Raw genomic sequence first — 70,122 nt, forward strand, 5'->3', positions numbered from 1 at the left:
ATGATCAGGAGTTCAAGGCCAGCCTTGGCTGAACTACAAGGTTAAACATAGCCTGAGAATGTGTGAGAACCTATTAATAAAAAAGAACTTGAGGGCTGGGGAGATGGCTTGGCAGTTAAAGGCACTTGCTACTTAAGCTGGACATTGTGGGTTCGATTCCCCAGTGCCCACATAAAGTCAGAGGTACAAAATGGTTTGCAGTGGAAAGAGGCCCTGGTGAACCCATGTTCTCTCTCTGCTTGCAAATAAATAAATAATAAAAAAAAAACCTTAAAAAAAAAAAGAACTTGAGTTGCAGCAATAATACCAATGTTTTAAAAGACAGAAAGACACTCTCCCATTTAGGGCATCTTTTAATGTCACAGCTTATGTAACCATGGTAAAATTGTTCACAGGTAAACCACTGGTATAATACTAAACTCTGATCTTCATTTTGCCCCAGTTTTACATCTTTTCCTACTTCATGACAGTCTTTCACAGGCCCTCCCATCTTTTCTTGTCTTTTGTGATCTTGTCATTGGTCAAGAATGTGGGCTAGCTTAAATTTTTTTTAATTTTTTGTTTGTTCATTTTTATTTATTTGAGAGCAACAGAGAGGAGGGAGGGAGAGAGAGAGAGAAAGAGACAGAGAGAATGGGCGCACCAGCCACTGCAAACGAACTCCAGACGCGTGTGCCCCCTTGTGCATCTGGCTAACGTGGGACCTGGGGAATGGAGCCTCGAACCAGGGTCCTTAGGCTTCACAGGCAAGCGATTAACCGCTAAGCCATTTTTCCAGCTCCCCATCTCATTGTTAAACATACAGTCATGCTGCGCTTTCCTGTGGTATGACATTAGTACTTTTGGGCTCTTTGAATCATGGACTCCTCTGTGCATCCTTCCTTAGACACAAGCTATGAAATTGACGAAAGGCTGCTGGCCTCCCCTATCGATATCGAATTTGTTGTGGATCCTAAGTTCCTGCTGGAGGATAGCGGAACTGAGGACAACAGTGATCAATCTGTTGCTGGTGATGAGGTCCAAGAGGATCTCGAGAATGTTGAGCCGGTTGATGTCAAATGCCACATAACAATAAAGACTGAGAAGGAGGATGACTTCGTGGACCCGGAGGACAAGGGGGATCCAAAGCACCAGAAGGAGCCAGTGTGTGAGAAGTATGTAAGCCAGCCTGACCAAGACACCGCCTTGGCGCCCATTGTCCACATCGTGAGACAGGTACCTTTCCACGGAGCCCTCACTGCCCAACGCACTTACCGCACCTCAGTGCTCAGCTTATGTTGCAGAAAGCCTGACTGTCATTTTTAAAACCACGTTGCTATTAATGGCTTATCACATCCAGCAGAAAACAGACCAAACCTCTGCAAGCAGGAAGGGCGGAGGTTCCCTAAGGCCACATTCTTGATGCCCTCTTCCAATTAACTGCACGAGGATGCTCTATACCTCAGAGAATAAGCTCAATAGGAAGTTTAACTGCTATGAAAAGGCAAGAGTTTTTAAGAAAATGTTTTTGTTTATTTTTATTTATTTATTTGAGAGCGACAGAGAGAGAGAGAGAGAGAATGGGTGCACCAGGGCCTCCAGCCACTGCAAACGAACTCCAGACGCATGCGCCCCCTTGTGCATCTGGCTAACGTGGGTCCTGGGGAATCGAGCCTTGAACCGGGGTCCTTAGGCTTCACAGGCAAGCGCTTAACTGCTAAACCATCTCCCTAGCCCCGCAAGATTTTTTTCAGGGCCCTTTTCCTCACCATCTGTGAGGAAAGGGAAGGCAAGGTTTCTGAGCATTCATACCAACCATGTCTCCAGCAAAGACAACCATGTGTTTTCCTAGTGGAATTTGCACTAGTTCAGAACATGCTTGTCAGATTATTAGACATCTCCAGACAATGTGTGGTCCAAAGCCTGGTCAAAATGCCTCAACGACAGAGTGGGGGAGATTCATTTTCTACTGTAGACAACACGGTGGCCCTTAGGAAGCGTAACCGAGGGATGAGTTGGGGTCCTTTCCATGGCATCATTTGTTACAATCAGGAAGGGTAACAAAGGAAATGGGCTGCGGTTGGCTTCATGGGATCCATTCCTGATCTGAAGATTAATTACTCCATCCTAATGACAAAGCATCCTCCTGTAAGGAAGAAGTGGGGGACATTTGTTTCAGTTTCGTACTACAAGAATGACCTTGGGAAGTTCCCTAGCCTCAGTTTCTCCAGTTTCAAAAGATATTTGTGCTGTGGCAGAAATTTCTGGAGAGCTATTGGAAAGGAACTTGCTGTGAAAATCCATTTTGCCCTTTTTTCCTGTATTTATGCTAAAATGTGGTTTCTCTTTTACCATTCATATGTCTGTCTATATGTCTTTCTTTCTTTTTCTTTTTCTTTTTGGATTGATTTATAATTAAGCCTTGGGCCCATCTTCTGAACTGCTTTCAGAGGGATGCTCTGCCAAAGATACCCAAATAGGCCAATTCTTCAATCAGTTCTGTGTTTAGAATGTTCCTCTGACAGCGGTGCCAGAGGCCAGTGGACACAATTCAAGCCCCTGAAAAACAAGCTATGGAATTTGCTCCACAGAGTGTGAGGTCGGCTCTCCGAAGTCTGCAGGAGAGTCAAAGGGCAGCCTGGGTCAGGGCAAAAGTGAGGCCTGGAACTAATGTAGCGACAAACTTGGAAACAGCAGTTGGAGTATATTCCCAGAAATGGTATGGCCAGAGTATATGGAGATCTAGTTTTCTCTCGCAGTTTCCACAAAAGCTGTAGCCATTGTCCTTGCCTTGTAGGAAAGCATAGGACATCTAGAACTCTAGAAGGATATGAGGTTGTTCTTTTGCTCCTAAATTCAGGAGCTGAAGTGAGGCCAGCCAGGAAGGGTGAGGGCGGCATCTATGTAACTGACGTCTTCTGTAGCTTCTGCGTTAATCCCAGAGTGTCTTGAGCCCTAAGAAAATGTATGGATCATTAAGAATACCTCTGTGATTTTTGTCTTTCTGTTCTTACCAATGCAGCCGCTTATACTGAACTATATAAGTTCTGAACGCCCAAAGCTGGGACAAAGACTTACTCGGTCTTGCAGTAATCTATTGAAGACGCATGTCTTTGGTTTGGGCGTAACCAGCGATTATGATACACCACCGCGGCTTAAGGTTAAAAAGGAGGTATGGAGAGTGTTTTCATTGTATAATTAATGGAAAAGAGACTTTATTTGCATGAACATTTTCATTGGCCTGGTTTACCTGAGATGGCAGTCCCTATGCAGTAGGCTGCCACTCATTTTCCCCAGGTAATACAAATTCCCTCTGTTCCTTATACCTGAACAGAAGTCTGTCAGCCAGGGGCATTCTGGGGGGCTGGGAGGCACGCCCACAGTCCAGCATGCACGAAGAAGCAGAACTCACATAGGCTAGAATGGAGGGGGAGTCTTCAGCGCATGTCTCAGGGGCCTTTCATGTCTTCTCTTTGGATGCACCTGTACCTACAGAAAAAAGAGAAGCGTGCACAGACTCCACCTCAGCAGACTGAGATGCCTCAGGGCTCAGAAAAGCCGCAACTCATGACACCAGAAGAAATAAAGCAGGAGGAGGACCCGCAGCTGCAGGTATGGGAAGGAGCAGTTGTGATCGCTGGGAGCCGGGCTGCCCAGCCGCATGCTCCAGAGCCAACCTGGCGTGTCTGGGTTTATCCTGTTGTTTTTCTGCAGAGCCCGCCACTAGCTGCTGCCGAAGACTCTGGTTTCTCCCAAAGTGATGCCAATAGGTAAGAAGTGGGCATAACTGGGAGGTCACTGCTTTTCCTCCATGGGGCACCAGCATTTCTTTCCTATAAACCAACCTGCTTTCAACTCATCTTCCTCTGTATCCCTTAGCAACCCTGCTTTCGCATCTACCTAAAATTCTCTTGCTAAGATGGATTAGGTAAGCCCACTACAAAGCTAGGGAATTCATACCCACCAAACTTGGAAATCACTTGATAGCATGGCCCCAGCCCAGACTGTTGGCAACAGGGAGGCTTTAGGGAAATTGTTAGAGGCTGGTCACAGCTGAGTAACTCCTGAGTTTGCAAGTTCATCCTCCAACTTCTGTAGAAGCGTGAAAATTGACCATGCAGTACAAAGACAGAAACACAGTCTGTCCTAATAAAGCTTTTGGCTTTTAAATGCCAGAAAGAGAAGGTTCTACTTTGCATGTAGTTGAGACCCAGTCAGTGCCATCTCTCGAATCATGGATTCCCTCCTGGGTCTCCCCTTAGAGTTGATGAGCCTGTCCCATGGCCGTTCCTCCTAGATCTGTGGCACGAGACCAACATCCTTCTCTTCCAGTTTGCAGGAAAACGTTATGGATTTGTCCCCTCCACATTCAGAACCAAGATCATTATTTGGTTCTCCTCAACTATCAGAAGATCCTGTATTAGACTTTCCTGCTCTTGAGATCCAAGACAATTGCATGCAATTTTGGGAGAATGGTATTTCACTAATTGAGGCACAACAGGTGATTAAAACAGACACCTGGCTTTGCAGCAGCGAGAGAGATTCTTCAGAGGATGAACCATTTGGGGATGAGGTATACTACAGCCTTATTGTTTTCCCCTAAAACGCAGGTCTGAAGGGACACAGGCCTCTTCCACATAAGACACATAAGCCAGGAATCTTGTGTGTGGTGTGGAATGTAGGACTGCAAAGCTCAATCAATTTGTAGGCAGTTGCACATAGCACAGAGGTCCTTGGACAACTGAGCTGTTCTGAGGCATCTGAAATTCAATCTGACTTTCCCCCTTTCCTCAAGCACATGATTCCCTGGCCGTAGCGGGTCCTGCCATATTTTTAATGCTGACTTCATGATGGAGCCTAGACCGCATTCTGCGCTTAACAGCTCTTTAGTCCTGCTCCGCAACTGAGCGCCTAACTCGGGTGTGCTTCCTTACCCTGAAATGAAGTTCCGAATGTCCTTCTGAGTATCTTTGTTGTCTACCTACGAAGTGCCCCTTATCTAGGTGAGGCAGATACACCAGAGGAACCATCTGCAGTGGCTACATGTCTGGGCCCATGAACACAATCTGAGAGATTTGCAACACCTAGAAGAGATACTTTCGTTCTGGCTCAAAAAATATTTCATGTTGTCTAAACTTTTTTTTTTTATATATTCTTCATGCAACAACAAAAATAAAATACAATAATCAAAGCCAGAAAGAATCATTTTAAGCAGCTAAACATGTGAAATTTTCACATACTTGTCCTGACCAGCTAGGCCATCTATGGCTACAGAAAGTGAGTCTCTGCAGGAGACTGCTCACACACAGAGAATGGACGAATGGCCTCATGGGACCATTGACAAGGCTGACTCTTTTTTTTTTTTGCCAGTACCATACTGTTTTTATTACTGTGGCTTTGTAGTATAGCTTTAGACCAGGTATTATGGTGCCTCCAGAGGTATTTCTTTTGCTGTGTATATGTTTGGATATGAGAGGCCTTATGCCTTTCCATATGAAATTTGAGATCAATTTTTCTATCTCTGTAAAGAACACTATTGGGATTTTAACTGGAATGGCATTAATCTGAATATTGCCTTTGGTAGAATTGCCATCTTCCCAATGTTAATTCTGCCTATCCAGGAGCATGGGAGGTCTTTCCATTTTATCAAGTCCTCCTCAAATTCTTTTTTTTTTCCTTTTCTTTTCACAATTTTTATTAACATTTTCCATGATTATAAAAAATATCCCATGGTAATACCCTCCCTTCCCCCCAAGGCTGACTCTTAACAGCACCTTTCTTCCTGCCCATGTGTAAGACATGACCCTCCTGAGAGGGGCCCCGAGGGGCAGAGCAGGTGCAAAGCTGAGTCCATAGCATAAAGCAGGATTTCAGAAAGGCATTCCACTGGGAGAGGTACAACACAAGGCGGAGCACTGGGGACGTCACCCTTCTCAGCCAGTTTTAGTCTGCAGCTGTCTGCCTAACCCCAAGCTTAATTTTCTCCCCAGCTGTCTCCTATCCGCCGCCCAGAAGCAACATCGCATTTCATGACTCTTTTCCCATCTGACTTGGAAGAATTTGAGGAGTATGCGCATGTACTTCTTCAACCATAAGAAATCTGAGAAGAAAGACAGACCGCCATGGTCTGTGTAGCCAAGGGACGTACAAAGTGGGCAGAGTCCCTCGACAGGGGTGGGGGTGAGGCGCTTTCTCTTCTTTGTAGTTAATCTTCTGATGGCAAGATTTTCCTGTTTCATGCTTGCCCTTTTTAGCTCCACATAGATATTTGGCTCTGCCATGAGCAGATTGGTGTCTATGGGCAGAATTTCACCTGATATTTTTGGTGAAAAAACCCATAGCGGTAAGAAATCCAGACATATTAGCCAATAACTGTGAGGTCTGGAACTCAACCTGCCATCTCAGCTATTATGTAGCCCTATTCTAAAGGGTAACACAAGAAATCAAGAAATGGAATTTGGTCTGTGAGAGCTAAAATTTACTCGGATATTTTATTACTTAATAAAGGCTGTTTGCTAACTGTTGTGTCTATGAGGTTGGCTTTGAGCTCCTTGGAATACTGTTTCAGTGGGCTCCGGCCAAGGTTGTGATGAGCTCCTGTTCTAGAATGGAGCAAGGTGGCGGGATCAGGGAGGGCTTGGGGTGTCCTACCAGGGTCATTACGGGCCTCTTGTCTTATAATGAACGATGACTGAAAGAAGGCAGAGAAAACCTCCAGGAGTAGCCTGACATGACTCAGGCCATTTGTTCTCTACCAGCATGTTCTAAACTGTGTGCTCCCAGAGTGAAGGCTTCAGAGATGGGGGATGACTTGGATTAGATGATATCTTGGGGGAGGGCCCCTCAAGATGGGATTAGACCCTTGTAAGAAAAGATCAGGGAGCTTGCTACTGATCCCAGCCCCCTTACATGCATGGGTGCATGGATATGCTCACACAGAAGTCCTGTGAGCACAGGGAAACTATTCACTGGCATGCATTGAGGCTCAGACTCAGGACTCAAGTGTCCCCCGACTTCTGGCGTGTAGGAGGACAGTAGCGATGCGTGAGCTTGTGCCCATTACTTAGCCCTCATGATGCTCGTCTGAGCCAGAGTTTGATCAGGGCCTTGCTTGACAGCCTGAGCTCCTGCAGGGGAAGGTGAGGCTCTGCCTTCAGGCTTTAGTTACATCGGCTGGAAAAAGAACACTGCAGCGCACAAGGCCTTCCCTCCCATCTCGTAGAACTCATGATGATGTATGAGAAGCCAACGACACTCGGGGCGTTTGGGAAGGATCATTGGTGGAAGTCATCGGTTGTGTCTAGGCCAGGACTCACCCAGTTCACAGAGGGTCAAGTACTCCACTGGAATCCTGGACTGCAGAAGCCTGTGGTCGATGTCAGCCCCCAGAGTCAGATGGCCAGAGGGTGATAGGGACAGGCTGTCACGGGATCCCAGAAGACTATCTCTTAAGGGTGACTCATCTTAGGATGGGAGAAAACCAAAATCCCAGAGTCAGGGCTCCTGTGCAAGGCTATCCAGCTTGTGCTGGATTCTCTGTGGTTTTGTACACAGCTCCAGGAGCCAGTTTTTTATTTTAATTTTTTTGTTTATTTTTATTTATTTATTTGAGAGCAACAGAGAGAGAGAGAGAGAGAGAGAGAGAGAGAGAGAGAGAGAGAGAGAGAATGGGCGTGCCAGGGCCTCCAGCCACTACAAACGAACTCCAGACGCGTGCGCCCCCTTGTGCATCTGGCTAACGTGGGTCCTGGGGAACCGAGCCTCGAACCGGGGTCCTTAGGCTTCACAGGTAAGCGCTTAACCGCTAAGCCATCTCTCCAGGCCGACAGTTTCTTTTGTGAGGCTCCCTTGAGTTTGTTGTTGCCCTGGGTCTTAGCAGCTGCCCAGATAAGTACAAAGGTGCTTATCTTAGTGGGCATTGCTCAGTGTGGCAAAAGCTAATCCTCCTAGAACCAGAGTGCCAGGGAGAAAGCTACTTGGGAGGGCCTGACAGGAAAGAGGATGGCAAGGTCAGGATCAAACCAGCATGGCAGTGCCTAGGTGAGCCCTGCTCAGGGCATGAGCGAAGTCTGGGAGCGGCTTAAGTCAGGAAGACACATCACAGGACAAGCTTCCCAGGGCCAGGGCTTATGCTTAGAAGGAGGCGAGAGTGTCCTCATTACCGGAAGATCTGTGGGATGCCAAGGGACCCATCATGGTTTCACCAAGGGCACCGTCGAGTGGAAACAGGTTGACAGACTATGCCAGGACAGACGCTTTGGGTCCCTCACGCTCCCTGCTGGCCTCCCGTGCTGCATGCACACTGCACCAAAGCTCACCCAGTTTCTCTATCTTCACCCTTGGGTTTTTCTTGGCCATGAGTGAGAGACCAGAAGGACATGAGTTGGACCTTTGGAACTAGCTAGGCAGTTCCAAGAAGGGTGGCAGGGAGTATTCACGAGCGGGGCCAGACTGGCTCCCAAGACTCAAACCCACAGCATGCTCAACCTTCGTTTCCTGGCTCTGCCTTGGTGACAACCCCTTTTCTGGGTAGCCGCGGAGTGTCGGCAACATTCTGCTGCATAGCCTGAGCGCGGTAGATGTAGAGGCGCAGAGGGCCCAGAGCCCCCATTGAGAGCTTGTCTGCCCCTCACAGTATGCCATGAGACTTGGGGTGCTGCTATTTCAGTTTGGATTTGTCTGTCCTTTTAGCATGAAGCCAAATTCAATCCACCAGTCTGTATCGCCACGTGGCCCAGGGATGTGGGCCTGGAAGCCACGACAAAGATGCGCTGGCTGCCAGGCCCGTCAGAGCTTCCAGGGGGCCAGTGTGGTCCCCATCCCAGTTCATTCCCAGGTGGAGAGCATGAGGCTCAGCCTTACACAACAAAACATTCTTATGCACAGGTTTAGAGTTGAATATTCATGAGTTTTCGATGGCATCAAAAATTTATAAATGTTTCAATTCCCCCATGCATTGTATAATAAAGAAGGAAGAATGTTATTAAAACTACCAGCTGCAATCCACATCCTTCCCCAACTCTTCACACCACATAGCTCAGCACCAGCTAATGCCCACGGCTGTATCTTGAACAACGAGAGGGAAAGTAGTCTTGAAATGTTCTGTCTGAGTATTGTACATCTCTGCCAAAGTTAGTTTTTAAACTTTATTTATTTGAGGAAGAGAGAGAGAGAACGGGAACACCAGGGCCTTTAGCCACTGCAAACGGTATCCAGATGCATGCGCCTTGTGCATCTGGCTTATGTGGATCCTGGAGAATCAAACCTGGGTTTTCTGGCTTTGAAGGCAAATGCTTTGACCACTAAACCATCTTTCCAGCCCTGCCAAAATTATTGAGAAAGAAAGGTTAAGGCCAGGAAAGGATGCCAAGTGGGCCAACTGCTCCCAAGGGTGACCACAGCAAACTCCATCTCCATCTTTCAAAAATGGCTGTCACCCATAATGACAGAGATAAGGCTGGGAGTTAGGGTCCAATGAAATATGCCATCGACAGTGGCCTTGGGACAACTCAGAAGGTATCATGTTACTGAAAAGAAGTGACTAGAGTACTGAGTAATATCTCGATCACACCTTCCAAGGCTCAGGGTCTAATGTGGAAGAGGTGGTGGAAAGAATATAAGAGCCAAAGGAAGGGTAGGATTCCTTATGATGTGCTCACTCCAGACACAAAATTGCCTGAATATCCATGACCTCACAGTGCCTGACACTACCTACACAAGACCATCATAAGAGGAGGAAAAAGATCATGACATCAAAATAAAAGAGAGACTGATTGAGATGGGGAGGGGATATGATGGAGAATGGAGTTTCAAAGGGGAAAAGGGGGGGAGGGAGGGGATTACCATGGGATATTTTTTATAATCATGGAAGATGTTAATAAAAATTGAGAAAAATATAAATAAATAAATAAATAAGTAAAAAACAAAAAAAGGAAAATAGATAATAAAATATTTTTAATGTAAGAAGTAAAGAAACATGCCAATGAGGATATTAAATGATTAGGCTTTTCAGCACTCTGCCTCGGCTCCAACCCATTGAGATTGATGCAAGTTCAGAGCCTTTGTCCCTCATGGATTGTTACTATTTCAAATACCAGTGCCCTCCATGCCCCCAGCCCCACGCTGCATTCCCAAGCCTTGACCATGATGCTAAGCCCGGAAAGGACGAGCCCCCTGCCCCTCAGAACATTCTGGATGCTGCTCAGCACTTGCTGTATGGGCATTACTCCTTTTCTACACAGACCCACGCTGGGAAGAGATTGGGGAGAATGTTGGATGTGGCCCCAAACCCCACAACCTTGGGTCTTACAAAAATATTCCAACAAGCATGCTTGTGACCTAGGCTCTTCGCTGCTCACCAGGAAAATGTTTCACAGAGGAAGCCAGACACTTGAGGCAGGAGTAAGTGTGAAATCCAGTTTGACTTGGACAACTGCCCAGAAGGACAAAAAGTTCCCAGGGCTTCCATTTGGCTCAGGTATACATTCTTCCCAAGCACCTGCCGGTAACCGGCCAGAGGAGCCACGGTCCTCTGGGACTTAGGGCAATGATGGAAAGTGGCGAAGCTCAAGGCACCACCACACACTGGCAAGTGTCCCCGGTGATGGCCCTGGGCAGCCTCCGGCAATCCCTTTGTGTGGCACTGTGGAGAGACGGGGGTGGAGGAAAGGACTGGGGATTGACAGTGACAATTAAATGGCAAGACGCCTGAAGCCTATGGAGCCGTGGATGTTTCCTGCCCAGATGGAGGCCCTGACCCCAAAAGTCAAAGGGTAATTAAGCACATGGTAACCCTGTTGATGAAACAAAACCCACAACCCTGCGGAATCAAAACATGTCAAATGTCGACAGGCAAAGGTCAGCAGGCAGGACAGACAAATTGCTGTATTTAGAATAGCGAACGCGAGTGTTTGTGTAATCTAAGCTGCAGCCTGTGGGGCAGGTAAGTCGGAGAGGGGCTGGAAGCGCAGTTGACTTCAGCAAGCAAAGCGGCTTGGGACTCTGGATAAGAGCCAGGCTCGAGGAGCGGGATTTGCACCCTGAGCCTCAGGCCACGTGGTCTTCTTGGAAAGTAGTAGACAAGGGCGGGGGGGGGGGGCGCTTGGCTTAGTGATGGTCTTTCATTGTTTTCTTCACCTGACATTGGGCACTGCCCACCGGTACCCAGCTGGGATGTGGTGCCACAAGAGGCAAGACTAAATTTTAGCTTTCCTGTGACGGTTCATGAATCCCTCCACACCTCCATGTCCCTGCTGATGCACGGATAAACCGAAGTGAGGCTAAGACATTTGACAACAAGGGTTCCATATGCTCTTAGAAGCCCTCCTTCCCTCTCCCTGGAGGTACAGCGTGGGTGTTCGAGCACGCAAAGATAAGCATGCTACGTAAGGTACCAATCCCACATAATTTTCACCTGTCCTCTCTTCTCTGAGTCTTCTCGCCTATTCCCTCCCCCCGCCCCAGAGCCCCATTGCCAGTGTGCTTTCTTCTTTCTGGCCTGTCACTCACCAAACTACGACTCAGCCACGTGCCTGCCTCTCCCCCACCTCCGTCACCCTAGACAACACTGTCTATCTCCTGTCTTAATACACAGGAGGAGACAGACTCTACGCTGCGTACTGTTCCAAGGCCCAGCACAGGCCAGGATTATCAGAGACATCAGGAAATACGTGCTAACCGACGGCCCCCCTCCTTGGCAAGAACACACTCTGGTAGGTTCTGGACACTTAGCTCCAGGAGCCCTGTCATACATACCACGGCGCCAGTCTAGTGGCAAGAGGCTTTTCAAGGCTAGTAGGTTGATTGGAGTTCTTGGCATCAGCCTCCCATAGTCTAGGGCACTCAACAACACTCAGAACTGGAATTTGTTCAAAGCCCAGGCATGGACCAGAAACCCAGGATGGATATACAGGGAGGTTCCGTGATCTATGCATTGAGGCCCCTCGTTTCTTTTGCCCCCCCCCCCACACCACACCATTAGCCATTGCGTAGAACCTACAAGGGAGCCGGCTTAGGAGGCAGCGGGACGCACCCTGAAAGGTCAGGGATGCTTGGAGCAGACAGGAGGGCCAAGGCTACTTGGGATATAAAGCCCCCAAGCCCTTGGGGGTGTGGCCAGACTCATTTCTTGTCGTCTTTTGCCCCCCCGTGCACACTTGCGGTATTGCAGCTGTCCAGGGGCCTCCCTCGTGACCAATCAAGTTAACATTTCCCAAGTGCCCACTGTGGGTCAGACCTCATGGCAGACAGAATTCTCTTGTCAGCCCTTGGTCAACTCCCCAGTGAATGGTAGATTTTCCTCCTGGGCTTTCCTTAGTTGCCCTGGGACACATGATTCACCACTCCTTTCCCTCCCCACAATGTTACAGTGGATTGGCAAAGTGCCCCACATTGGATGAGTCCAGCTGCCTGCCCTCGGCGTCTGCTTTGAAACGTCTCCAGCCTCACGTAGGCGCTCATCTCTGCTCACGATGGCTGTTGCAGGCAGGTCCCCATTGCTGGCAGAAATCAACTGACCAACAGCAGCTTGTGGGGAAAAGGTTTATTTTGGCTTACAGGCTCTAGAGGAAGCTCCACGATGGCAGGGAAAATGAAAATGACGACATGAGCAGAGGGTGGACATCACCCCCTGGCCAACGTCAGGTGGACAATAGCAACAGGAGAGTGTGCCCAACACTGGCAAGGGGACACAGGCTATAACACCCATAAGCCCGCCCCCAACAAGACACTGCCTCCAGGAGGCGTTGATTCTCAATTGCCATCAGCTGGGGAGACTAGCATTGAGAACACCTGAGTTTATGGGGGACACCTGAATCAAGCCACCACAGGGGCCATGCTTCGTGTCATTCCAGTCCTGGTCTCAGACTGCCAGCTGGCTTTCTCCTCAAGCTCCTGGTGTCTTCCCTCTGCTTAGAAATCACAACGTATGGAGCAGAAGGTGTCTCAGCAGCTCATCATCAGGACTTCCTCTACCTTCTTCTGCGCTCAATCTTTCTCCCTCTTCCTCTCTTCCGAGGCTGATGTCGTCATCTGTCTTCCAGACCCCATTTTGCCTGCTCGGCCTGCGCTTTAGGATCACCAATTTCCCTTTTCCACTTGACTGGTCCTATCAGAATGCAAACATGGTGTTGACATCTCCCACTTTCAAAAGTCGTCCCTTGGAGCAGAAAGAATGTCTGGGCCAGAGGATGGAAGGCTGTCGTCTGGACATGACATGGTCATTGCATTCACCATCGGGCCCATTGGCAGTTAATGGGTGGTGGGTGAGTGGGACGCATTTTCCTCAGTGCTGTGGTCACTAACGAGTTGCCCATGATCTGGGAAATAATTCTCTGCCCACGTGCATGGAGATAACCGTAATTACACTCAGCGGGTCATACGCACACACAAAACGTGAGACTCTCTGAGAAGAAAAAGAAGTTCAGCTAAAGGGGCATGGAAGAGAAGCCAATGGGATGGGATTATGACCAAAGTACATTATGTACATAGATCAAAATTGTCAAGAGAAAAAATCCATTGCATACATTTATAAAAAATGCCAAGAGAAAAAAATAATGACAAAAGAAACCAAAAACCATTTCTTGACTCCCTTGTGCCCCTTGAGTGCCACATTTCTCTGCACCATTTCCAAGTATGTCCACTTCTCTCTGTCCCAAGGACTTCCTCCACTTGCAGCCGCAGTGGCTACCACTCCACAGAAGCAGCTCTTACCAAGGTGGGCGATGATCCGGAGGTTGCAAAATTTCCCATTCATTTCTTCACGTTACTCTGGCCCTCTGCAGTGCGCATTGACTCCATAACCTTCCCTTCTGTTAGCACTCCCTTCTCGAGGAGTCGTGACTCTCAGCTCCTGTTTCCCCTGTTTCTTGACTCACTAGCTTCTCCCTTCCTTCTTTCTTGCCTTTTCTTTCTTTTCTTTTTTTTCTTTCCTTTCTTTTCTTCTTTCTTTCCTTCCTTCCTTTCCTTTTCTTTCTTTCCTTCCTTTCCTTTCCTTTTCTTTCCTTTCTTTTCTTTGTTCTTTCCTTCCTTCCTGCCTGCCTCCCTCTCCTTTCTCTTTTCTTTCTTTCTTTCCTTTCCTTTTCTTTTCTATTATTTCTTTCCTTCTTTTCTTTTCTTTTCTTTTCTTTTCTTTTCTTTTCTTTTCTTTTCTTTTCTTTCTCTCCCCCCTTCCTTCCTTCCTTCCTTCCTTCCTTCCTTCCTTCCTTCCTTCCTTCCTTCCTTCCTTCCTTCTTCCCTCTCCTTTCTCTTTTCTTTCTTTTGTCATTCAAGTCCAGGCTGAACTGGAACTCCTCTGTCACCCAGGCTGGCTTCAAAGTCACAGGGATCCTCTTACCTCAACTAACTGCTCCTTCTTACTATTCCTTGCTTGCTTCCTTCCTTTCACCATTGAAGGGTGCACTTGGATTTTACATTGTGTCTACATCTTTCACACCCTGCCCTAGGTGATCTCACACAGTCCTATACCTTAAATCCCACACAATTTCAGAACTAACAGGCATGGAAGAAAATGGTATCTGCCACAATCCTACTTCCTTTGTAATCTTTTCTCTTTCAGTACATAGAGTTGCTATGCTTCCAGCAACCTTAGTAAGAAACATGGCATTTTGAGTTGAATAGTGTCTTCACAATACTTCTGTACAGAATTACTGTGTCTTAGTACCCCAGAATGCGACAAGTTTTTTGAAAGTAGGGGTGTTGCATAGGAGTAATCCTTCATCCACAGGGGAATGTCTCAGAGTCCCAGCAGATGCCTAAAGCCAGCTATGGTATTGATAGGGTTTGACTATCCCCAAACCATCCTCTGTTGCAATTTTTCCCCATTGTGCATATTAGGAGGATGGAAACTTAGTTTGAGAAGGGTGTTTAGCTGTGGGGACTTTGGCATGAGGTTAGAGTTAGATAAGGTCATTAAGGGCCAGCTCATGATTAGGTTTTAGGCTGGCGGGATGGCTTAGTGGTTAAGGCATTTGCCTGTGAAGCCTAAGGAGCCATGTTTGATTCCCTAGTACCCACGTAAGCCAGATGCACAAAGTGGCTCCTATTTCTGGAGTTTGTTTGCAGTGGCTAGAGGCCCTGGCCCATCCATTCTCTTTGTCTGTCGCTCTTGTCTCTATCCCTCTGTATGCAACTAAATAAAAAATATAAAACGTTGTTTAGAATTACAGCTTTAGAAGAGGAAGAGGAAACCAGATATGCACATGGCCCAGTGTGAGTTCTCCCTGCCTTCTGCCAAGTGATAACCCTTCACTGTCTTGGTACTCTGCCAGCAAGGTCAGGATTCAGCTCCTCACTTTTGAATCAGAACTGTGAGTCTGAATAGAACTCTTTTCTTTGCAACTTACATAGTCTGGTGTCATATTAAGAGTAGAAGATGGAATAACACAGTACCAAACCTTCTCTATGCTCCTTACCCTAGCACCTCTTTGGGGGCACTCATCTTGTTGCTTTGGTAGACAGTTTAGACTGTGGAGATGCCAGGCAAAGGGATCATCATTCCCACCCAGGGCAGGAAGGCAGGAGATTTCATCACACTCTTCAGAACAGTGTACAGATTAAAACGTAGGAACTGGGCTGGAGAGATGCTTAGCAGTTAAGCGCTTGCCTGTGAAGCCTAAGGACCCCGGTTCGAGGCTCGATTCCCCAGGACCCACGTTAGCCAGACACACAAGGGGGCGCACGCTTCTGGAGTTCGTTTGCAGTGGCTGGAAGCCCTGGAGCGCCCACACTCTCTCTCTCTCCCTCTTTCTCTGTCTGTCACTCTCAAATAAATAAATAATAAACAAAAAATTTAAAAACACATAGCAACTATGTAGAGAAGCAGGAAAGGTCTTATACCCTTCAGAAGGAGTCAGTGTTGTGGACACCTTGATCTCAGACTAGTCAGAACTTCAAGACATTCCTCCCGCATAAGCCAATGCCATGGACTAAATCAGGTCCCTCTCTCCCCATTTAATAGGTCAAACCCTAACTTCAAGGAGAGAAAGAGTCCAAGCAACTTCCTCACAATGCATGCATGGAAGAAAGCTACCCAAACACAAAGATGCTGTGTGACTGCACGCCAGGAAAGTCCTCACCAGAAACGGTATTGAACATACTTTAACTGTAGGCTTTGTGGTGGTTCAGGTGTTTCCCAAAGATTCATGTGTTTTGAATACTTGGCCCTTATTGAGTAGCAATTTAGGAGGTGGACCCCCCTTTTTTTTTGTTTTCAAGGGAGGGTTTCATTCTAGTCCAGACTGACCTGGAATTCACTATGTAGTCTCAGGGTGGCCTCGAACTCACGGTGATCCTCCTACCTCTGCCTCCTGAGTGCTGGGATTAAAGGCGTGCGCCACCACGCCCGGCAGGAAGTGGACCCTTGCTGGAGTAGGCGCGTCGCTGGCTTAGGAGTGTATAGTCCCATCTCCTCTTGTCAGAGCTCAGCTCACTCTTTCTGCTTTTTGCCAGCCGTTGTGGCAAGATGTGATGTTCAGCCTCTGCTCTACGATTCTTTCCCTGCCATCATGAAGCTTGCCTATGAAACTGTAAGAGAAACAATAAATCTCTTTCCTCCTATCAGCTGCTCTTGGTTGGGTGTTTTATCCCAGCAATGTGAAGGTAACTAAAATGGGCTTCTAGTCACCAACAGTGTGAGAAAACAGATTTTGCAACTATTTTTATTTTTTTTTATTTTTATTTTTTTATTATTTTATTTTAACAATTATTTGAGGCGAGAAAGAGAGAAAGAGGGAGAGAGAGAGAGAATAGGCATAGCCACTGCAAAGGAACTCCAGATGTATGTGCCACCTTGCGCATCTGGCTTATGTGGGTACTTGGGAATTAAACCTGGGTCCTTTGGCTTTGCAGGTGAGCACCTTAACTGCTAAGCCATCTCTCCAGCCTGAGAAGACAGATTTCTGTTTTTTTTTTTTTTTTAAATTATTTATTTATTTATTTGAGAGCAACAGACACAGAGAGAAAGACAGATAGAGGGAGAGAGAGAGAGAGAATGGGCGCGCCAGGGCTTCCAGCCTCTGCAAACGAACTCCAGATGCGTGCGCCCCCTTGTGCATCTGGCTAACGTGGGACCTGGGGAACCGAGCCTCGAACCGGGGTTCTTAGGCTTCACAGGCAAGCGCTTAACCGCTAAGCCATCTCTCCAGCCCAGATTTCTGTTTTTCAGGTCACCCAATCTACAGTATTTTGTTACAACAGTCCAAACTAACAATTGAGAGATCCAGTTTGTGGCAGGCACTTTCTTCGGGGGCCCTAGGAGAGGCATATACTTAGGGCCATCCCTCGTTGTTGCCCTTCCTCGCCTCCAAAGAGCCAACTAATGCCCAAGCCTTGTTAGCTTTGCCTCCAAGATTCATCTAGAACCCCAGAACCCCGTCATCATCTCTATGTGTGGTCTTGCTATATCCGTTACCCTTTAACCTGCTGTCTGAATTTCACTTAGTGTTCCTCACATTCCAGTACCTCAACTGCACTCAAAGTGATCCCTAAAAAATTGGCCATGGCACTGCCTTGCCTAATGCATCATTCATGACTTACTATAAACGTGTCTTAATTATCCTTATCTCTCTGTGTTTGCAATCATACAAGTTTCTAATGACATATGATAGACTATTCACTCTCTGCTCATAAACTATCCTAACAACACAACACATCTCAATTTGTACATATATATGTATAAATTTAAATAGTTTGATTGTTAATATTTTATTTTTGTTTATTTATTTATGCGAGAGAAAAACACAGGGAGAGAGAGAGAGAGAAAGAGAGGGAGAGAGAGGGAGAGAAGGGCCTGAAAGCACTGCAAACAAACTCCAGACACATACGCCACCTTATTCATCTGGCTTATGAGGGTCCTGGGGAATCAAACTGAGGTCCTTTGGCTTTGCAGGCAAGTACCTTAACCACTAAGCCATGTCTCCAGCCCTGCTTTTTTTTTTTTTTTTTGAGATAGGGTTTCACTCTAGCGTAGGCTCACCTGGAATTCACTCTGTAGTTTCAGGGTGATCTCAAACTCACAGTGATCCTCCTACCTCTGCCTCACAAGTACTGGGATTAAAGGCATGTGCCACTTTACCAGGCTACATTTAAATATTTTATTTAGTTGCAAACACACACACACACAGAGAGAGAGAGAGAGAGAGAGAGAGAGAGAGCGAGAGAGAGAGAGAGGGTACACCACCAGCCACTGCAAATGAGCTGTATGTATCTGGCTTTCATGAGTACTGGGGAATTGAAACTAGGGCCTAAGGCTTTGCAGGCAAACACCTTAAACTGCTGAGCCTTCTCTCCACCCTGTAGTTATATTTTGTTTTCTGAACTAAATACGTGAATGAGCGCGCTTAAACATATTGAATATATCACTATTTGGTTTCTGTCCACACTTCTAAAGTATAAGTGTCACAAAGTGAAGAGAGATATTGGTCCCCACTCTCTCAAGTCCAGACAACAAGCATAATAATCATTAGATATTTTTTTTTAATGAAGACATAAGCAGGGTTGTGGCACACTTGGGAGGCTGAGGTAGGGGGATTGCTGTCAGTCGGGGCTACAGATTAGGTGTCAGGTCAGCCTGGCCTAGAGTGAGACCCTGCCTCAAAAAAAATAAAGTACAAATGACAAAGAAGACTGCTCTAATAGAGCTCTAATGGAAGAATATGGGAGATTTCTGGGGGAAGGCAGACCCAGTGGAAGAGCCACTTTTAGCTACGTCAGGCTTCCATATCTCTAACTCCACATCATATCACTAGGGAAGGATATAAGGTGGGCAGTACGTGGGCATGCAGCAGTTTCAGGTAAGGCCCAAGGGCTACAAAACCACTGTGAAGCCCTCATAATTCTGGGGCTGGGGTGCCTCTCAGGCCTCTCGATTTTCTGCTTTCTCTAACTATAAAGGCACAAAATAACACGCAGTGGCTGTGAAGCATCTTTCTGATCCTTAGATGAGAAGACAGGCAAAGACCTATGTTTAAAACAAGTGTAAAGACTCACCAGGGAAAAATAACTAGCAGAGGTGTGCCAGAAAGCTAAGCAACAATAAAAGGCGAGCAGGTGTGTCAAAAAGTGCTATATCATGTGTGAAAAATATATGAAAATCAATGAGAAAAACACCAGGACTGCAGCAGAAAAATGAGCCCATTCGCAGGCAAGAACAGGAAAGTGACAGACATGTGAAAATACAACGATGATTAAAACCAGGAACTGAAACAAAATGTTTGAATCAATTTTTCAAAAACAAGCGAGTCTGGTTGTAAAGCTCAGTGGGAGAGTGCCTATCTAACCTGCCCGGGCCTTGAGTTCTGTCCCCAGCACTGAAAAGCAAGACAGGACAAAACAAAATCTCACACCGGCATGGTGGTGTCCTCCTGAAATCCTAGCAATCCCGAGGAGGAAACCAATGATTACATCCCTATGTGTCCTCCGGGCATGAATGAAGTGAAACGGACACTTTCACGCTCTAGGATCTGGAATAACCCTGGCTTAGGGTGGTTCAGGTCCGTGGAGTAAGACCTGGCACAGACTCATGCTCTTTAGCTTAGAAAGTTTCACACACGGGATCCACACTCCTGTTTTAAGAGATGAATGCCTATTTTTAAACAATACATTTACGTTAACCAGTAGTGTACACAGCAATAAAAAATAGAAATACCGATTGCCCGGAAAATTGTTAGGTGAAGTGTGAACTCTCCATACAATAGAATAGTTTGTGCTAGCTTAAAGAATCCTTCAAATGAGGGCCAGGTATGTTCAAAGTACATTATGTAGGTGCATTAAAATGTTCTTATGGGGGCTGGAGAGAAGCTTTATCCGTTAAGGCGCTTGCCAGCGAAGCCTAAGGACCCGGGTTCAATTCTCCAGATCCCACATAAGCCAGATATCCAAGGTGGTACATGTGTCTAGAGTTCATTTACAGAGGCTGGAGGCCCTGGCGCACTAATTCTCTCTCTTTCTCTCAATCTCTATTGCTCCCTCTCTCACATACAAATACAAAAAAAGTCCTTATGCAACCCAATATAGTGTTCAATGAATATATACTGATGAAATGATATGTGTGTGTTTGTGTGTGTGTGTGTATCAAAAAACTTGGGCTGGACAGATGGCTTAGCAGCTAAGGGACTTGCCTGTAGGACCCAGGTTCAATTCCCCAAGACCAACATAAGCCAGATGCACAAGGTAGTGCACATGTCTGGAGTTTGTTTGTAGAGGCTAGAAGCCCTGGTATACCTCTGTCTCTCTCATAAATAAATAAAACTAAACTTAAAAAAAAAACACCTTTACTTCTTACAGAAAGGAGACAACAAACTCTCAGGCTCTAGCAGTTAATCCCTTGTAAGGTAAGTCTGAAGTCCTGGAGAAAGAAAATGTTGGGGGGGGGGCACCTGTAATCCCCACGTCGTGCTTTTTAGGATGTAGAGACAGAAGATCCTAGGGCAAGGTGGTTAACTAGAATAGCCAAACTGGTGAGCTCTAGGTTCAATTGAGAGACTCTCCTTCCTCGAATTAAGGTGGAGAGTGATCAAGGAAGTCAACTAACATCAACCTCCAGTCTCCACATGCACATATACATGTGCACACACCCACGTGCATACAAATGCACTTATACATATGTGTGGGCATGCGCGCACACACACAAGAATAATGTCCTTTAAATAAATAAAAATCACTTAATACAATTTAACTTATAGTCCTGAGTAAAGTAAAAACAATAATGAAGCGGCAATAAAAGGATCGTTCCACGGTGTGATAATAATCAAAACAGCAGCATGAATATGTAAACAGGCGTTGTCACTAGAGTCAGGGACATGTAGCAGCAGTAGGCCAAGAAAACGCAAGGCACACTGATCATAATTTGCAAATTCTACAATTATGTCTCTAATAACCAAATATGAAAGTCTGTTTTTTAAAATTTTTTTGTTTTATTTTATTTGAGAATGACAGAAAGAGAGAGAATGGGCGCGCCAGGGCCTCCAGCCTCTGCAAACGAACTCCAGACGCGTGCGCCCCCTTGTGCATCTGGCTAACGTGGGTCCTGGGGAATAGATCCTCGAACCAGGGTCCTCAGGCTTCACAGGCAAGCGCTTAACCGCTAAGCCATCTCTCCAGCCCTGAAAGTCTATTTTAAACGTATCGGTTTTCCAAAAAATCAATTTATTTTTTTTATTTTTAAATTTTTATTAACATTTTCCATGGTTATAAAAAAATATCCTATGGTAATTCCCTCCCTCCCCCCTGACACTTTCCCCTTTAAAAATTCAATTTATAAATTGAATACGATTTCAACCAAGACAGCAGTGGTACATTTTTTATTTTGTAGCTTTATGAAGGAGGTTTGAGAGAAGATGAAATAAAGCAAAGAGACTCTTGTGGGCAAGCAGCAGTGCAGGCATCAATCAAGGTTGAGAGGGGACGGCGCAGGTCTAGAAAAGCAGAGGCAGGTTCACCAGGCTGCCACCAGCACATGCAGAGGCCAGCAGATGCCTCCATCCCAGATTTTGAAATCCAGGAAGATCAAAGGTCTAGAAAGTTCCTCCATTCTAATGTTCTCTAAAGATAAAAGTCCCAATCCTGGAAGATTAAAACCCTGGAAGTTGTGGTCCCCACAGGTTTATTTAAAAAAAATAACAAAACTGTACCTCTAAGGTGTTGAAAACTGAATTCCAGGGTTCTCAGAGGGGCTCACTGTGTTTTCGTTTGTACACAGACTAGCTGTATTATTCGATCAGAGACTACCTCTCCCCTTCCCTGCCTAGCAACATACTCGCCTTCCAAATATAACTCTCTTCTAGAAAAAGCAAATCTGACCACTCCAGTGACCTTGTGAACCGAAAGACGCTGATCGGGGCCCTCCAGAGTTACAAAGTCCACTGGAGGGCAAATGGTTCTTGGTGTTAGGAATTTGCCAGTTGAAGAAGGAAGTATTATGTTCACCACTAAATCTGGCAGAATAGCTCATGTTTCACTTTGGTCAGTGGATGGTACTTTCTTTTTTGTTTTTTCAAGGTAGGGCCTCACCCTGGCCCAGGCTGACCTGGAATTCACTCTGTAGTTTTAGGGTGGCCTCAATCTCACCATGATCCTCCTACCTCTGCCTCTCAAGTGCTGGGATTAAAGGTGTGCGCCACCACGCCCAGCTTTAGTGGATGGTACTTTCAGAACTGTCCCCACTTGTTTGTTTTGGTGTGTTGAGGAGGGGAAGACCAAATAGAGCGTTTTATACATGCTAAGCAAATGTTGTATTCTGTAGCTAAGGGCCCCAGTCTTTGTTTCTGCTGTTTGATGCCCCTGTTGGATCCAAAATTTCTAGAATGTTGTCTCCAGCTATGGAGAAATCTGGACACAAAGTGATGTCAGCTCCGGTCACAATGAGCTCCTGGTGGAACCAGGATCAATCGATCAAATGATGGGCAGCCCACAGCAGGGTCCTCAGGCAAAGAGGCGGTGGTTGTCACAAAGCGCCTGAGGCTGGTTCGTTGTGCACATAAATGCATTGCTCGAGTTCCAAGTGTCTGCAGATTCAGCATCTGCTGAGAACCAGGTCCTCAGACATGGCATCTTCTCAAAGTGTCCTTGTTCAAAGGACAAACAAGCTGCTTCATGGCCCATTGACAGGGGCATTTATGCCATTCATGAAGGCTACAACCTCATGACACAGTCATTGCCTTAAGGCCCCAACTCCAATGCTACCATGTTGGGGAGTAGAATCCCACATGTGAACTGGGGGGGGGGGTCACACATTCAGACCAAGGCATGAAGTCAAGGTGGAAAGTAGCATCCCTCACTAGAGCGAAGCATTTGTGTGAGAAATTGTCTCATGGTAGCCTTGCAAAGATAAAGAAGGAAAGGGCTGGAGAGATGGCTTAATGGTTAAGGCACTTGACTGCAAAGCCTAAGGACCCAGGTTCAATTCCCCAGTACTCACATAAGCCAGATGCACAAGGTGGCACATGTGTCTGGAGTTCATTTGCACTGACTAGAGGCTCTGGTGTGCCCATTCCCTCCCTGCCTCTCTCCCCCACCCCACCCCCACACACACATGTGCTCTCTCTTGCTTTTAAATAAACAAAAAATATTTTAAAATATAGGATAGGAGGAGAGTCTTGTGACAATTTCTCAAAAAAAAAAAAATCCCATCTTCTGGACCGTGAGACATTCGGCCCACATGTGAGTCAGACTGTGGTTCAGCCTTGGGTTCGCGGCCAGTGTCATGGGAGAGCCCTTGTGCTTTTGTATCTCTGGCATGCCACCCACACTATCTCAGAGCCTTTGCATTTATGGTTCCTTTTTCTAGAATATTCTTCATTCACCCCCTTATCTCCTTTAAATTCTGCTCAAATGTTCTTTCTCAGTGAGTCCTCAGAGCAGTGATCTTACAGCTGAGATCTCTACCCTCTCCCTCCTCTTTTCTGCTTGGCTTTTCTCCACGGGCCCCATCACTACCACACGTATTATCCCAGGGCAGTGAGCCTAAGAAACATACGTATGTTCCATACTGACTTCAGTTTCCCATCACCTATTATTTTTAATATTTTGTTTTTATTTATTTGGGAGAGAAAAAGGGGGAGAGAGGGAGGGAGGGGGAGGGAGGGAGAGAGAGAGAGAGAGAGAGAGAGAGAGAGAGAGAGAGAGAGAGAGAGAGAGAGAGAGAGAGAGAATGGGCACACCAGGGCCTCCAGCTGCTGCAAGCAAACTCCAGATGCATGTGCCACCTTATGCATCTGGCTAACGTGGGTCCTGGGGAATTGAACCTGGGTTCTTTGGCTTTGCAGGCAGTGCCTTAAACGCTAAGCCATCTCTTCAGACCTTTTAAAAAATATTCTATTTTATTTTTGAGAGAGAAAGAGGGGTGGGGGGAGAAACAGAGAGTAGAGTGAGTGGAGAATGGGTCCCATTATCTATTGATGTGATGTGCCTGGCTCGGAAGTATGAGTTTCATGGAGGATATCAAGGATGGATGGGGTAGTTACAGGGTCCCCAGTAACTAGGAGGTGGTAAGAAGGAAAATGCAATGCATGAGGGGCAGGGCTAGGCAGCATAGGTTGGAATGGAGGGACAGTGCAGGTGGTGAGACTGCCCAGGACTCACAGATGCTCCCAGACCTTGAGATGCTCTTGGTAGCTCCTATGTCTTTGGCCCCTGCTTGTTCACTAGACCCCCTCATTGTGAAACCTATCTGCTTCCTCTGATAGCCTGTCACTTCTGGAAAGTGTGTGCGCATGTGTACATGCGTGAGAGAGCGGGAGAGAGAGAGAACGAAAAAGAGACATGCTTCTTAGGTAAAAACTCTGAGCTAAAGGAAGGTTTCTGAGTTTATATAGAGAAGCTCAGAGCTTGATGAAGGTGTCCTAAAACAAGGGATTGGTGAAGATAGAAATCCCTTCACAACTTCATGAAAGCAGAGCTGACCCTGGCTCCTCACCGTGTCTCTAACATCGGGCACCCAGTGGGTGCTCAATTTAAGCCTCGGGAGCTTCCAGTGCTTGCCTATTGTGAACAGTGCTATAGTGACCATGGAAGGGTAGATGTCTCTCGGTGTGCTGGCTTGTGTTCCTTTGGGCACATATCCACTATCGTAAGATGTGAATGATATGAATAGTCTATGTTGTGGGTTTTTTCTTCATTTTTAAGAACTTATATTCTCATTCCCTAATGGCTGTACTGATTTGCCTTCCCGTCCATAAACATACACAATGGTTCTTTTCTCTACATGCTTACCACGTCGGTATCCGAAGCGGTGTGTATATACGGAACGAATTACCAGTGTGCCATTAAAAAACAAACAAACAAACAAGGAAGAGCTGCACTTGGAAAGCTGAGGTAGGAGGAAGGAGTTCAAGGCCAGTTGAGCTATAGACTGAGTTCCCGGGCAATATGGGCTAGAGTGAGACCGTGCCCTGAAAAACAAAACATAAAAATAAGGAAGTCCTGTCATTTAAAACAACAGGGGGTTGGAGGCTGGAGAGATGGCTTAGCGGTTAAGTAATTGCCTGTGAAGCCTAAGGACCCTGGTTCGAGGCTCAATTCCCCAGGACCCATGTAAGCCAGATGCACAAGGGGGCGCACGCATCTGGAGTTCATTTGCAGTGGCTGGAGGCCCTGGCTTGCCCATTCTCTCTCTCTTTCTCTCTCTCTCTTTTTCATTCTCTCTGCCTCTTTCTCTGTCACTTTCAAATAAATAAATAAACATTAAAAAAAAAACAGGGGGTTGGAGAGATGGCTTAGCGGTTAAGTGCTTGCCTGTGACGCCTAAGGACCCCGGTTCGAGGCTCAGTTCCCCAGGATCCACGTTAGCCAGATGCAAAAGGGGTGCATGCATCTGGAGTTTGTTTGCAGTGGCTGGAGGCAACTGGCACATCCATTCTCTCTCTCTGCCTCTTTCTCTCTCTGTCACTCTCAAATAAATAAATAAAATTAAAAATTACAAAAAAAACCAAAAACCAGGGAGCCGGGCGTGGTGGCGCATACCTTTAATCCCAGCACTTGGGAGGCAGAAGTAGGAGGATCACTGTGAGTTCAAGGCCACCCTCAGACTACATAGTGAATTCCAGGTTAACCTGGGCTAGAGTGAGACCCTACCTCGAAAAACCAAAATAAAATAAAATAAAATAAAATAAAATAAAATAAAATAAAATAAAATAAAATAAAATAAAAAAACAGTGATGAACCTTTATTAAGTTATGTTGTTAAAGAAGCAGAGCATAGAAAGAAACATAGCATACAGACTCATTAGTGTGTGGGATCTAAACAAGCCAAACTCACAGCAACCAGTAGAATGGTGACTACCAGGGGTGAGGGTGGCCAGGGTGAGGGGAACAGGGAGATATCGGACAAAAGACACAGGTCATAGGGTGGAGAGGAGGAATTGTTTTGGAGATCTTCGGTACATAACAGGAACTACAGGCTCTGACATTGTGTACTCACTATAGCGTTGAAAATTACTGAGTGGATTTTAAGTGTTCTCCGCACAAAGAGACAATAAATATGTTAAGTAGATTGATGTAGCCCTCCTCTAATGTACACATGTTTCAGAACATCAGCAGTGTCCACAATACTATGTTTTTCTTTTTTATTTATTTATTTATTTATTTATTTTTTGAGGTGGGATCTTCCTCTAGCCCAGGCTGACCAGGAATTGACTATGTAGTCTCTGGGTGGCCTCGAACTCACAGAGATCCACCTACCTCTGCCTCCAGAGTGCTGGGATTAAAGGCGTGTGAGCCCACGCCTGGCCCTTACACTATGCTATTCTTAGTTGAAAAACTAAAAGTTAAGGCTCAGGAGCAATGCTAACAGAATGCTGAGGGCCTAGAGGCCAGGGAGTGGGTCTTGCTGGGATGTAGACTCAGATGGGGTAGCCTCCAGGACAAGTGATCTTGAGGGAGGAGTAACTCCCTGGGAAAAGGGGAAGTTTAGGGCTGACGCACCCTCTGGTTCACGATGAACCCCAAGAGCAGAGGCTTTGTTGGGTCTGGTCTCAGACCTGGGTCGATGTGTGCTGTCTTGGTGATTGCAGCCTTGACAGAGGTGCTTCTCCTCCTTCACCCCTTTCTCGCCATTGCTCCATCCCCCTCCCCACTGCTCTAGAGTCCCCCCTTCATCCCCCCAGCTCCGTAACGACTGATTCATCCCTTCTGTGCTGAAGCAAAGTGTGACCCCATGGAACCCAGGATCTTACGTCGTTCCTCACTCCTCTTCCCCAGACTCTGGCTCTGCCCTTGCCTCCCATCTTATACCTCCAAGGTCAGGCGTGGGAATTGTCCCCTGCATCCACACGCCACTCTAGCAGACCTCTGTCCTTGTCCTCATCTGGCTCCAGGCCATCCCTTAAGTCTGCACCCACATGATTAAGCATGGCCGGGGAAAACAGCACAGACACTGAATAATTTCACTTTAAAGCAAGGGCCATTAATCCTCAAGTGGGCCCTTGATGCAGTCCGACAATCAAGCCATAGTTCTCGAGAATGTGCACCCTCCCATCTCCTGGGAGACTATCTGAAGCCTTACCCCCCCCCACCCCAAATCTCCAACAGGCATTCTTCGTGCTGAATAGTGACCCAGGATGGCACTCACTATGAAGCCCAGGCTGGTCTTAAACGCCTCCTGAGGGCTGCTATTACAGGTGCAGACGACTCATGTCATGATGACTTGGTCGGTTGCCTCTGCGCTCTGCAGGCTGCCTCCCCTCTTCCTATACCCATCACTCCTTCTGTCATCACCTGCTGGCTCCTCCTGTCTCCTGCCTCGGAATGCAGGATCGCTCGGGGCTTGCTTGGGAAGGTGCTCATCTTTCTCCACATTCGCCATCTGGCTGAGAGCCAGTCTCATGACAAAAGCAGCTAAATGCTGCTCTGCAAGCCTCTCTTCAGCTATGACGCCACCTGAGAGCTACAGACCCCTCTTTGCTTTCTGCATCTTAGTTAAAGAACCTACATCCTTCCCGTTCCTCTAAAATTCGGAGAGCTCACCGTGGCTCCTGGTTGTCATCCAACACCCCATCCAAAACCTACTTCCTTCTCAGCCCCTGGTACAAGCCGCCACCATCCTTTGCCTGAATGATTTCAAGCACCCCCCTCAATAGTCTTAGCTTCCTAAATAGGGCACTGATCACAGCTTCAAGAAACCACTGCACCTCAGTGTAGCTTAGTGAACCAGTGAGTTTATTGGGGTTCCATCAAGAGTATGGAAGCCACCCAGATAGCTGCATCACAATTGTGATTGTTATAAAACTCTTAAACAAATAAGCAACTCTTTTTTTCTTTCTTTCTTTCCTTTCCTTTCCTTTCCTTTCCTTTCCTTTCCTTTCCTTTCCTTTCCTTTCCTTTCCTTTCCTTTCCTTTCCTTTCCTTTCCTTTCCTTTCCCTTCCCTTCCCTTCCCTTCCCTTCCCTTCCCTTCCCTTCCCTTCCCTTCCCTTCCCTTCCCTTCCCTTCCCTTCCCTTCCCTTCCCTTCCCTTCCCTTCCCTTCCCTTCCCTTCCCTTCCCTTCCCTTTCTTTCTTTCTTTCTTTCTTTCTTTCTTTCTTTCTTTCTTTCTTTTTGTTTCATGAGTTAGGGTCTTACTCTAGTTTAGGATTACCTGGAGTTCACTATATAGTCTCAGGGTGGCCTCGAACTGATGGAGATCCTCCTACCTCTGTCTCCTGAGTGCTGGGATCAAAGGCGTGCGCCACCACGCCTGGCTCAAATAGGTAATTCTTATTCTTGTGAATTTTAGGAATTTCCTGAGGCTTCAGTAGCCTAGGAACATCCTGACCCTTAGTGAACATATATTTCAATGTTGAACTTTCTTAGGAGCCTTCTTCCAGGATGGAAAGTTTCGGTTTGGTGGAAACTGCTGCATAACTAGGCTGATGATTTATGTGAAAATGAAAAGAAAAACTGCTGACTCGGAACCTTCAGCGTCTCCCCATGTCCTTTCAGTTGAAGTCCTCACCTTGGCCATCCCCACCCCTCACTCGTCCTCAGCACAGCAGCCTCCTGGCTGACTGTCGATCAAGCTAGATGTGCCTCTGTTCCTGATCTTTCCACCTGGAACAAGATGCCCTCTTCGTCTTTCTAGGTCTCAGCACAAAGGACATGTTCTCGGTAGAGCTCCCTTAGCCCCTTGCTTAAAACTTGCTGCTTCATTTTTCTGCACAGTGAGTCACCACCCACCATCCTGTACCTTTGACTGGGATGTTTTGTCTCATGTCAGCCAGGTAGGAGTTTGCGTTTGGCTCATTGCCTCAGTAATCCTGAGTCCTCGAATAGTGCCTGGAACATCAAGGCACTGAATAATGCTGGCTTGTGTGACTGCTCTTAGAGACAGAAACGCACTCTCACCATTTTGGAGGATTGATGTCTACATTCAAGGTGTTGGTGGGATTGGTTCTTTCCTGGGGCTTCTCTTCTTGGCTTGTAGAAAGCTTTCCTCTTTCTGTGACCTCACATGGGTAACCCTCTGTGTATGCACGTATCCTAATCTTCTTATCTTATGCGGACCCCAGTCACATAACTTAAAGAGCTCATTTTACCTTAGTTCCTTCTCTGAAGACCTGGTTTCTAAATGCAGTCACGGTCTGAGGTACCGGTGTGAGGGATTCCAAACAGAACTGGTGACTCAGCGGGCAGAGATGGAGGGAGTCTCTTTCAAGATAAGGATCCATGTTTTAGCTGAAGGACCAGATGTAAGGCTCAGAGACAGCTTCAATCCTCATGGGTGGGTGTCACGAAACAGGGTTCATCTCAGCCAAAGCAATAGGTGTAGGGAGGGGCTAAGGGAGAGGAAAGGTGACAGAATTGTTGCAGGCAAGAGATGCAGAAAGGACAGGCTAGCCAAGGATTGCCCAGCGAGGAAGCAAGGGGCAGGGCTGCTCTTGGTGTGGTGGTCTGATGGCTGACCTTGACTCAAGCTCAACGCTTCAGCCATTCCCTCTCAGCTCTGCAAGGATCCGTGAGTAGCTAATGTAAAGGTGGCTCTGTGCCAGGTGCCACAGCTCTAGGAAGACAGCAGGTCCCTAGGCAGCCAGAGCTGCTCCTGAGTTCACTCGTAAGCCCCAGGCACACCCTCTGAGTGATCGTGTGGCTGAGCCTCAGCAATCTTTTGAGGCAGGCATTGTTAGCTTCATTCCCATTTGGCAGATAAACAAACTGAGGCTCGGAGATGATATCACATTTGCTGGCCGCCCACCCCTGAGGTGCCTCTCTTCTTCCTTCTTCGCCCTTGCCAGACAGGAAGCCCCCCCCATGTTTCTACTCCATGCAGAAAAGGTTTGGGGGTGGAGGGTCTTGGGAGGCTTCATAGTACAGATGTCATGAGCACTGTGTGGGAAGAATGAATGCGAGTCCCCTGGCAGACTGTGGGAGGAAAGCCATTCAAGCAGAGAGTGAACTAGAAGAAGGCTGGCATGGCTGGAGCCAGACGTTCCAGGGCAGGTGCTGGGAGGAGCGCAAATGCCATATGCCCTCATGTGCACATGGGTACATCCTGGCTGGTCCCCTCTCTAGAGTTGTGTGCCCATGATTAAGATGGGAATGGGGGCATGCGATGGCCTATGAGTCTCAGGTTAGTTCTGGAAAGCCCCCTTAGGTTTTCCCCACCTATCGTGACTCCACCAGAGTTTCTGGACACAGCTACGTGCACCAAGAGAGGCCATTCTCCTCCCCAAGCCCTCCTGCTTCTCCTTTGAGGAACCTGTCCGACGGGCTCTGTAGTGAAAGCCACCAAGTGCCTTTCCGCGCAAGGAAGACACCTGCAGCTTGGAGAGAGGAGGCAAAGAGGGGGAGGACTCGGCGAGGGGGGGGACGACAGAAGTGCAGGGGAGAGGGGAGGGGAGGCCAGAGGCAACAGGAACAGCCCTGGGAGCTGGAGACGAGCAGGCCCAGGGTGGTGGAGGCCTGTCCCCCATCCCTCTCCTGCAGCCTGGGACTCCGTCAGGTTCACTGTCCTTAGCCACGGGGCATGGGACCAGGCGGCAACCCCTGCATGCGGCAGAGGAGCAGGAAACAAAAACCCAGCGAACCCAGCAGGAAGCACCAGGCCCTGCCTAAAGGTTTTCTGCTACCTAGACGCCCAGCAACTTCGGTCCCATCTTGCCTCTCTCTGTACCATGCATCCTCGTCCAGTCGTTTTTGCTTAACTCCCGCCACCTCTCTGCGCCCTATCCTGCCAGGCGGAACCGCGCGCCCCCGAGACTGAGGTGGGGTCCCCACACCCAGCTCTCCTCGCAGGCCCACGAGATTGCTTCCTCTCTCCTTTCTGCACCCATTTCCTCCTTCGTGTCACCGCAGTCCCGCGAGGAAAGCAGGATTCTCCCATTTCTCAGATTTTCTAGGACAAGGAGGGGGCGGGAAGTGAGGTAGCCAAGGTCACTCAGTCATTGGCAGAACGCGGCCTCGACTCCGCGCGCCTTTCGCCCGACCCGCCGAGCGGAGCCTGGGCAGAGAGACCTTGGCCTACTGGCACCCGCCCCTCTCTTCCCTGCGGGGCCCCCCCAGTCCGGTCCAGTCTAGGGCGGTTTAGGATGGCAGGTGAGCCTCGGTGGGGGACAGGAGGAGGTGGGCTGCGTCGCTCGAGATCACCTGGCGCGCGGGCCTGGGGCGCTGCAGCCCGAGCCGGCGGCGGCGGCGGCCGGGTCATCGCAGGGCTCGCGCCCGGGGTCACGACCCGGCCGGGAAGGTGGCTCGGGGTCCTCGGGGAGCCCGAGCCCCGCCGGCCAGGCCCCGCCCCCCGGCGGCACGGGCGCAGGCAGGGGCGGCGCTGGCGGAGTGGGGCGCGGGCGCGCGGTGCTGGTGCGCGCCGCCGCCCCTCCGGCCCAGCTGGCCGGCCTTCCCTACCTAACCCCTCGGCCCGCTCCGCCCGCCCCACCCGGGCCTCCTGGGCCGGCCCGGCGGCCTGGTGCGCGGTGCCGCGCGACCATCGAGGCCTGGCGATCGGGGCACGGCGGTCGTGGCGCTCGAGGGTGGCGCGCGAGGCGCGGGGCGCGAGGCCAGCGCTGGCCCGGCGGGGTGTGGGGGGCGGGCCGGCCGAGCCCCCAGAGGAGAGCAGGGGCAGGCAGGGGGCGCCGAGGTAATGGGCAGGGCCCCGCGAGCCTGACTGCGAGGGGCGGGGGCTCCGGGCGCTCTTTGGCCCTGTCCTGGCGGGCGATCGGGCGCCAGGGGCGGCGGGAGGGAAGTGGGGTGGGGAGGGACCGAGGGAGGAGATGGCGGGGCTGGGCCGGGCTGGGCCAGGGGCCTTGGCCGACCGGGAGCAGGTGGGCGGGGACAGGGGCCCTGCTGGAAGAGGCGCAGCGGCGAGGTGGCGGGCTGCGTGCGCAAACAGGGCGGCCGCCTCTTGGGCCCGGAGAACGGTGAGGCCATTTGGTTGGGTCCCCAACCCCCGAGGGCATGGTTAGGTGACCAGGGTCACGGAGCTGGGCGTGGGGGCACCGTTGGGGAGGTGTAGTTGGGGCCTGGCCAATCAAGGCTTTTGGGGGTCTTGAGCAGACCAGGGCCAGAAGCAGGAGTTCGTGACCAGGGCGCTGGTGTCCAGCGAAGGTGGGTGAGGCCAGGCCCTTTCGGGGCTGGCATGAGTGGAAGGGGCCAAGGGACCCCAGAGTTGGAATTGGAGCAGAATTTGGGAGTTGCCTTGTCACTGGGTGGGTTGATGAATCATGGGATTTGGAGATGGGAAGAACCTTTTCCTGGCGATCAGTTTGGAGTGATGGAAACCCAAGGGGCTAAGATTTGGAGAAGTGATTTGAAGGCGAGGTTTCAGGACACCAGGTGCTCTGGCGGCCGCCCGTGAGGGACTCTGGGAAGCTGTTATCCAGAGCCTTCAGCCTGGGGTGGGGTTAAGGAAGGTCTTTGTGGTGGCCAGCTCCCTGCCTTCCTTCCTTTCCAGGCTGTTGGGATTCAGCTGTGTTCCTGTGGGGAGTGGGTTAAAAATTCCTTCAGCCTACAGTCAGCTGTACAGTAGCCACCAGGGGCAGGAGGGACATATACATGCGTGACTGCAGCAGCATTTTCTGTCGTGGAGCCCTCATGCTTCCTCACTGTTGCCATAGTAACTGCCTATTGATGGTGTATTTATAGGGGAAGAAGCAGGCGCTAAATTTTAGGGCGGGAGGGGGAGGAGGCCTCGTGGCAGGCGGTAGCAGCAGTGCTGGTGGCAACAGAATTGCTGATGGAGTGGGCGATGCCATGTGAACGGTCTCGGGAGAGCCTGGCTTCTTTGAAGCTCAAAACGGAACTGATGACTTTTTAAAAAATCTAATTTCTCCGTGTAAAACATTATTTGGAAAACACTGCAGTTCGCTTCAGTAAGCAACGCAACCTCTTTTCCTTTCTTTCCTCTTCGTAGACGCTTCACTCATTCTTTGCAAACTCTGATAGGGCAGCTTCATTTTTCTTGGAGCAGCAACCCTTGCTCTAGGCAGACTTCCTTCTCACACTCGCCCCGTGGACCTCAGACGTCCACCATGAAGCGGGAGTTTGCGAGGCTGCCATCTTTGCCACTATAGACGTTCAGGGCCAGCTCTCTCTCGTCGGTGGCCAGGTAGTTCAGCGGATTAGCATTCATCTGTTGTCCATTTTCTATGGGAGCTTCGCTGGTTTCTAAAGGAGAAAGTCCCTTGGTAAGATGATGATGCCACGGATGGGTGTTAGACTGACTGGTTTGCGCATCATTTGAAACATGTTGATGAGTTGCATCTTCCTTGTTGGCCAAAAGGATTACAAACTGTGTCATAAATGCACAGTAAGAGGGAAACATAAGTAGAAAATTGTACCAGGTCGTAAGAGAGAAGCATATGTGCTTACCGGCTGGGCTTCCGGGGCACTTAGATTTGACTGTCAGTGTTAACATTGAATTTCCTGGCAGCCTAGGCAAAAAGGGTAGCATCATAGGTTACAAAGCTCACGTGTCTTGTATCCCATTAGTCATAAAACACGAGTTTCTGTTCGGGGAGGGAAATCGAGGGGTGATTACTCCCAGATGTGGATGGCTTAGCCGGTGTTCCAGAAGATGTGTATGAGTAAGGAGTGTGTTGTTAGCAGGAGAAAGGCTGTGTGGCAGTAGCTCACATTAGAGGCCTCTCTCCTGAGTTAGCATCTCAGATTGATTGATTGATGGATTGTAGTCCTGAAGATCTGATCTAGGGCCTTGCATATGGTAGGCACATGCTCTACCCCTGACCTACGTCTCCATTTTGATCTCTATCTTGGTGCACTGATGAGTGGTCTTTAATACAAAGAGAAGAAAAAAGCATGCTTCCAAAAGAATCCAGGTGTCTTGTCTTTCTTTCTGGAGATGAGGAGCCCAGGAGGTTGTCTGAGTTTGGGCCTGATGCATTGGGCCAGGGGTTGTAAGAATCTGGCCATGTTATGCACTCAGGTGTCCACCAGAGGTGACCATAGGCCACCCTCAGCAGAGCTGGGCCATTTGAGATGGCTGATGTTGCAGTTTGGTGTTCAAGGAGCAGTCTTGTCATTAGAGGTGTCTGGGACTTGCCATTCCCATCCATGCCATCTTCAGTTCATGCCTCTGTTTAACATCATCCAATGCCCAACTTACCCTCTGGGCTTCATCTTCTCTGCTATCTCTGTGGTGGGCTCTTTCCAATTTGAGGGCAGAGATTCATAGAGGGCAATGAGGAATGCTGCTCACAGGAGTTTTGCTTTTTAAAGAAGATGGCTTAGGTCTTTGAGACCCACACAGAAGATATTCTTGGGGGTCATAGTGGAAATGTTTGCCTTGGGCTCCTACTGGGCATGGGGGAGCTCTGGAGAAGTGCTTTGGGAGAGAAACAAAAGTAGAAACTAGGAGTGGCTGTGATTTTAGGGGTGCTGCTTTGGCCCTTTACCAGGTCTGTGGGGGCCTACAGGGTGTCCTATGGGTTTCTGGGTGTGGTTTCATTACAACTTTCTTTCCTTTCTTGTCAGGCAAGTGATACTGGAGCTGAGGAAGCATCATGGCTGGTGAGTTTCATCTTTCCAGTCCTTTGTAGCTTTTCTCTCCCCTGGGGTCAGGAGTATAGACCGCTGGCAAGACCTCCAGCCTGGGCACTGAGAGGTCTTACTTGCTCTGAGAACTAGGAAGTGCCACCTATGAGCAGGAGTAGACATCACCACTGCTTTCATCCTCCAGACCCTGAATTCATTAGTATGCAGCTAATGTCACGCCAGCCAGACAGCGGTAGCTGGGTTTGTCCCTTTGGAATAAATCAATATGGCTACCCTCCAGTGGCAGCTTTACAGAAAGAGTCTACGGCAAACCTACACATGCTTTCATTCTCCATATGAATCCAATCAGCTCCATTCCAAGAGACACTCTCTGGTTCATGAATGCCTAGTCCCCTGAACCACTTCAGTCTGGCATTAGACCGGACTTCCTCCAATAAGACTACTGCTGTTCCATAAGCTGGTGGCACACATAGCCTGTGCAGGTGGAGAGATGGCACTGTGCTGGAGTCTGTAACAGGACTACCTGATAATAGTCCTACCTGTGTCGGTCTTGAAAAGGAATCAGTTCTCACAGCAAGGGGGAATGCAGAAGGTCCTGGGTATTTGTTCCCTGAAGGCCACAATACTGAAAGCTGTTATTCTTGTTCCTGTGCCACATGAAATTCTCTCTCTGTTGAGTCTTATTTTCCTCTTTATAACCAGGAACCTAGGCCCTGCTAGACACTGGTAATCCTAGGTGGGAGAGCATGCCATCATGGAACACCAGCACTTCCATCCCTTTTGCAAAAGGCCAGCCTTTACTTTTGGCTAGAAGTCTGGCTTCATGCTTACTTGATTTGCATTGTTTCTCATCATAATTGGGCCACACTGGTGTGTAGAGACTTCCTTGCCTGCCTAATGGTGGTTTTCTCCACCTCACTGTGGTTCTCTCTGTCTCATGGTGGTTCTCTCTGTCTCATGATGGTTCTCTCTGTCTCATGATGGTTCTCTCCACTTCACGGTGGTTCTCCCCACCTCAGTGTGGTTTTCTCTGTCTCATGGTGGTTCTCCCCACCTCACTGTGGTTCTCTCTGTCTCACAGTGGTCTTCTCTGTCTCATGGTGGTCCTCTCTGTCTCACGGTGGTCCTCTCCATCTCATTGTGGTTCTCTCTGTCTTACGGTGGTCCCTCACCATCTCACGGTGGTCTTCTCTGTCTCATGGTGATCCTCTCTGTCTCATGGTGGTCCTCTCCATCTCACAGTGGTTCTCTCCATCTCACGGTGGTCCTCTCCATCTCACGGTGGTCCTCTCTGTCTCATGATGGTCCTCTCCATCTCACAGTGGTCCTCTCTGTCTCACGGTGGTTCTCTCCATCTCATGGTGGTTCTCTCTGACTCACAGTAGTTCTCTGTCTCACGGTGGTTCTCTGCCTCACGGTGGTTCTCCATCTCACGGTGGTTCTCTCCATCTCATGGTGGTTCTCTCTGACTCACGGTGGTTCTCTGTCTCACGGTGGTTTTCTGTCTCACGGTGGTTCTCTCTGTCTCACGGTGGTTCTCTGCCTCACGGTGGTTCTCCATCTCACGGTGGTTCTCTCCATCTCATGGTGGTTCTCTCTGACTCACGGTGGTTCTCTGTCTCATGGTGGTTCTCCATCTCATGGTGGTTCTCTCTGTCTCACGGTGGTTCTCTGTCTCATGGTGGTTCTCTGTCTCACGGTGGTTCTCTCTGACTCACGGTGGTTCTCTGTCTCATGGTGGTTCTCCATCTCATGGTGGTTCTCTCTGACTCACGGTGGTTCTCTGTCTCATGGTGGTTCTCCCTCTCACGGTGGTTCTCTCCATCTCATGGTGGTCCTCTCCATCTCATGGTGGTTCTCTCTGTGTCACGGTGGTTCTCTGTCTCACGGTGGTTCTGTCCATCTCACGGTGGTTCTCCGTCTCATGGTGGTCCTCTCCATCTCACAGTGGTTCTGTCTGTCTCATGGTGGTCCTCTCCGTCTCACAGTGGTCCTCTCCGTCTCATGGTGGTTCTCTCCATCTCGCAGTGGTTCTGTCTGTGTCATGGTGGTTCTCTCTGTCTCATGGTGGTCCTCTCCGTCTCACAGTGGTCCTCTCCATCTCACGGTGGTCCTATCCATCTCATGGTGGTCCTCTCCATCTCACAGTGGTTCTCTCTGTCTCACAGTGGTTCTCTCTGCCTCACTGTTAATCTTCCTGTCTCACTGTTAATCTCTCTGTCTCACAGTGGTTTTCTCCACCTCACTGTAGTTCTCTCCTCCTCACGGTGGTTCTCTCCTCAGTATTTCTGGAAGCCAAGAATGCTCATGCAGTCCTGAAACGATTCCCTCGTGCCAATGAGTTCCTGGAGGAGCTACGTCAAGGCACCATTGAACGAGAGTGCATGGAAGAGATCTGCAGCTACGAGGAGGTTAAGGAGGTGTTTGAGAACAAAGAGAAAACGGCATGTATCACCCTGGGGCTGGATTCCAGGGGTAGGGGAAGCCTCAGAAATTCTAATAGGCCTGATGCTCTAAGTCAACTCAGCCTACAGCATCCCTGCTGGGACCAAATGGCACAGATGAAGTGTACCTCCAAGCATACTGCCTCATTTGGGAGCCTTGCCCTTTGGCTTTAGTACATTCCCTGGCATCTCGGAGGGCTCTCTCAGGCTGCTGAGCTGGGGCAGTGGAGGAAGGATGTTAGGTGAGCATCATCTCGTGCCTGCTCCCCTGGGAATGAGTAGTCTTTCCTTCTTATTTTGCAGATGGAGTTCTGGAAGGGGTACCCAAATGCAGTCTACTCAGTCCGAGACCCCTCGCAGAGTTCTGATGCCATGTATGTGGTGGTGCCTCTTCTGGGGGTGGTCTTGCTGATTGTCATCGCCTTGTTCATCATCTGGAGGTGCCAACTGCAGAAAGCAACTCGCCACCACCCCTCCTATGCTCAAAACCGGTACCTAGCCAGTCGCGCCGGGCATAGCCTCCCCCGAGTCATGGTGTACCGGGGCACTGTGCATAGCCAGGGAGAGTCCTCTGGGCATCGTGAGGCAGCGAGCACCCCACAGGTAGTGCTGGGGCCCAGCCGGGGGGGCAGGACCACGGTCCGGCTGGAGAGCACCGTCTACTTCCCTGAGCTCTCTCTCTCCAGATTGTCCAGTGCCACCCCTCCTCCCTCCTATGAGGAGGTGACTGCACCCCAAGAGGGAAGCAGTGAGGAAGCCAGTGTCTCTTACAATGACCCACCCCCCAAGTATGAAGAGATAGTGGCCGCCAGCCCAGGTGCAGACAAGTAGCGGGGGCCAAGCCCTGCCTGTATGAAAGTCTCTTCCCGGGGCAGCCTGCTCCCTTTTGGACTTTTGAAAGACTGTGCCACCACAAAACAGCCTTAGTCTCCTTGTTGCCAAATAATTCCCTAACCGTGGATTTACAGGAAGTCAGTCATCGGCAGGGACAGTTGGGGGTGGGGGTAGGGAACAAGCATGAGTCAAAGCCCTCTGGGAAGCTCTTTCAGACCCCACCCCCACCCCAATATCTTGCCCTCCCATCTGGGACTGGCTCCTATTATGCCAAAGGAACCACCCTGTGGTGTTGATTGTGGCCAGAATGTCTGCAGGCTTGGCCTCTGGGGCTTTAGAGCTGGCTGGAGACCTCTGTGCGTCTGAAGTCCTAGGCCACAGAGGTAGGGGGATAAGCCAGCCCTGAACTCCCCTTTCCTCAACTGCTCCATGCTTTCTGTCCTTGCCTACATTATGAGGACAGGGCCAAGGACTGATCAAAGAATGAAACCTATAAAGTAGTAACAAATAATGAACACCATTAAGAAAACAATAGCGCCTGGTCCTTGCATAGCAGGCCAAGGGAATTCAATTACATAGACCTGCCTTCTCAATACCCAAATGCTTGGAGCAGCCTGCAGGAAAATAGGATGCGGGAAGGACACAGATGGACAGTGGCTGGGTGGCAGAGCTCCTTCCTTCATATTAATCAAGGGGCCCATTGGAACTCTGCCACCATCCGTTGGAGAAACTGATGCCCCTTCCCCCCTGCCCACAGAGCCCAGAGTCTCTCGCTGGTTGGGCAGGCTGGCCCAGAGAGCTCACATTTTCTTCTTGTGTAGTTGATCAGTCCATAAGGCCATCAAAATCATGAGCTTTGTCTCCTTGGCATTGAGCTCTATGGCTTTGAAGTTTTAGGATATTTCCCTTTATGTAAATAGGTGCATTGAACTTGAATTCAGATTGTGACTTCTCTTAATGATGGTGCCCACATGGGGAGAAGATCCTGAAGTGTTTCTTCTAAAAAATAATTGTCTTAGTGGGGGAGCCCATGACCTGGGGTCACAGGCCCATCCGGGGTTTGTTCTGCCATGGCCAGGTGCTGATCTGTTTCAGTGAGGCTTTGGAAGGAAGTGGGCAGAGGTGACCTGCCCTTTAACTGTCAGTGACCACACAAAAGACACTGTTGATGCCATCTCTCTCTCCCTGCCCAAGCTCCATTCTTCTGGCCTCTGTGCCAAATCATTTTTCCTCTGTGGTGCTTTAAAAAATGTAGCACATTTTTGTGGGGCCCAGAAGAGTGCACAGCGTGGGTCTGTTGGCAACCACAGTGGTTTTAAACCCACGGAGTTGACAAGCTTCCTCTGTCTAAACAGCTCTCCAAAGCAGACCTTGGAGCTCACTCACTCCCTGAACGCAGCCCTGCCTTGAGGCCCCAGATGACTTCTGGAGGCGGCTCTAGTGCTGGGGACTTTCCCCAGGGTCGTGTTTGCAGTCAAGCCTGTGCTCTTACCAGGGAGGCTGCCAGCCTGGAGACTCAACCCTGTGGCTAGCGTTGTCCGTCATTCCCCTACCTCACAGGCCCATTGAAGGCTGATGGAGCTGATGCTTGGAAAGTGCTTGAAGCGCCATGGAACCAGAGGTTTGCCCTTAGGAAGATTCTTCTAGAAATGTATAGGCTGTCAGGAACCAGTTTTAGCTGAGGACCTCAAATGCCTCTGATATTGAGTGTCAAGCCAAGGAGTTAATCTCTTGCAAGTTGAGCCTTTGTGGACCTTTCCCTGCTCCCCAGTGTGCCGACCAGGTGGCATTCGGCATTCCACTTGCTTTTCTTCCCTCCCTCCTTTCCTTTCCTTCCTTCCTTCCTGCCTTTCTTCTTTCCCTCCCTCCCCGCTGTCTTTCCTCCCCCCTCCTCTATGTTCCCTGCATTGGTCCTCCAGCCATTCCTCCTGAAGGGACGCGGGGCCCAGCAGGCCCTTGCCTTTCCCATGATGGAGATTAGGACTCATCTCATCCAGTCATATTGAAGAACCTGGGGAAGCTAGACTCTCTGAGGCCAGCCCAGCGTATCCCAGCATTTTGTCAAGCTGGTGCCTGAATGTGGCCCGGGGGCCACCTGCAAAGAAACTTTCCCCAGGTAGTAGAGAGTCAAGCATGGGCTCCACTGACCAAGGAATGCTCACTGCCTTTGACATCGGCCTGGCAGTTCAAGGCTAGGAAGGCATGGGTGAGAGAGGAGGCTGATGTCTGGAGCCTGGCCTGTGTAGGGTGGCCGTAGGTGAGTTAGAAGTAGCTAATTAGGTGTTGCCTGTGGGCTCCAGGTTGGGTGCTTCACAGAGCTTTTCCAGGTGACCTGTGCCAAGTCCTCTGCGATTGTGTTTGCAGCATCTTGTACAGTATACACAATGGGCATAACTCCTCACGGTGCACACTTGGCTTTTACGAATGCCCTGTACATATCTTTTCCAACTCGTCTTTGTATGGGCGTGGATTTGATAAAATGCTAACACTTCAGTAGCCACATCTTTGTTGTTTTGGGACTGTGTGTGTGTGTGTGTGTGTGTGTGTACATGTGGGCATGTTGTCTTTGCTCATTGCTTTTCTGAGATGATAGCCAGTGTGTGGCTCTATTTGTCCCAGAAGGGATCTGCTCTGAAGGCACGACTATCTCCTGAGGTTGGGCAGCCTCATGATGGGGCCCTGAAGACGGGAAGCCCCCCCAAAGTCTCTGCCTTCTGTACCCCCACAAAAGGCTTTGGAGTAAAGATGGAGGAGCTCGATCCTGTGGGATGTACCCCCTGTGAGATGCCCCCATTCAAACGCCCTCCCTCAGCTCCTGTTCTGTAGTTGAAGGAAATCTGAGCACTCCAGAGCATGTGTGTGGGCGTGAGTGTGTGTGTGTGTGTGTGTGTGTGTGTGTGTGTGTAAAGATATGACTATTGACTTGGGGATTGGTGGGGCTAGTTACTTAGGTATTTTTTCATTAAAAAAGAAAAGGCTTTAAAAATTCCTAAAAATATGACTGTCACTTGTTTTTCAACCAAAAACTTTTTAAGACTTTTTCAAGCAAGCAACAAGAATCACACTCTGTCCCTCCCCTCCTGCCCATCACCTCGGGTTTTCAACTTGAAAGCACAAGAGAAAGCGTGAGGCACACGGGTGCCTGGCATGTGCACACTCCTGCCAGCTGTGTTGTTGTGCCCTGACGGCGGGAGGCGTGCTCCTGAGCAGTGGGACCCCGGACGCTGCTGAGGCCTCCGCCCCCACTTGCCAATCCCACTGCCACTAGTGTGAATTCCTTAGGGTGCTCCAACAAACAGGCATCTGCCCGATTATTTGGACAATGTCTTCATGGTAGCCCACACATGAGGGATTCGGGATAGGAAAGGGTTTTCTGTTAAGTAGTCGGAGCCAGATGTTTCCCGTCTCCCTGTGGACTTGAGACTCCCAAATCCCAGCCAAAGTCGATCCATCTTTGGACAACCAAATGACAGACAAGGATACTGATAATCTAACACTGTCTTTAGATTGGTCTTTTGTCCAACTGAGAGCAAGATGGCAGCGAGAGGCTCTGAGACGCCCAGGTTGTGTCTTTCTAGGACCAGGTATGTGCTGACTCACAGTCAAGGCCCAGCTGCAACGCTGGGTCAAGGGATGAAGCTTCATTCTCAGACCTCACAGATCCAGAAACAATCGCCTCTGCCCCACTGAAGTCCGCTGATGCTAATCAGTATCATCAGCTAATTCTAGACTACTGTAAGCAGATTGCTTCCAACTACAGTAGAAGCCCATTAATTTGAAGCCCCTATTCAGAACGTAGAGGAAATCCTAATTTGTAAGGCTTCATGGTAGCTGCGATTCTCGCTACGTGCACACGCGTGAGTCTGCCTTTCAGCCAGCCTTCGGGGTCTTCGGTAGGAGGAAGCCGGTGGGAAGTGAGGAGCGATCCCTTCTCCGTGCCTTCAGCTGGAGGCTCAGCCGTGCTCGTGTGTGCAGGGTGGGGACATTACAAGCTGTAGCCTTTCACTCCACTTCTGTATTTCTCCTGTGAATGACATGGTTTGCGGTCCCGACCACAACCTCAGCCCCAGTCCATGTCTTTCTGAGTCCTCTGTGGAGCAGATGTTGTGCTGGCAGACTGCTTTCTCTCATCCTTCTCTCCCAAATAGTCAAGCTTCTGGAGCTTTCCCTTTCCCAGGCTGTGGGCGGTTAGTTTCTCTCTAGCGAGAATTTCTCTGTCAAAGATATCCACACAGCACACTCCCTCAGCTCAGCGCCTCAACAGCTGTGGCACTGTACTGATACATGACCGCTGGACGTGCCTGCCCTCCTCCAACCCTCAGCCTGGCATCAAGACTGAGACCCAGGATTGGGACCAATTCCCCCGCCCGCTTTTGCCTCCCAACCTGTTTTCGCCTCAGTTACCACTTTGCTGTTTCACTCTGTCGTTGTGAATTTGTGACAGTGGCAAGCCTGATATGTGCAACGGAGCTTATAGAAACGATGACTGCGACACGGATTCCTCCTGGTACCACTTGAGACTGTGCGCCTATTCGCGGGTTGACCCGTGTCCGCTGGGAAGTCTGTATGTCAAGATTCCAACCGGAGCCCGGGCGTGATAAACTGACCTGCTTCTGCTCTCTAGTGCACGCTCTCTGGCTCTCTTTACAGTTGTTGAGTTTAGCTGTTAACTTTGTCTCTTTCTGTACAAGATAATGAATACCAATAAAGAACTAATGGCATCCACTGACATCATGTCCTGGTCCATCTTGGGTCTCCGATGATCCCCAGAGTCCCAGAGTATGGCTGCCTGAGGGTCAAAGTTGTCTCACTCAAAGTCAGCTTTGAGATAAGGAAACGGGCCCAACTACTTTAGGAGCCAGCTGGCAGCAGAGAGGATCTGGATCCCAAAGTTTGTGCCCGCGGTGTGTAATAAGATCTTCTGGCCCATCCCCCTGTGGGATGAGGTTAGAAAGATCGGTGGCAGATCTTGTTTGGCAACTTCCCCCTGTCACCTGATTCCCTAGTTCCTGACAGGTGCTGCTGGCTAGAAGGATGTCCTGCTTGCTTTCAGAGTTGGGAGAGGGGTGGGAGGGAGAAGTCTTCCCATGTCCCATATGTATGGGACACAATACCCTTGCCCTGGCAGGGCTTCCCAAGTTCTGAAGATGGCCTTTGAACTTCAAGTGGTCATCTTTAGAAGAAATGATGGTCAAAGGAAACAGTAAGCTACTGAGAAGTTTTTACTCAAACATGGGTAGAAATCAGGACCTCAATATCATTTCAAATGAAGATTATGAGATCCCGCTGGGGGTGACCATGACAGCATGAATATGTTACCAAAATGCCCCACTAGATTGTTCTCTAGGGATCTATGTGTCACCCTGGGAGAAGCATGGAATTCTATACGAAGGAGACAGAAGTCTATACGCTGACTGATGGGTTGGAGAGAGGTGGGGAGACATTCAGTTTTGGGAGTTCAGGTGAGGCCGTACACAGGGAAAGGTTGAAGGGAACCGCACATTCAGGGCTGTGGTGTGGAGGATGTTTATATGGATCTGAGACGGGAGACATGGCATGGAATAGACGAGATCAAAGTTACTCGGGTTGTCAAAATGACCATGATGAGTGAAGGCTTGGGGAGAGAACAGACCAGCAGGGGAACTGTGAGAATGTGAAGTCCTCGAAATCAAAGGAGACTTTCCAGAAGCAAAAAGTGGACAATGGTTTGAAATGCTTCCAAGAAGTGAATCAGGGAGACACCTAATTTGGGTTCACTGGACTGAGCCAACAAGAAATCCTTGGTGAGTCCAGTGAGGGCTGGTTTGAGTTGAGCTATTGAGGAGGTGAGCCTGGAAGGTAGAAGATGAGACACAATGCATGATGGAGGCCTTACTTTCAGAGACCAAAAAAGGACAATAGTTTGCTTACAAAAGGGGTGATACATCTGCCCAACCTTTAAAACCTCAGGAAGGTCTCATGCACTGTGTAAAGCTTGTGGCAGTTCACATGCTTCAAGCACTGTTAAGAATGGGGTGTTTCAGCTGGTCGTGGTGGTTCATGCCTTTAATCCCAGCACTCAGGAGGCAGAGGTAGGAGGATCACCATGAGTTCGAGGCCACCCTGAGACTACATAATGAATTCCAGGTCAGCCTGGGCCAGAGTGAGACCCTACCTAGAAAAACTAAAACTAAATAAAATAAAAGAAAATGGGGTGTTTCATATTCTATGTCCCCTTATCTACCTTTTTGAGGCACATAGAGGACAGGGGAATCACCTAAGGCAATGAAACTGAAGTGTGAGGATCCAGCAGTCAAGCCCAAAGGCAGATGCTGAGACGAGGCTGTCACCTCCTCAAGTTGGCAGGGTGACGGGAAAACTAATGAATCATAGAGGTTGGATCATGTTTCCTTACATTTTCTTGAGCCAAGTCCTCCCCAGGTCTACCATAAAACAGTAGGATACTAGGAAGAATGCCCACTTCCCAGATGGGAGTTGTAAAGGTTGACCTTCATGTCAATTCAATTGGATTTAGGGGCTGGAGGAATGGCTTAGTGGTTAAGGCATTTGGCTGCCAACCCAAAGACCCCAGGTCCGATTCCCCAGGACCCATGTAAGCCAGATGCACAAGGGAGCACATGTGTCTGGACCTTGTTTACAGTGGCTGAAGGCCCTGGTGCACCCTTTCTCTATCTGCCTCTTTCACACACACATACACACACTCTCACTCTCTCTCAAATAAATAAAATAAATAAAAAAATTAAAAAAAAAACACACTTCAGGGCTGGAGAGATGGCTTAGCGGTTAAGCGCTTGCCTGTGAAGCCTAAGGACCCCGGTTCGAGGCTCGGTTCCCCAGGTCCCACGTTAGCCAGATGCACAAGGGGGCGCACACATCTGGAGTTCGTTTGCAGAGGCTGGAAGCCCTGGCGTGCCCATTCTCTCTCTCTCCCTCTATCTGTCTTTCTCTCTGTGTCTGTCGCTCTCAAATAAATAAATAAAAAATATTTTAAAAAACACACTTCAGGTTGTCTTTAACAATAAAAGATTGGGGGCTGGAGAGATGGTTTAGTGCTTGCGTGTGAAGCCTAAGGATCCCAGTTTGAGGCTGACTGGAGGCCCTCTTGCACCCATTCTCTCTCTCTCTGTTGCTCTCAAATAAATAAATAAAAATTAACAAAAAAAATTAAAAATGGATTTAGCACCACCTCCAAGACATTCCTGTGGCATTTCAGAGAGGTTTTCCCGAGGAGGAGAGACGCATTTTGAATGTGGGAAGCACCGTCCCATGCTCAGGAGGCCCAGCCGGAGGAGAAGGGAAGAAGGGAGCAGACAAGCTAAGCGTCAGCATTTATCTCTCTCCTCCCTGGCTGTGGATGAATGTGACTAGCTAATGGCTTCACTGTGATGGACTGCATGTCCTCAAAGCCGGAGTCACAAAGAAACCCTTCCACCCTTAAGTTGCTTTTGTCAGGTCCTTTGTCCCAGCAATGAGCCTCTTCTCTTACAACCTGTAGCTTCCCAGGGCTGCATCTCCCCCTTGGGTATTCTTTCCACCTCTGCTGCGCCAGCTCTCTACAGCTTGGGGGGAGCAGATGCTGCTTACGCCTTGCAGCTGGCCAGTATCTAACCCTTGGCACCCCTTCCTCTACCTCTTCACTATTGTTGCCCATTTTCCTTTGCCCTCTGACCATCCTGGATTTTACATACATGTCACAGTTCAGCCGCTGGGCACAGAAACAATTGAAAGCTGAATTTCTGTCTGAAGAGTTACCATGTGGTTGAGGGTTCTAGAAGGTCACTTTGTACAGTCCCCTTCCTGAGGAGCAGCTAAGGGGCTCTTCCCCATTGACTCCAAAGATTGCTCACACAGGGACCACCTCTCAGAAGATGGTGGACACCAGGCACTGTACGATTCACGTAGAGTCTTGGGCCTGCAGAGAAGGACAAATCAGGAAGTAGGAGAAGGCAGGGACAGGAGCTGGCTACCCCAGAGACTAGACAGCTGCCTCATCTGCTCGCCTGCTACTTTTAGTGGCAGCTCTGCCCTTCAGACAGGAAATCCAGAGTTACCCCCAAGGCAGTCGACCAGGAAGAGCAAAATCACCCTTTCCTTGGCAGCTCCTTCAGAGCGGCTGAGGCAACCTCCCTTCCAAGAGGGACCTAGACGTCCAACAGAATGGCCTCTGGCCATGAACAAAGGAGACTAGACTGCTGGGGACCACTTAGCATCTTGGCAACCATTTTGACATGCTGCCGTGTAAGCCAAGGCTGTGGCTGGCTGACTGTGTCCTAGTCCAGTGGAGCAGCTCCTCTCTGCCACTGCACTCGAGATTTCCCTCCATGCCAGGAAGGATTGGTGTCAATCTGCATTGCTATGACAGGCAGGGAATTTGTTCCTGAAGATGCAGTCAGAGGCTGCAGGAGCTGAGGACAATGGTTGTCTTTTTTTCACTGGCAGAACTCTTATGAACACCTACCATCCTCCCAAAGAGGCAGGCCTGGCCCACACCCAGCCTATTCCTATTGTCCTCAAAGACATGGTTCCTCTAGTCTGTTTGATGCCTTCTTCCCATTGCAAATGAACTCCTTGAGGACAGAGACTTTGTCCCTATTCCTAGCATGCCCAAACAGTCATGCTGAATGAGACGGAAAGCTAGAAATTGAGGTAGCTCTGTGCCCACGGGAATTTGGGCTATTCTAATGGCTGCTCCAGGTGGCATTACTAGCTTTTTTTTTTTTTTAAGTACAAGGTGTTTTAATTATTTATTTTAAAATTGCTTTTTAAATAGTCAATGTACGTTTGCATTTAAATGTGTCATACACTTGGATCATTTTTAGCCCAGTTTTCTTTGCTGGTTTTTGGAGGTAGGGTTATGCCAATTTTAATGGGAGTTTCAGGGCAGAAGGCCCAGCTCCAGCAACCACACTACACCAATAAAATGAGTAATGGAGATAAGCAAAGGCAGATGGTTTAATCAGTGTGTTGAAAAGAGAAGCAGATAAAAGGGTTTACTGACACCGAGCTCCTCTTTAGGTTGCTGATTTGAGGTTTAGATTTAAGTAGAAGAAGAATCAGGGCAGGGGACAATAGGTGTGCAAAATTAAGCTATCGTGGTCAAGGTGTGGTTTCAACCACCATTATCTCAGCTTGGCTCTTGCAAGGTCATCCCCTAAATTGTTAATCTGATAATCACTATCTTCCTCATCATATGGGACCAATCTGGTTCCTATAAGATAATGTGCATCATAGATGCATCATATATAGTTGTTCCCATGTTGGGGGTGGCCTGTCCTGTGAGGCTCTGCTGTTCCTGGAATCCAAGGTGACTACAGGTTTAGGACAATCACTTGTCTCTGTGCCTTCCAACTTGAAGGGGGATGAACTAAGTCAGGTAGGACAGGCACTCCTTGGACAATGACCATGCCTATGCAGAGGTAAGCTGGAGCTAGATTCAAAGTAAAGGAGAAAGACACAAAACGAAGACGGAGATGCCAGGCTTCCGTCCTGGTTTTAGTCACCTTGTAGCCCAGGTGAGGAATCAGCACTGTTTAGCAAAAGCAGCCTATCCCAGTTCCACATTGCTGGGATGAACATCCAAATGCAACACGGTTTCTGGGAGGAAGGGTTTATCTCAGCTTATACATCCAGGGGAGTCCCATCCATGGTGGAAGAAGCTTCCCAGAGAAACAACTTCAGCAATCAAACACCAGCATCAGTCACCATAAACCTGCCCTCCATACTTTTGGGCCGCCATCACATCTTTCCCCAGTGATCCCTCCTCCAGACAGCTAGAAATCTAAGTTACAAGTTTAATTTTAATAAAACCCCTGAGTCTATGGGACCATACACTCACAGTACCACACAGCCTCTGAGTGATTCTTACAACAATTACCCTCACTGTGGGCAAGAAAGATGGCTCAGTGGTTAAAAGCCTTGCTTGCAAGACCTGACAGCCTGAGTTTGATCCCCCAGTACCTAAGTAAAGCCAAATGCACAGAGTGGTTCATGTGTCAGGAGTTCAGCTGCAGTGGTGATAGGCCTTGGTGTGCTCATTTCTCTCTCTTTTACTCTCTCTCTCCCCACCTCTCTCCCTACTTGTAAATAAATCAAATAAATAATAAATAAAATGTACTAAAAAAAAAGAAGCCAATTACTGAGACTGGAGAGGTAGCTTAGTGGTTAAGGTGCTTGCCTGTGGAACCTAAGGACCCAGGTTCGATTCCCCATACCCAGGTAAGCCAGGTGCACAAGGTAGTGCTGGCATCTGGAATGCATTTGCTGTGGCTGGAGGCACTGGCACATTCATTCTCTCTCTCTAAAAAATAAATAAATGAATAAATAAAATATTTTAAAAATTACCCTCTCCTGTTCCCATTACTATATTGCTAGTCTCTTTCCTTTTCCTGAATAGTGCTCCTACTGCTTACACACACACACACACACACACACACACACACACACACACACACACACGGAGAGACACACACAGAGAGAGATGGAGATGTTTGGATGTAAAGCATCCCTATAGCCTCATGTGTTTGCAAGCCTCATACTTGATTCCCAACCAGTGGAGCCTTGCTGGAGGAGGTGTATTGCTGGGGTAGGTCTTGGGATTTATGATGGTACGTGCCAGTGCTTACTTTCTTTCCTTCCTCCATGCTGTCTGCACTTGCCATACTTTCCCCCCTATACCGAAACTTCTCAAAAGTGTAAATTGGAAATATACTCTCTCCTACCATAAGCTGCACTTAGTCCAGTGTTTTGTGTCAGCCATGAGACAGCACGCACACACACACACACACACACACACACACACATGAAAACATGTGAGATTGTCATTTCAAGTATGCAAGTCTGGTTTATGTCTTTTAGCATCAAGGGAAAATAATCAGCACTTTTTCTATATAGCATAACAAGTATGCTGAGAGAAAATCAGAAAAAAATGACTCCATTCACATTAATAGCAAATAATAAAATACCTAGGGGGCTCTTTGCTGAATCCTGATCTTCCAGGTTCTGGTAAGCTTTCCCTCTTCTTAGCCCACCTGTGCTGAGACAAGGGGAGCCCCCTCACCCCTTCTTCCACATGGGTTCTCTACCCCCTTCCTTCCCTCCATATGGCAAGAGATCAATGAGCTTTCTTCTCTTAATCTAATAATGTCTGTAAACCTTGAAACAATGCCCAGGGCATACTGGAGATGTAGCTCAGTTGGTAAAGTACTTGTGTAGCATATACCAAGTTCTGAGTTTGATTCCCAGTCTACATAAGCCTGCAGTGATGGCACATACCCATACCAGTAATCCTAGCACTTGGGAGGTGGAAGCAGGAGGTTCAGACACTCACAGTCATCCTCAGATACATAGTTTGAAGTCAGTCTGTGTTACATGACACCCTGTCTAAAAACAATCAAACAATAAAAAAAAAACCCTAGCAATAAGCTGGGTGTGGTGTTGCACACCTTTAATTCCAACACTGAGGAGGTAGAGGTAGGAGGATTGCTGTGGGTTCAAGGCCACCTTGAGACTACAGAGTGCATTCCAGGTCAACCTGGGCTAGAGTGAGATCCTACCTCGAAAAACAATTAATTAATTAATTAATTAATTAACCTAGCAATAAATATAACCACGGAGATGAATGACCTCTACAATGAAAACTAAAATATTGAAGAGAAATTGACGAAGACACTAGAAGTTGCAACAACCTCTCATGCTCACGGATGAAAAGAATCAAAATCACGCAAAGGGTCCTGTCACCTCCTATTTCCCTCCATCTGCTCAAAATGTGCCTTTCCTTCCCCGGGTCAGGTCCAGTTCCTCATCTTGTCCCTGTGTCCTTCTGTTCCTACTTCCTATCTTTGAGGCCCCACTAGTTGTCCTTTTCCTTCCTGTCTAGTGGGGGTAGAGGCCTGGGTCCCCAAGGATGACCTCAGCACCAGCTGCTTCCAGGGGCTGGAAGGAGAATTGTTTAGCATTCTCTAAGCTTCATTAGCAAGCCTGGAAGATCTGGGCTGCTGGAGTCCCTGGCTTGGATGGGGAGCTTGCAGCTGCCTGAGTCTGGGCTTGGAAACAGGAAGTCATTGCACCCAATGGCTTTGGGGGTTTTATTCAAGACCTTTGGTTTAGGGAAATCCAAAAGACAGTGGTAAGAGCAGTCTGCTTTGCATGAAGAGAGTCTAGGGTCACCCTGGAGGCACAGGTTAGGCCAGTGCACCTCCCAGAAACCATGAAACACCGTTTGCAGATGGCTTTAGCTTAGTCTTCACTATGAAGATGGGAAACCGTGGGTCAGAGGGCTGAGAATCAACTTGTCTAACATGCCACAGTGCCTTATTACCTGTACCCAATAATGCTTTCCCACCACTGGCCTCTTCCAGCTGTTATGCTGCTGAGCGCATCATCCACATGCTGAGGACGATTTGAGAGACAATCAGTCAGACAGACGGACCGACAGACAGACACAGAATAGGCTGCCAGGCAAACAGGCTAAAAGCAGCTTGTGTGGAGCTACACACCTGCTTTGTGTAGGGACTGGAGGCCCCCCAGGGTTCAACCGAAACTTGCATGCAATTAACTAGATGTCTTTGGTCCCCGGTGGGAGCTGTGTGATCCAGACCACCTTAAGGAAAAAAAAACGAAACGTTTCCTCTGAAGAAGCTTGGCTTGGAGGCAGAGAGAGCTTTTCACCCCCACCCCTTTCTGCTAATAAAACAGCTCTTATTTTAATAAAGATCCAAGCCCTCCAGCAGCTAGTTCACAGGAAAGAAATACGAAAATCAATAAACAAATGAAAGATGGCTCAGGTTTATTCATAATTAAAGCAATCTAAATTAAAGAATTAAAGCAACAACGAGATAGATATCATCTTTCATCCATTCTAATGATGCCCTTTACAAAGTTCGAGAGCATTTCTTTCTTTTTTTTTTTTTTTGGTTAGCTTTCTTTAAATTTTTTTTATTAATTAGTTTTGTATTCAACAAATACAGTCAGTTTGGTACCATTATTAGGCTCATCTGTGACCTACCCCCTCCCCTTGGCCCCTCCTTGTTGAGGTATATGGGTCGTGCATTGTGGAGATAGCCCACAGTTATGGGTAGGATAAATGTCTCTGCATGTCATGACCCAACATGTGGCTCTGACATTCTTTCTGGCCCCTCTTCCCCAAAATTTCCCTGAGCCTTGTTGGGTTCATTTTTGGTCTGCTTCAATGATGAGGTGTTGGGGGCCTCTGGGTCTCTGCTTTCTGATTTGGTAGGAGTTGATTTTTCTTTGTATTGGTCTCCTTCCTCCTTGTGCTGGTATCCGGTTCATCAGGAAAACAGCATCTTCTGACAGTGAGAGGGTAGGCAGAGACAGGGGAATTTTCTGGAAGCTTAGAAGCTCATGGCAAGCCCAGAAGCCAACAACAACAGCAAGAACAAGAGAAAAGAGACCGACCATGCCTCAAAGGAGGAAGACCAGGACCACCTAAATGTTATTTTCCGATCGAAACAGATATGTCATAGCGCACACTCACAAACTATAAAAACGCGACAACTTTAAAAAGTTAAGTTGGAGAACAGCATCTATCTCTTTCTAAGATTTCATTTGTGCAACATTCTACACACTGCAAACATACAGACACACTTCTAAGCCACAAGTGCTCGGGCGTCCTCCTTCTTCCCTGAGACGTCCGTGGAACTGCTACATGAGAACTCCTGGACTCAGTTTCTGGGAGAGTGCCATTTGGAGCATGAGCTTTCCTTACTCTACCAAGCACGCTCGCCCATGCCCATCCTGGATCCAGGTACCATGCAAGGCTTGTCAGAGCCCTAGGCCTTTGCACTTAGAATATTGGCCAACGGACAGTGGAGACCTTTCAAAATGGTTGTATTGAAAGTTTGAGCCAACTCAGAAGGAAATTGTGATGTTGATATAATTGTGAAAAGATTAATGTGTTCGCTGGGGACTATAGGGCCAGTTCAAAGTCCCATAGCAAATTGTATTATCATCTCTCAACCATTCTGGACACCCAATTCAAGAGAAGAAAGTATACTAAGGAGGTGAAATAGTAGGGTTCCTGGGTGACTTGGGGGGCAGTGTTTGCTTGGCTTCAGGTGAAGGGTTCCAGTGCCACCAGGGGGCAGTGCCTCCACATGCACATGGGCCCCATATTCCTGTTCCCAGGAAGTCCCAGTGGGTCAAGGCCACTTGTTAGCTGGAGGGAAATCTGGCCTGGGAAAAGTATCACAAGGCCATGTGGCAAGCCACCTTGTAGCTCGGTTGACTTCTTAATTCAGTTACTGTTTAGGAAGGAGATTATTGTCCCATTGCCTATCAAGCAGACTGAGGCCCAGAGAAGAGGACCATTCAGCAGTAAATCTTGAGAAGTTCAGGAGAAAGGGCAGGACATGATGGGATTGTTAAAATATAGGTTGTCCAGTTACATTTATGAATTCAGATAGTCCGTGACTAATTTTTCGTGTTATGTTGCAGATCTTGCAGGGAATAATATAATAGAGACACCAATAATGACTCCTAGAAAGAAACACAACTCTGAAGTTCACATTTGTGGGCAGTGTCTTGTATTTGTCGTTCTTTCACTCGATATGGCGATGCTGGCCTCTGGAACTCCTCAGTGCTACTTCCTGTCCCAGGCAGTTTCTCGGGTGGGGGCCAGCGAGGGGGGAGAGAAAAGGAAGCTCGGGTTTAATGTGGTACCTGCTGCAAGACGCGCACAAGGAGCTTTCCCAGGCCTCAGGAATGCACCCAGGGCCTCCCTGCGTCAGCTCTGAGCTGGACAAGTGGGCTGGGGGTTGCCATGCCACCCTCTCTGAGCTAGTCCGGGCTCCTCCCTTTCCTCCCTCCCTCCCTTCCTTCCATCTCTTCCTCTTGTTTTGCCTCTCTCTTCCTTTTCCAAGCTGGGCCAAGCTAGGCTTGTTTCCTTTGACAAATAGCCTCCTCTTTCCTCAGGGCCCCTGGAGCTGCTCCATAGAGCCTTGACCACTGGTAATTGCATCAACCGCAGCTCTCCAGAGAAGCACAGCAGACAGGATGCATGAATGCGTCTCCATGCAGATGCCTAAGTCTATAAAGCTTCATTCAAACAATTGGCTCCCGCACCTGCGGGGCAGCTGGCCGTCTGGGAATTCAGGCAGAAGTTGATGCTTCAGTCCTGAGAAACTTCCCTCTTCTTCCCAGAAATAGCAGCGTTGGCTCTTAAAGTCCTCAGCGGTTTGATCAAGTACCACCAGGTGACTGAGTGGACTGCCCTTCATTTCAAGTCGACTGCGGCTGTTAATCATGGCTGCAACATATCTGTGCGTCCAAACTTACAGTATTCCTTCATGGGCACGAAGGGGGGACCTGGGCCTTAGCAAAGCTGAAATCCGTATCTGGTCTAATCAGTAGGGAAACTGAGGGCGAATTGAGAATTCGGTCAGGTTTCACAGGCTGAGGGACCTTGGGGGCTCCAGTAGCGACCACAGGCCTCTCCTCCCTCGTTCTTTCTTACTTTGGATCCCATGGTTCCTATTCAGGACTCAAATCAGAAAAGGCTATCTCCCTTTCCCGGGGAGTCTGGATTTGGGGAGGCAGGATGTGCTGACCAGGGAATTCCTTTTGATAGTATGCCATAGCCCTTCTGATAAATGATTGCCCTAGGCTGCTGGGAGCTGATTCAGCTTTGGCCATTGACTAATGCTTGGGCCCTGTGCCAGTCCTTTTCTCTCCCTAGAGATGGTGGAAGGTGGATCCCACATACCCTTAAGCAGTGACAACAAGGGATATTGAATTAGAGCAGTTCTCACAAGCAAAAAAGGAAGGCTTGGAGTGCTATCTTTTCTCCTATGTTGCTCACAGATAGCAGAGGAGAATACAATGGGTCCAGCCAACAAGATACGGCAGGAACATCAGGAGCTGGTCCAAGGTCTGAGCCCGGAGACAGAGGCTGGCTCTTCCCCCATGGGCAGGTATATATCTCCCTGGCACTTCTGCCCTTGGAGGAGGTAGTCTTCGGAGCCCTGCCTTCCGCGTGTGTTCCACCTGAGCACCCTTACAAAGGAGCAATTGGCATTGATGGCAGAAGGCCCTGCAAACTTCAAAGAAGAGATAGAAATGTCCCTAGCTGAAGACCTGGGGACCGGAAGCCTTGGGCGGAGCCAAGAACAGTCAGAGAGTCCAGGTGAGGATTAGCTGATGTGCCCTTGGCCACGCTTTCCCTCATTCTTCGTGGCTAGGCCAGAGTTGAACCTTGAGTGAATATTGACTGAACTGCTGAATGAATGACTAAGCAGGCTTGGGATCAGATCAGCGGTGAATGGGCACTGAGTGATTCCTGAGAAGTTTAGAAGTTCCCTCTGCTGTGTCTGGTGCCCAGGAAGTCCTAGTACAACTTCCAAAGGTACATTGGGATACAACCGTTCTTCTTTCTAGAAACAGTGGAGTGTGAGCCCAGGCTGCTGAATATCTCCCAGAGGCGACTGAGGATGGAAGCAAAGGCTCCTGGACCTTCCCCGGGCCACTCATCTTGGATTCTGTCTGGCTCCCGTCCCAAGAAAGGGGTACTCTTTGGGACCCTCGGGATGGGGATAGTGGCTGTAGGGACTCCTGCCTGTCTATGCTCCTGTGTGCCCACCAGGCAAATGAGGGCACGCCATTCCAGTGAAAGGCCAAGGGTGTCCTGTGGCTTGCGTTGTTGAGGGGGAGGTGCTGCCAATAGGCAAAAAGGTTGATATCATACGATTCCCATAGGGTATAGTGCTGGGTCTGGACCCTTAGGTGCGGATAAGCATGAGCAGGTGACCGGGAGTGATTCTTCCTTCGGTTCTGTAGGGACACCAGCTGCAGATGCCCCGGATGTCGAGAGAACAGATCCACTGTGATACCCATTCCCAGGAGTACACTGGCATGTTCCAAGGCACCAGGTTCCCCTACGAGCGGTAAAAGCTGGAGGGCCTTGGCAGCGTAGGCTAGGAAGCAGCTGCGGGTGCGGGAGGCAGGGGCCTTCCAGGTACTGCTTGTTTCCTGGCATGCCTGAGGTTATGGGCAGCTGTGACCCTGTCTTTCCCCCCCAGCAACCCGGATGCGGATATTGTGGCGGAGATTGGCCTGGAAGAGCTCAGCGGACTGGAGATGGAAGTCATGAGAAGGCAGGTGAGCATGTGACGTGCATGTGCAGGCAACATCAATGTGCTTTGGTTTTGACACCTTTGGGTAAGGCCACCCACTGCATTTGCAGAGCTGTTATCATAGCCTTACCCTAGCACCTGAAGTGAATTTGGGCTCCCTTCTCCTCCTCCCAGATCCCATGGCCCGGGCATCCTATAATGCGTACCCTCAGTGGTCCCTGTGTGCCTGCGATACTGGAAGGGAATCAGGGAAGTGCAAAGGAAGTGGAAGGGGAAACAAAGTCAGCCAAGATTCTTTTGTTTTAACACCACACCTGCCCATATTCCTGCGCTTTGGCCTTCCCATCAAAACCCTGCTTACCAACCCCGTTTCTGGTCTCTCCGCAGATGCAAGTGATCACTGGGCGTCTGCGTGCCCTCGAGAACCGGGATGCCACCTGGTACCATAAGGAGACGATACTCTTCGCTCTGCTGCTGACCATGTGCTTAGCTAACCTGTGGCTGTGGCTGCGCCAGTGAGACTCCATAGTGAGCCACGGGAGTCGTTGCAGCCCTCCTTCCGCCCTCTGCCCCTGCTCCCTCCTTGCCCACCCTTCTTGCAGTGCCCAGCAGGGCCATTTTCTTCTTCCTCCCTGGGGGTGAGCTCATGCTACGGCCCCTCCTCGGCAGAGCAGGCCTCCTTAGGCCTGGCCTCTGTGACCCGCTATCATCTTTCCGATCCTTGGTGGGCAGGTCGTCCCTTTATCATCTTCCCCTGCTTTCATCCGCATTGTCCCAGGCCTTGCTCAGAGACCAGCTCAATTAAAGTCTATTGCAACAAAACTTTGTGTGTGACGTTCTTGCATCCGGGTCACCTGCGGCACTGGTGGAGTGAGGTGGTGAGGTGCGCTGGAAGACAGACCTCTGGATGGAGCCATAGTCATTGCTGCCCGGGTGCTCTTCTCTGCCTGCCCCTCCCTAACCACCCAGTCTTACTTCCAGGCAGTTTCACACGGGCGTCATGCCAATAACGGCTTATGAGGAAGAAGTTTTACAGGGAATGTAAGGACTCAATCCAAGGAAAGGTCCGAGAAGGGATCAGAAACCTTTCCATCTGCCCAGGAGACATGGGAAACATGTGCCTGGGGGTTTCCAGCAAGGACTGGGGCTGGGTGAGGGTCTCCCGAGTCTTAGTTTAGGGGGTGGCCTGCTTCCTGCACACTCTCTGGAGACAAGTGCCTTCCGGAGCTCTGGAGTCGGTGACCCAGGCCCCATTATCCACAGCCTCACAGTCATAGCTCGGGCTTCTGCCCGTTTCCCTGGGACCAGGGAATTCATTACACACCAGTAACCCATAGTTTTTACTGCCAACTTGAGTAGATTAAGAAACACTTAGATTAGGAGCTGGAGAGATGGTTTAGCAGTTAGGGGGCTTACCTGTAAATCCCAAGGACACAGATTCCTCAGGACCCACATAAAGCCAGATGCTCAAGGTGGCACATATGTCTGCAGTTTGTTTGCAGTGGCTAGAGGTCCTGGTGCGCCTCTTTCTCCTTCTCTCTCTCTCATACTCTCAAATAAGTACATAAGTAAATAAAATATTTTTAATTTTTTTGTTTATTTTTATTTATTTATTTGAGAGCAACAGAGAGAGAGAGAGAGAGAGAGAGAGAGAGAGAGAGAGAGAGAGAGGGAGAATGGGCGCACCAGGGCTTCCAGCCACTGCAAATGAACTCCAGATGCATGCACCCCCTTGTGCATCTGGCTACTGTGGGTCCTGGGGAATCGAGCCTCGAACCTGGGCCCTTAGGTTCCACAGGTAAGCGCCTAACCGCTAAGCCATCTTTCCAGCCCAAATAAAATACTTTTTTGTTTGTTTGTTTTTCGAGGTAGGGTCTCACTGTGGTCCAGGCCAATCTGGAATTAACTATGTCTCAGGGTGGCCTCAAACTCACAGCAATCCTCCTAACTCTGCTTCCCTAGTGCTGGGATTAAAGGCGTATGCCACCCTGCCCTGCTCAAATAAAATACTTTTAAAAACACCTCAATTAGTACAATCCACCTCTGGGAGTGTCTGACGGTGATTCCATAGATGATTAGACCATGTGAAGACTGGTATAATGAATAAATTAATTTCTAGTCAGGCTTTGGGTCACAGTGATGCAAAAGTAATTCATACAAAAATCTCTCTGGGAGTGGGAATCTAGAACTTTCACCTTGGCCTTGGGACTGAGCGGACCTTCCCTAGGCCTCCTAATCTGTCGTCAGTTCTCCCTCTATAAAGGCAGGAGAGTGTACTACTAGATACCAAGTGAGCATAAGCAAGCCTCAGAGCCGAGGGAGGAGGAGGAAGAGGGCGGGGGAACAGGGGACTGGAGAGAGATGGAGGGAGCAGGGGAGAGATAAGGCCAGTGCCATCCCGCGTGGTGATGTGTTCCTCCATTCCGATGATCAGTTAAGAGACATTAGACGGGTTCACTCTCCTGTCCCGGAGCAGAGAGGTTAATGGGGTGACAAAGGAAGCGTGCAGAATAGGGAAACAGTGCTCAGTCATAAGTACTTTGGGTCAGGAGAGCCAAGAGAATTCCCAGCCCCTTGAAATGGGCCCTGGAGACCCAAGCCTCTCTGGAAAGCTAGAGTCAGGACTTAGGGGCTTTCTGGCAGTATTCTCCGCTCCCCTTTGCAGCCTCAGGGCAGAGAAGGGCCCCAAAATGCATAGAGAGCATTGAGGGACGCGGGTATGTGGAGCAGCCCACCTGTTAGACCGAGGCGGACCGTGGCGCTTCCTGCCACCAGCGTTACGCTCTACTGCATTGGGTGCTGTGGGTGACCCAACAAGGGGAGCAGTGGGGTTCAAAGTTACTAAAGGCCTGCCCACAGTCATTTTAAGGATTCCCCTTTATTCTGCCCTAACTGTGCCTCACAGGGGAGAAAAAAGGGGGGGGGGACAAGAGGGCTGTAACCAGGATAGGTCAAGTCGTTGTCCCTTTGGGGCCCGAGTGGGTGTGTGTGTGCTTGCTCAGACAAGATATGTTTGCAGAAAAACTCCGGTTGAAAATATGTTGTGAAACAGAGGTCCCCCAATGGGAGCAATTTAGCTGAGTTGCAAACAAACAGCCTGGTGCTTCCCCCCACCCTCCAAGGAGCATCTCCTGAGCTAGGTGAGCTCAGAGGGAGCCTTGGGCTGTGCCCTGACCGCCTCTCCATCTGCCCTCCTTCCAAATGCCTGCTTCCCCTACAAGGCATCAGGGGTCTCCGGAAGGGAACTGTCTTCAGCCCCTGCCCGCTGTATTCCTCTCACTCTCAGACCTAGGCCGGTGAGTGACTGACAGTGTGCTAGCTTCCAGCACCTTCCACGCCATGGATTCCCGGCTGTGGTCATGCCTGTTGGGCCTTTGGTGTGTGTCTTCTGTAGAAATACTACTCCTCCCATCAAAGTCTTCACCACGACTTTCTGTATGCCATGCGCATTGTATTTTTTCCTTCCTTCTTTCTTTCTTTCTTTTTTTTTTTCCAAGGTAGGGTCTCACTCTAGCTCAGGCTGACCTGGAATTCACTATGTAGTGTCAGGGTGGCCTCGAACTCATGGTGATCCTCCTACCTCTGCTTCCCGAGTGCTGGGATTAAAGGCGTGCACCACCGCGCCCGGCTCACATTGCATTTTCAAAACATTTCACTAGACATGCCATGCATGCATGGGCACACTGTCCTGAAAAAGGCAGTCGTTAGCCAACATAGCCCTTACCTCCCCCATGTCAAAGGTCTTCGACACAGGTGGCACCCGTATTTGGCTTGGCATGTGTCCCTGCAAACTCCACATGATGGTCTATGCAGGTGATAAATACCTGTATGCACCCCAGTCTGTGTGCCCAGTCAGGTCTGTCAGTTAGTTCTCCCATGGTGCCTCCCTGAGGGCTTATCTTTCAAACCATCTGTGTGGAAAATAAGCCTCTGGTCATGCTCTCCTCACAAGATTGACCCCCAGCCCTCCACCAGCCCGGAGCCAAAGCTGACATTCAATACTCCAGCTCCCCTGTCTCAGGTGGCCCCCCGAGCAGCTGGAGAAAGAAGGTCAGCAGCATGTAGGCTGTGGCAGAGCTCTGGTATACTTCGGAACACTCTGGAATCTAGGCCTCTTGAATAGTAGCCAAAGGCTTACTACCAGGGTTCTTGCCCCTTTTGTGCCCAAATCCCCGTTTCTCTGGGAAGCTAAGTCTAGAGGATTCTGTTCTCTGGCAATGTCCACCTTGTATTTTTCTCCTCGTCAACTTCTCCCTGACTTGGCCTATAGTCATCTGGGCTGCCTGGGACTCTTTCAGTACCTCAAGGTAGCTGCCTGGTGGCCATGAGCTGGCAGCCTTCAGTCTCCAGACACAAAATCCTGCCCTTGCTGTGTGCAGGGGAGAGCCCCTTGGGGAGCTCGGGAGGGGCCAGCTGCTAGATCTGATCTAGGCAGAAAAAGCTCTTCACAGCCAGGCAAGCGAGTATCCGGGTGTCCAGCCTGCCGTGTGCAGGGTCCGCTGCACGAGAAGATTCTCCACTGGGCGGGGGCGTCCCAAGGCAGGCTCTTGAGCTCACCCAGCTTGGACATGAACTTTGGTGTATCTTTGCCGGCTTCCTCTGCTGGCATCAGGCAAGGCGGGGCAGGGCTGTGACCAGAAAGCTGTGGCTTCTTGTTGGGGTTGCAGATACCCCTTGCCTGGGCCACAGGAGAAGCAGGAAATATCTGTATGTAGGTGTCAGTGCTCATGAGCCCCCAAGAGCTTGTCACTGATTGGAAGTGACCTGGACTGGTCAACAGATGTTGACTGTGGCCACAGGACTCTGCCACTGAAGCCGTCTGACTGGTGAGCAAACGGATGGCCCCTCTTTACGGCGACCGGCTAGAGGCATCTATGGGAGTCAGAGCTAGATAGCGGCCATGGAAACTGCGAAGACCTAGAGCCAGGATTAAGAGAGGGCCTTCTGTTTGTGGCTCCCCGGGGTGCTAAGGAAAATGCCTGTGTGAAGGGAAATTGTGTCTCTTATCAAAGCAGCCAAATGGAATCAGGAGGGCTTGTCCTGAGGCACCTACATCTTTGTCCTCTCCCAGGAAGGTGGCAGGGAGGGTGATAGGAAAAGGTGTGGTTTTTCTTTTCTTTTCTTTTCTTTTTTCTTCTCTTCTCTTTTCCCTTTCCTCTCCTTTTTCTCTCTCTCTTTCCTTCTCCCTCCCTCTCTCTCTCTCTCTCTCTCTCTTTATTTCTTTTTGTTATTGTTTCTTAAGGGAGGCTTTCACTATAGCCCAAGCTGACCTGGAATTCACTCTATAGTCTCAGCATGGCCTCAAACTCACAGAGATCCTCCTACCTCTGCCCCGCCCAGCTTAGGCTCGGTTTTGAAGGAGATGGGGAGCCTGTGGGCTCAAGGCCACTGCTCCTGCCTCCTCTGCTTGCCTGACACCCAGCATTTCTGGGCCTCGGAGCCTCAGAGCATGGTTGAATCGGCCACTTGGAACCCCATGGCTCTCTATGTAACAGGAGTCATGATGGTAAGGAGCATTCAGCCTTCACATTTCACTGGTTGAGCTCCACCCTGGCTTAACTCAGGAGATCCTGGGAGAAGCCACCCAGCCTCCTCAGTGGCCTCTGCCATGCTTTGCAGCATATGTTAGTGTCTGCAGTGAGGTTCTTGGACTCTCTCTTTGAGGAGTCTGGAGTCAAGCAGTAGCGGACCTGTGGCGAGGAAAGACTTCTCTACAACTGAACGTTTCTGCCCCTGCTTGCCAATGGCTGTCTGCTCTGGGGAGAGGAAAGCTGAGAGCTTGCGTGGGACATAGAGGTGTGCTTCAAGCTGAGCCCGCACTGTCGGAGATCAAAAGTGAGTCAACCGCAGTCTCTCCTAGGGCATGATACACCTGTGGTACAAATAGGGGGAAAGTAAACACGAAACAAGGTGTGCAGGTGTGAACGTGCAGAGAGACTTCAGGGAATTCGTGCGTCAATCCATTCATCCAGTTATTCCTTCACATGCCAAATCTATATGAAGCTGCTATTTCATGCTTGCCACATATAGAAATAAAGAGGACAGAGAAGTGTCTCCCCCTATTAAGTTTCTTTTTGAGGTGAAAGTTTTCTGTCCACCACTTGAAAAGTTGGAGTGGCAAATGGGCCCAGCTGTGGAACTGTGAACCCACCTAGGGGGAGGGGAAGGTAGAACAGGAAAAGCTAGGGACCTGAAGGTTGGCAAGAGTGCTGAGGAGAGCTAGGAGAGATGGCTCAGAGGTTAAAGCGCTTGTTTACAAGTGGGCACACCGGACCTAGGGTGGCAACAGTCAGGACAGACATTTCCACAGTAGAACCAGCAAGATCTGGGGGCTGTGTGGAGGTAGCGAGGATAATGTCTAGGTTTCTGGATTGAGCACGTGTGAGCAGTGATGTCTTTCCCTAAGACACTGGGAAGACATGATTGGAACTTGGGCTCAGGGGCACTGGGTCATGCCATTGGCTTTGTCCATCAGATAAACATGGTCTGTGGGAACCTGGGGGTGTGGTGTTCATTGAGGATAGATTGGTTTGGGGTGATGAATTCCAGTTGCTGGATCTAGCCTGTCATGTATAGCATTCTAAGAAGGCTTTTCCTTTTGGGAATGGACTATGCATTGCTGATGCCAGATGGACTGGCCTAGCCTCATCTTTTCTGTTTTTTTTTTTCCAAAAATATATTTATGTATGTATGTATGAGAGAGAGAAAGAGACAGACAGAAAAATGGTGAGCTTGAGTGTGCCAGGGCCTCCTGCCACTATAAACAAACTCCAGACTCATGTGCCACTTTGTGTATCTGGCTTTACATAGGTACTGGGGAATAATGCCTGGGACTATCAGACTTTACAAGCAAGCATCTCTCACCACTTAGTAATATCTCCAGCCCCAGACTCATCTTTTTAAAAGTTATTTATTTATTTATTACTTATAAGAGAGAGAGAAAGAGGAAGAGTCAGAAAGAGAAAGAGAAAGAGAAAGAGAGAGTTGATCGTGCCAAGGCCTCTAGCCACTGCAAATGAACTCTGGACACATTCACCACCTTGACTTATGTGGACACTGGGGAATCAAACCTGGGTCCTTAGGCTTCAGAGACAAGTACCGGAACTGCTAAGCCATCTTTCCAGCCCCTCATCTTTTCCTATAAATAAATTAAGAATTCTTTGGCAAAAGTAGACCAAGCATGACGAGCATTTTAGTCTAATTTATTTTATCTTTGAAGCATTCTAATTGATAATTTCATAGGTACATTATGTATTTCATTCATAATCTCCATTTTACAAGTTTTTTAAAAAAAAATATTTATTTGCTTATGTGTGTATATGTGTGTTGTGTGTGGACATGCCAGGGCCTGTTGCCACTGCAAATGAACCCCAGGCACTTGAGCCCCTCTTTGGATCTGGCTTACTTTGCTTGGGAATTGAATCCCAGACTGACAGCCTTTCCCAGCAAGCACCTTTAAGCACTGAACCATCTTTCCAACCCCTTGACAAGAATCCATACTGGCAGTGCGCTGTCAAGTGTCTGTTCCGTGGAGAAAGCACTCTGAAACCTGGCCCCAGGGCAGCTGATAACAGCTGAAGGCTGTTTAACATCAGGGCCCTATATACAACTATAGTCGGGCCCTATATACAACTGTCCATCCTGGGCCACAACTACTTCAGTTCCACCCTCCAAAAGTCAGTCATAAGAGCCTGTCATCTGTAGGATGGCCTGACCCTAACTTTTCCCTTGGTCTTCATGAGCAACTTCCTAACTCCATCTGCCTTCCAAGTTGGCCTCCTGTGGCTGAGTGGACTTTTGGACCCAGATTTAACAGGTGTGGGATGAGCAGGATACCAATATCAGTGAAATCAGCTGTCATGTGGATTAACGAAATTGGTTTAAGTCAGTGGCTCAGCACCATGTAGAGGATCATAGTGGATATGTGCCCAAAGGAACACAAGCCAGCACACCGAGAGACATCTGCCCTTCCATGGTCACTATACCACTGTTGACAATAGGCAAGCACTGGAAGCTCCCGAGACTTTAATTGAGCACCAACTGGGTGCCCGATGTTAGAGACACAGTGATGAGCCAGGGTCAGCTCTGCTCTGGACTACCAACTTCCAATTGCCCAACAAGGAGGTCCATTGCTTCTCTTTGGTCTTCCGTGCTGTTTTCTGCCTACCAGTCCACCCTCTGCTTTCCCGCCTGCCTGCTCTAGTGACACACCTCTACTGTCTAAATGATCAGCCCTTGGTGCCACTCCTTGCCCACCACCCAGTAATTTCCCAAATGCAATTCCCAGAGCTTAAGACTAATTTCTAGTTGAGACTTTTAATCTGCCTCTCTAGCCTGTCACTCATAGAAGCAATCACAAACATGATGGGAAAACGTTGGCTTGATCTAGTATGAACTTGCACCTGAAGTCAGAGTGAGCTGGATTGTTCAAGAAACTAGGATATCTGGTCACCTAGACAGTTAGCCCCCCAGAGGGTCCATGACAGCTAGTTTCGTCTAATCCCTGGTTCAGGCTCAGCATTCTTGTTCTCTAAACTCTGTCTTCCGAGTCAAATGAAGTCTTTTTTAATTTTTATTTATTTATTTATTTGAGAGAGAAAAAGGGAGGGAGGGAGGAAAGGAGGGAGGGAGGGAGAGAGAGAGAGAGAGAGAGAGAGAGAGAGAGAGAGAGAGAGAGAGAGAGAGAGAGAGAGAGAGAATGGGCGCTCCAGGGCCTCCAGCCACTGCAAACAAACTCCAGACATGTGCACCCCTTTGTGCATTTGGCTAACGTGGGTCCTGGGGAATTGAGCCTGGGTACTTTGACTTTGCAGGCAAGTGCCTTAACTGCTAAGCCATCCCTCCAGCCCCAGTGAAGTCTTTTTAAAAAAAATATTTTATTTATTTATTTGAGAGAGAGAGAGAGGAGAGAGAGAGAGAGAGAGAGAGAGAGAGAGAGAGAGAGAGAGAGAGAGAGAGAGATTAAAGGCATGTCAGGGCCTCTTGTGGCTGCAAACCTACTCCAGATGCATGGGTCACTTTGTGTGTCTGGCTTTACGTGGGCACTGAGAAGTCAAACAAGGGTTGGCAGGCTCTGCAAACAAGCACATCTAACTGCTGAGTTATCTCCCCATCCCCATCAAGCTGTAGTCTTCAGGCTTCCCTGTCTCCTTCCTTCCTTCCCTTCCTCCACCTGTATGTCCTCCTGCTTTCCAGGAGGCAGTGCTGTGCTGGCTAAGGATCTCTGCTCCCAGTAAGCACATATGTACTGTGGAGCAAGGTAGTGCTGGCAAGAAGGCTAGCGGTGTCTGGACCCAGGCATCACTGGACCTGGGACACTTGGCAGGAAGCTGGATAGGGAGAAGACTAGGCATGCTCTCCAGGGAGAGGGTGAAGGCCAGGATGCACTGCAGGGCCAGCAGCCGAGGGCTTGAAGTCATGGTCGCACACAAATGTCTATCAAAGGGCTGAAGGACATGATTAATTCAGTACGCCCTGGCGCGAACTGAACTATGGCATTCCACAAGCAATCAGATAGAACTGTTTGGTTGGAAGTTGGAGGGAAGTCTGAATTAGCAGAGGTTTCCTTTGTGGTTGGACAGGCGACGCCTTTCTTATGTTTGTCACTCAGTGTATAAAGGCCTTAATTCACAGATTATCTTTGAATGTCCAATGATCAGTGAATTTGGGCAATTGCATCACACTGTGCCTTGGTGAGCTCATCTGTAGTATTAGCGCTATCATGATGTTTTGACAAATACTGTCTATTATTGTTTCAAATGTCTCAACTCCCTCTCCGTTAGTAACATCGACACCTCTAATGTCCTCTAAAGTCGTCCCTCAGCTCATTGATACTTTGCTCCTTTCCTTGATTCTTGCAACATTTCATTGTCTTTAGCATTGAAGGCTATCTACAGATGCTTTAAGAATATGGGAGGGCATGCATCATTCACATTTCACTCTGGTGCTCAACTGTTCCCTATCAAGGATTGACCATTTGCAGATTTGGGTGCCCTCAGTGGATTATTGAAGAAATTGAGACATCTGGTCACCTAGAGGAATATCGAAGGACAATTGTAGTGTGTCACTTCAAAAGTTGTACTTTTTTTTTAAACATTTTTTAATATATATTTTTGTTCATTTTTTATTTATTTATTTGAGAGCGACAGACACAGAGAGAAAGACAGATAGAGGGAGAGAGAGAGAATGGGCGCGCCAGGGCTTCCAGCCTCTGCAAACGAACTCCAGACGCGTGCGCCCCCTTGTGCATCTGGCTAACGTGGGACCTGGGGAACCGAGCCTCGAACCGGGGTCCTTAGGCTTCATAGGCAAGCGCTTAACTGCTAAGCCATCTCTCCAGCCCAAAAGTTGTACTTTTAATCTCTAGGATTTTGACCTGAAATTTTGAAAACATATTCTCCACCCACGCTTAAAGTTTGGAACATATAAAATACAATTATTTGAATGTCTTGGCTCGTAATTCTACATCTTCATGATGGGAAAATTATTTGCATGCCACACGGTGCGAAGTTTGCTTATTGGATGCTATGCAGTTTTGTATTTTTAGCAGCATTCACCGGCTTTGTTCGGGAGCGCACCTGAGGTATTTAGACAGAATCTAGTCCATTTGAGTCTTAGTGTTGGGATTTTTCAATAGGACTAGAACTTTGCCTATTGTAGGGACTAATTATTTGTCGCTGCTGAGATAAGACCCATCTGGGTACCCCACCCAATACCCCGTGAATCATTCCGTTTTTCAGACTACCTGGTGGCATTAGGCCATGTGTGAGAGATGAGACCTGTAATGTTGAAATTTTGGACATGGTTTTTGCCTAACCATAAAGAGCTTCCTCACTGCTGTGTAAAGATAGATGCTGAGTTAACACTTGAGAGGGATTCTCTTCAAGTTTCCAGAATTCTCTCTCTCTGAAAAAATCTCCCTCCTCCCCAACACTCTGCTCTGCAAGCTCTCTCTGCTTTGGTCTCTTCCACTTTCTCCATCCGGGGAAGCCACAGGCTCTCTCTGCTATGGTGTGGGGGAAGATCACAAGGAGAATGAGGGCACTCAGAGAGCCCCCTCATTTCTTTCCTGTCTCCTAGGGATTAATGCCTGTTATTTACAGTCTTAAGCACCATTGTTTCATATATGTTTCTAAGTATGGTATTTTCATTCTGGAGGTATGTTAGACCTCTGTTACTCTACCTTAACCAAGATCACCCAACTTACTCTAATAAAACTGCAGTTATTAAGAAAACATGTAGCAACAAATGCTAGTGAGGATGTGTGAAAATTTAAGCTGGCCCTCCTACTATGGAAGTCAGTCTTGGATGTTCCTTCAAAAACTAAAAATAGGGCTGGAGAGATGGCTTAGTGGTTAAGCGCTTGCCTGTGAAGCCAAAGGACCCCGGTTCGAGGTTCGATTCCCCAGGACCCACGTTACCCAGATGCACAAGGGGGTGCACGCATCTTGAGTTTGTTTGCAGTGGCTGGAGGCCCTGGCGTGCCCATACACACTCTCTCTCTCTGTGACACTCAAATAAGTAAATAAAAATGAACAACAACAACAAAAAATAGGGTGGGCCTGGTGGCACATGCCTTTAATCCCAGCACTTGGGAGGCAGAGGTAGGAGGATCTCCATGAGTTCAAGGCCACCCTGAGACTACAGAGTGAATCCAGGTCAGCCTGGGCCAGAGTGAGACCCTACCTCAAAAAAAAAAAAAAAAAAAAAAAAAAGAAAAAGAAAAAGAAAAAAGAAAAAAATCCCTAAAAATAGATATGCCACATGACCCACTTAGATCTCTCCTGGGTATACATATCAGAGAAATACTTGCACATCAATGTTTATTTCAGCACCAATAATAATATTTTTTCTAAGTTATGGAACCACTCTAGATGTCCAACAACAAAGGAATGAATCAATAAAATGTGGTATATATACACAATGGAAATTTATTTTCAGTCAAAAAGAATGAAGTCATCATTCTCAGGAAAATGGCTGTGTCTGATGATAGTCATATTAAAAGAATTATATTAATCATATTAAATCAGTCTCAGAAAACTGACGTGTACTCTTCTATGTTATTCTTAGAAGTGATAGAGATATGGAAAATTATGAATGTGTATATGATATGAAAGTAGAAGTAAACTCTCTAGGGGAAAAAGGAAGTAATGAAGGGGGAGGGGTGAAAAAGGAGAGCGTGGGCAGAAAGCATGCTCAGAATATAACATATACTTATTTGAAAATCTAAAAGTAACTTTTAAAAAATCACCTAAATGATGCAACAGAGACATAAAGCAAATAGTGAAAGTAGAGAGGGCAGAAGTGGTCTAGAAAAAGTATAGGGAAGACTCAGCTGTTCATTGATCAACTATGATGTCAGGCATTAAGAAAAGTTGGTAGCTTGAATGAAGATGGTAATGATAGAGATAGTGAGATACTATTTGCTTGAAGGTAGAGCCTCTACACTTCAAATACACAGAGTGTATTAATAAAGAAAGAACCAGAGCCAGGCGTGGTGGCGCACGCTTTTAATCCCAGTACTCAGGAGGCAGAGGTAGGAGGATCACAGTGAGTTCGAGGCCACCCTGAGACTACATAGTGAATTCAAGGTCAGCCTGAGCTAGAGTGAGACCCTACCCTGAAAAAAAACAACAACAACAACAATAAAAAAAAAAAGATGAAGAAAGGAAAAAGAAAGAGAGAACCAGGCTTGAGAGATGGCTTAGCAGTTAAGGTGCTTGCATGCAAAGCCAAAGGACCCAGGTTCAATTCCCCAGGACCCATGTAAGCCACAAGTACAAGGTGATGCATGCGTCAGGAGTTCATTTGCAGAGGTTGAAGGCCCTGGCTCTCCCTTTTTCTCTCTGTTTGCCTCTTTCTGTCTCTCTCAAATAAATAAAATAAGTAAAACGAGAGAACCACAAAGGTTTTGGACCCCAGTAACTTGCAGAATGGTGTTGCTTTTCTGAGATGCAGATGTGCAGAGTTTGGAGGGATGATCAAGAGGTCCATATGGATATGCTATGTTTGAGGTGCTGATTCAACATCAAAGCAGTTGTTTCGCTGGCCAAGCTGGAGGTCAGGGGAAAAGCTGAGCTGATATTAGAGGTTTTCAAGTCATCAGCATCTAGATGATTTGAAATCCATGACCCCGAGGGAAGAAATGGTAAAGAGAGAAAATAGACATCCTCCAGTCAAAGACGGAATTGACACCCAATGCTTTAGAGATGAGAAGAACACAGAGAAGTGGTGAGGTGAATGAGAAAAATTTATTATTTCAGGAAGGGAGGGAACAACTGGGAGATATTTCTGAGAGACAGAATGGAACATGAGCAGAGCCATGACGCTTAGGACAGACTGCATTCCTGCTTGTCTCTTCAGTTAATCTGGAAGTGGCACTGCGGTTGGAGATCTTGCCAGACCCATACCTCTAGCCTTAGGACCTAAGACTCGGCCTACAGTAGGTGACTTGTAGCACCTACTATATGTGGAATAGATGAATGGGCAAGATCAATGAGCAGCACTGGGCATTTGAGCAAGCTTTGAACTGAAGCTTCTAGAAGGTTGGAGGAATTTGGTTCTTCCCCCTCTCTCTATCCATACTCCAAAGAAACTTTTCTCAAAATGCTTCCAGCCAGGCTTCATGAGACTCCTGGAACCAGGCTGGTTTTTCTATAAAATACTGGGATGATCCCTCACAGAGTGCATGATTGGAACAAAGGTCTGGAAGAAGTGAAATTGAGCTTCTTATTGAATTGACATGCTTATTCCTTTTTTTAGTATTTTTATTTGTTTACATACATATTATGAGAGAGAAAGAGAGATATACATGTACGTATGTGTATATATTCATATATACACATGGAGAGAGAGAGAGAGAATGGGTCTTCCAGGGTCTCTAACCACTGCAGGCTAACTCCAGATGCATGTGCCACCTTTACGTTGGTACTGGAGAATTGAACCCAGATCCCCAGACTTTATAGGCAAGCACCTTAACCACTGAACAATCTCTCCAGCCCCAACATGCCTTATTCTGAGGATGAACATCACCCACTTTGAGGAACCCGCTCTTCATGAACATCCCTGCTCAGCTTTCTTCTCTGGGGAGATGATGTAGCCTATTGTCTTTCTTGCTCAGCTTGACTCTACCCTCTTGGTTGTTTGCATTCTCCTATGCATCTGTGCAGAAGCTACTGTGAAACCTAAGCAGGCTGGCACCTGTGAAGGTGAGTCCTCCCCCCATCTCACTTACAACACTAGAGCTCTAGGAGTGAATCCTTTCAACTGCCCCTCACTGGATCCCTTTCTCCCACCTAAAATGCCTAGCATTTTTCTCTCTACCTGGAGTTCCCTCAGCTCCTCCCTTTGCTTCTGATAAGTTTCCTCTCACTTCTGCTATTTAAACCCACCGGTGGGCTTTAGCCTTTATTGGGAATAGCCAGCATAATTCATTTACATTTTCTATTGAGTTCTTAAAATTACTGAGAGTGCTCTATTATCTCCTTGATGTAAAAGGATAGCAGTGACAATATCAAAAGGAAGAAGGAGGGCAGGAGAGATGGCTTTGCAGTTAAGGGGTTTGCCTGCAAAGCCAAAGGACCCAGATTCAATTCCCCAGGACCCACGTTAGCCAGATGCACAAGGTGGAGCACGTGTCTGGAGTTCGTTTGCAGTAGCTGGAGGCCCTGGTGCGCCCATTTCTCTCTCTTTCTCAAATAAATAAATAAAGGAAGAAGAACAATAGCAACACAAAGAAACCTTTTCAGCTCACATCCTCCTCTAGCTCCCACTATATTTCTTCCCTTCCTCGTCAAGCTCCCAGAGCCAGCTACAGGCTCTAGCTCTTGCCTCTCACCTCCTACTCCTTATTCTGAAACTGAAACTGCCATGGCATGGCAGTGGACTGGGCATTGCCCTTGAGATGGTTCTCTTCCCTGGGAACTCTTCCCTTAAGCTTCTCCCAGGCTTCTTCTGTCTGTCCTCTTTGGGTATCTGTCACAGCTACAGCCCCTCAGGCATCTGCTCTTAGTCCTCCGCTGGCATGATATAGGAGTGGCCTTGTCCCAATGAGAGCTTTTCATTTTTTTTTCTTTTTTCGAGGTAGAGTCTCACTCTGGTCCAGGCTGACCTGGAATTAACTCTGTCATCTCAGGGTGGCCTTGAACTCATGGCAATCCTCCTACCTCTGCCTCCCGAGTGCTGGGATTAAAGGCATGCGCCACCACGCTCGGCGAGAGCTTTTCATTTTTCAAGGGAGGGTCTCACTCTAGTCCAGGCTGATCTGGAATTCACTTTTGGGATGGCCTTGAACTGATGGTGATCCTCCTACCTCTGCCTCCCTAGTGCTGGGGTTAAAGGTGTGTGCCACCACACCCGGTGAGAGCTTTAACT

General features: G+C 48.5%; 3 protein-coding genes across 5 annotated transcripts; 2 read left to right on the forward strand and 1 right to left on the reverse strand.

The window, feature by feature from the left end:
• Positions 1–30,816: 30,816 nt before the first annotated feature.
• LOC123456587 (translation initiation factor IF-2-like) lies at positions 30,817–34,010 on the reverse strand. Its single transcript, XM_045139969.1, has 4 exons — positions 33,997–34,010; positions 33,243–33,304; positions 32,896–33,038; positions 30,817–31,773 (listed from the first exon to the last, which is right to left on the reverse strand). The coding sequence occupies exons 1-4, from the start codon at positions 34,008–34,010 to the stop codon at positions 30,817–30,819; spliced, it is 1,176 nt and encodes a 391-aa protein (XP_044995904.1).
• Prrg3 (proline rich and Gla domain 3) lies at positions 30,867–42,392 on the forward strand. 3 transcript variants are annotated; one of them, XM_045140218.1, is made up of 4 exons: positions 30,867–30,974; positions 34,365–34,400; positions 36,669–36,829; positions 37,133–42,392. In XM_045140218.1, exons 2-4 carry the CDS (start codon positions 34,394–34,396, stop codon positions 37,658–37,660), a joined length of 696 nt encoding a protein of 231 aa, XP_044996153.1. In that variant the 5' UTR covers positions 30,867–30,974; positions 34,365–34,393; the 3' UTR covers positions 37,661–42,392. The 3 variants fall into 3 exon arrangements, with proteins under 3 accessions (XP_044996153.1, XP_044996155.1, XP_044996154.1); XM_045140220.1 differs by lacking the exon at positions 30,867–30,974 and adding an exon at positions 31,454–31,512; XM_045140219.1 differs by lacking the exon at positions 30,867–30,974 and adding an exon at positions 31,718–31,792.
• An 11,306-nt stretch (positions 42,393–53,698) lies between these two features.
• On the forward strand, positions 53,699–55,269 carry Fate1 (fetal and adult testis expressed 1). The gene is made up of 5 exons (XM_045139970.1): positions 53,699–53,804; positions 54,056–54,183; positions 54,455–54,561; positions 54,697–54,775; positions 55,138–55,269. Exons 1-5 carry the CDS (start codon positions 53,699–53,701, stop codon positions 55,267–55,269), a joined length of 552 nt encoding a protein of 183 aa, XP_044995905.1.
• Positions 55,270–70,122: the final 14,853 nt, after the last annotated feature.

This window comes from Jaculus jaculus, chromosome X (assembly GCF_020740685.1).
Source record: "Jaculus jaculus isolate mJacJac1 chromosome X, mJacJac1.mat.Y.cur, whole genome shotgun sequence".
In the NCBI taxonomy this organism is placed as follows: Eukaryota; Metazoa; Chordata; class Mammalia; order Rodentia; family Dipodidae; genus Jaculus; species Jaculus jaculus.

Coding starts and splice junctions, on each gene's coding strand:
- LOC123456587 (XM_045139969.1), bottom strand. Junction 33,039..33,242: donor GTGCCCCGGAAGCCCAGCCG/GTAAGCACATAT, acceptor TTTCTCCTTTAG/AAACCAGCGAAGCTCCCATA. Junction 31,774..32,895: donor ACTCCCGCTTCATGGTGGAC/GTCTGAGGTCCA, acceptor CGGGCCCAAGAG/GCGGCCGCCCTGTTTGCGCA.
- Fate1 (XM_045139970.1), top strand. CDS start 53,699: ATGGCAGAAGGCCCTGCAAACTTCAAAGAAGAGATAGAAATGTCCCTA. Junction 54,184..54,454: donor GCTCCCGTCCCAAGAAAGGG/GTACTCTTTGGG, acceptor TCGGTTCTGTAG/GGACACCAGCTGCAGATGCC. Junction 54,776..55,137: donor TGGAAGTCATGAGAAGGCAG/GTGAGCATGTGA, acceptor GTCTCTCCGCAG/ATGCAAGTGATCACTGGGCG.
- Prrg3 (XM_045140218.1), top strand. Junction 36,830..37,132: donor TTGAGAACAAAGAGAAAACG/GCATGTATCACC, acceptor CTTATTTTGCAG/ATGGAGTTCTGGAAGGGGTA.